A 72089-nucleotide genomic window follows, 5' to 3' on the forward strand; every position below is an offset into this window, starting at 1 on the left:
CAAGTTTGGGGGCAGGGATAAGGCTGAGATGATAGCAAGGGCAGGTTCTGAAGAGGTCTATGCAGAGGGGCCAATGATTTTATGGATGAAGGTGTTGGGGGAAGTAGCAGGCAGACAAGGGAAGTGGGGACAATGAAATTGTTAACAGAACTACTTGGTCTTTAATTTTCCGTTATAGTTTGATATATTGGTACCATCAACCTGGTTAAGTTGCACCCCTCAAATGCCAAAGCTAAGAAGAACTTGAGGTTTTTCTGACTAGTGATTCTTTTTATTGTGAAATTCTTCAATTTGAAAAAGGGAATTTCCAGTGGAAATAATAGACTGTAAATTGTTTACTTGGCAACATACCATTAGACTAAGCTAAGGACCTTCTTACACAAGGATATGATAACAGAAGTTTACCTTCCAAGTGCTTTCAGAATGAGATGGCAGGGAAATTTTTCCTGACTTGCAAAGCAAGGAGAAATATCTGAAAGATACTGTATTTTATAATTAAGGAAAACATAGCCATGAAAAGTATGAATGAAAATGTTGGCCAATTAATGAATAAACTGGGTGGCAATCAAACAAAAGACTAATTGGAATAGTTTTAAGTTTTAGCCAAAGATTTATCTGCAACACATAATTTTTTTTCAAAATATTGCCTTGTTTAGATTTATTGCCTTTATCTTCCTTGCAGGGTGTATTTGATGCTAAAAAGGGACAGAGGGAAAAGGAGCAGAGAGTGATAATTAAAGCACAACAATCTTAGATGACATTATCAAATACATAGGAAGTTTATACAAATTTGCTTCTGTTCCATTTTTAAGTTTTATTTTCTTCAATCAAGGTGTGCCTACTGAATATTGATCTTGCATCTAACACTGTGGCAAAGTGCTACGCATAATTCAGTGAAAGTGGAGGCATGATAATTGACTTTATGGAGCTTACACACTTTTAGGAAAACAAGACCAACCACATGCAATGCCACAAAGAGAGAAAAATCAAGAGACTTTGAAATAAATTAATTAAATGTGGTCTTGCATATTGATATAAATGGAAAATAACAATTTCATAGTTAAAACAATTGCTGGATTGTAATAAGATGACGAATGTATTTTGCAAGATGCTATTTCTCACCATTTACAAAAAAAAAATTGCCCTTGACCATATCTGCTAAGGCCACATTCTAACTCAAACAATCCATCAGAATTATTTTCTGGAGTTTGTTCCATGGAACTGTAGTATCCTGAGATGTCTTGAGAAAAAGGATTCGGTGGTCAAATTGGAGAAATGTGGCGTACCATGCATCCTTCTTGGGCATTTGCATGTTAAAGATTCTGAGAAATCCAGCAGCAAAAAACTCATGTTAAAACTGTACAATTCTGGCACAAAAACAGACACATATATCAAAATGGAACAGAATAGAAAACCCAGGACTGGACCCTCAATTTTATGATCAACTAATATTCAACAAAGCAGGAAAGAATATCCAATGGAAAACGGATAGTCTCTTCAACAAAGGGAGTTGAGAAAATTGGACAGCCACATGCAGAAGAATGAAACTGGACCATTTTCTTACACCATACACAAAAATAAACTCAAAATGGATGAAAGACCTAAATTTGAGACAGGAATCCACCCAAATCCTACGGGAGATCACAGGCAACAAACTTTTTGTCCTTGGCCACTGCAACTTATTACTAGACCCATCTTGAAAGGCAAGGGAAACAAAAGCAAAAATGACCTATTAAGATTTCATCAAGATAAAAAGCTTCTACACAGCAAAGGAAATAGTCAACAAACCTAAAAGACAACCTACAGAATGGGAGAAGATATTTGCAAATGACATATCAGGTAAAGGGCTAGTATCCAAAATCTATAAAGAACTCATCAAACTCAACACCCAAAACCCAAATAATCCAGTTAAGAAATGGGCAGAAAAAAAAAAGAAAAAACAAATGGGCAGAAGACAATGGCCAGCAGACACGTGAAAAAATGCTCCGTGTCACTCAGCTTCAGGGAAATACAAATCAAAACCACAATGATATATTACCTCACACTAACCAGAATGGCTAAAATGAGTAACTCAGGAAACAACAGATGTTGGCAAGGATGTGGAGAAAGGGAAACTCCCTTACACTGTTGGTGGGAAAGAAAACTGGTGCAGCCACTCTGGAAAACAGTATGGAGATTTTTCAAAAAGTTAAAAATAGAACTACCCTGCAACCCAGCAATTACATATTAGATATTTATCTAAAAAATACAAACAGGGGATCCCTGGGTGGCCCAGTGGTTTAGCACCTGCCTTTGGCCCAGGGCGTGATCCTGGAGTCCTAGGATTGAGTCCTGCTTCAGGGTCCCGGCATGGAGCCTGCTTCTCCCTCCTCCTGTGTCTGCCTCTCTCTCTCTCTCTCTCTCTCTCTCTCTCTCATAAATAAATAAATTTTTTAAAAAAGATACAAACATAGTGATTTAGAGGGGCACATGCACCTCAATATTTATAACAGCAATGTCCACAATAGCCAATGAATGGAAAAAGCCCAGATTTCTGTAAACAGATGAATCTATAAAGAAGAGGTGCATTATATAAATATATAAAATATATATATTGGAATATTACTCATCCATAAAAAAGAATGAAGTCTTGCTTTTTACAACAATGTAGATAGAACTAGAGGGTATTATGCTAAGCAAAATATGTCAGTCAGAGAATGACCGTATGATTTCACTCATATGTGAAATTAAAGAAATAAAACAGATGGACACAGGGGAAGGGAAAGAAAAATAAAATAAGGAAAACAGAGAGGGAGGCAAACCATCAGAGACTTAATTATAGGGAATGAGTAGAGTTTCTGGAGGGGAGGTGGAGAGATGAGGTACTTGGGTGATGGACATTCAGGGGGACACTTGAAGTAATAAGCACTGGGTGTTGTATGCAAATGATGAATCACCAAATTCTACCTCTGAAACTAATAATACAGTATGTGTTAATTAAATTGAATTTAAATAAAAAATTAAAAAAACTATATACTCCTACACATCCCAAACTTATGATTGCTAAACCCACTTTGGCAAATGCTGTGTTAAAGGATACACATGAGATACTCAGGATTTGATGACTTGGAAAAGCAAACAAACTAAAATAATTTGTACCTGGACAGGGGTTTATTTATCAACATTCTGAATAAAACCCAAGACCTTAGAGGCCCAGCCTCTGCATAGAATCTTAGGAAGTGAAGACACAAATATGACTCCAGGTGCTTTGAGAAGTGTAGACCTTTACTATTGGGGTTTTATATAGCATACCATGTAGAATGATTTTCTCTAAATATCAACATTTCCTAAATGTCTACATTCATCCAGTCATCAAAATATCTCCCCTGCTCTATTTTTATGTATGTTTCTTCCACTCTTTTGCTGCTCAACTCTGCTTCTTTCTTGGAAACTCTTTTTTTTAAAGATTTATTTATTTATTTATTCGAGAGAGAGAGAGAGAGAGAGAGGCAGAGACACAGGCAGAGGGAGAAGCAAGCTCCACGCTGGGAGTCCCAAGCCGGAGTCGATCCCGGGACTCCAGGATCGGGCCCTGGGCCAAAGGCAGGCGCTAATCCACTGAGGCACCTAGGGATTCCCGGAGACTCTTTTTTGAGTCACCTTCCAGATGGTAATGACTGCTAAGACTTGAGCCCACCTCCTAGCTATACTATTCTATTGTGGGGCGGTTGAGGAACCCAGAAGCTCCAGTCCCCTTGTTGCTCTTGCCTTCAGTGGGGGGAAATAAGGCGAGCCCCTTGACAGTCTTCACTTTTACTTTGAAAGCTTTGCTTATGAGGTTTTACAGTAGAGCATTTTTAGTGATGAGTTCCCTATTTTCTATCAAAGACCACACTTCTAATTACATTGAATGCCCTGAAGGTATTTTAATTTTTTAAAGTAGTGCTAACAGTTCTCTGTTGTATCTGATTACAAGCCAATAGATATTCCCAAGGAATATCAACAAAATTTTGCCAGATTCAGATCTATAAAATGCTTTCTATTCTGCATTTAAACTTAGAAAGAATTTCCCCTTTCTACTTCAAAAAGATGATAAATTTACCAGAATAATGACTCCTCACTCAAAGCCACAGAAGTAGAAATCAATGAAGCTGAAAAATTAAGATAAAAGTATAAAGGTAGTTGAGTCCTGGTGCAGGAGACAATGGCACCCCAGAATGGAAGAGGACCTGGTGCCACTGATGCAGAGAGACCAGGGAAAAGTTCCATAACCCATGCCCCTTTTTGTCCACTAACTTGGTCTTGGAAGTCAGTGCAGGTCCAAAGACAGTATGATATCTGGACGGTATTCAAGTGTGATTGGAATGAAGTGAAACAAAAGATGCCACAGACTTCAGTCTCTGAGCATTTCCTCACCCTGACCTTACTTCCTATATCCTGAGAACTATATGGGGTGAAAGATGCTTATCTGAGACTTAACCTATTAAATCTGATTTCACATAATGTATATAAAAAGTAAGTTACTAAAATAGAAAATTCCATAATAGAGATGAATTCCAAAGTGCATGCAGTTGAAAAACAAATAAATTAGCTAGAGGATCAAATCAATTAATTCTCCCATAAAACATCAGACAGAGATAGAGAGATAACTGGAAAATATGAAAGAAAAAATAAAAGATTATAGTAGTAATGTAAACATCTGTTTTATTGTACAACTAGGAAGATAGTAAAAATACACATACAAAGACGAAAAAATATTTGAAGATAGATAATAACCAAAAGATCCTCGATTGAAAGAAAATGAAAGACCTTAGAATGAAAGTGTAATCATAGAAGTCCCTAAATGCATTATATAGTAAAAATGTTAAAAACCAAAGATAAAAAGAAAATTCTCAAAATTTCAAGAATAAAGAGTACCTATAAGAACCAAGAATCAGAATTACAACATACTGGAAACAAGAAAATATTTTGAAGTGGTAAATGAAAAGAATGTTGAAATCACAATTTTATAACCAGCCAATCTATCATTTAAATTGAGGGTGAAATAAAAATATTCTCAGGTATGTCTTTCCAAAGTTTGTCCTCTTTATAAAATTTTTAGAGGTTTTACTATTACTTGTAGCAAGAAGTAATGTAAAGTAGTAAGGAATTAACCTGATAAAAATGCACAAGGCCTTTTAAGAGAACAATTTAAAATCATGCTACATAGTGTACAGAAATATTGGCATAAGTGAAGAGATATTCCATATTCTTAGATCAGGCAAGGCAGTATTATAAACATTTTAATTCTCTCTAAAGTAATTGATAAATCCACTGTAATTCCAATTAAAATTCTAGCAGGTGTATTTGAGAAACTTAACAAATTTATCCTAAATTTAGAAAAATAAAAATCCATGAAAGTTACTAAGCCAACTCTGGAAAATGTGACAGATAATAGGAATACTTAAAAGCTATACTTGAAACATAGTGAAAGATAGTCCAGTGGAACAAAATAGAAAAAATAGAATGAAATCCAGAAATGTTATATATATGAGTATTTGTTATATGATAGAAGTAACTTCACAATCAATGGGAAGATTATAGAATGTTTCCAAATGAATTTGGGGAAAGTAGCTCACTATATAGAGAAAAGGTTGGATTCCTGTCCTACAACATGTGAAGGTGAACCCCAGATATATTAAATATATAAATGTGAAAATTAGAGCTTAGAATTGAAAACATAGGAGAATATTTTTGTAATATTTGAGATAGGAAAGGTATTTCAAAATAAGAGCTTAAAAGCACAAACTATAGGGCAACATGTTGATGGAACTGACTTTATGAAATGTTCCATGAAGGACGCCATAAATTTCAGAGACAACAAATTGGGTTGACATAGTAGCAGTCACCTACCAAGGGTGTGAAACAGGGTAGTTAAGGTTGAAGATTAAATCTGAAGGCACAGGGACACGTGGGTGGCTCAGCGATTAAGCATCTACCTTTGGCTCAGGGCGTGATCCCAGAGTTCCGGGATGGAGTCCCGCATGGGGCTCTCTGCATGGAGCCTGCTTCTCCCTCTGCCTCTGTCTCTGCCTTCTCTCTGTGTCTCTTATGAATGAATAAATAAAATCTTTAAAAAATCTGAAGGCACAGAGAATATCCAGCATACTCTTTCTTTTTCTCATTTTCTCTTGTTCTCTTTTATATGTGTACATATATGTGTTGATTGTGTGATTACTATATAAATTTTAATAACTTGATTTGACAATTTTGCATATGTATATATATACACATTTTACATATATGTGTATATACATGCATTTTACAATTTCTGTTGCAGCTGAAGAGTGTGCTAATGATATCAGCAATTTAGTCAGCAGCTATAAGTAGATCTCTTACAATGCCATTCCTTTAGACTCACAAACCTTAGCTTTGTAGGTTCAAAAGTGATCTTACCAGTGTAACTCAAGAGCAATGGATCTCTTGAGAACAGGTTCTTTCCAACCAAGAATGCCTCTTTATTTTTTAATGATTATTAAGGGGACCACGTACTTTGTAGTATCACTGATAATTAACTCTTCCAAAACAATGAGTTAGTTTACAGTAATTGAAATATTCACGTCTACTCTCCTGAGCAGCATCTTTTAAATATCAAGACACCTGGGATGTCAAAATGGGTATTAAAAGAGGGAGGTTCTGTACAGGCCTAGTAAACTCTTCTCCAGTGATCTGTGGCCTTCTCTCCTGCAGATTCAGTTTCTTTCCTGTGGATAGTGTTGGAGAGATAAACTCTAGGAAATGCCTGACTCTCATTTATCCATTCCCAGGTCGATCCCTTTTCTTCTGTTAAATTGTCCATCATTTCAGAAACATGAATGTCCTAAGATGTGCAGTCAGGGCAGAAAATGGGGTCACCACAGTAACTGATGTTTCCTTGGCTTGACTATACACACTGTGGGATCTCCTGTCCTCTTCTGCAGAGTCTCTGACTTACTGCAAATCTCTTACTCTTTCTTCTGAGAGTTCCCAGAATACCACACACACTTGACTATGAATACATTTGTATAACTTCTGCTGACTTCTGAGGTTACTACTGCTCCCAAAACCAAGGGCTACCATCCACAGCACTGATGTCTACACTATGAGTGCCATCCCTTACTCAAAAGTTGCCTGTCACTGCTACTGAATTAATTGGCAACTCTAAGCCACAGGTACACTTGGGATCATGATGAGCCTATCATGTAAAGCACTTCTGCTGCCATCTGGGAGTTGGCTTGCTGGTGTCATTGCTGTGCCTTTGATATTAGCTGTCTACTATAATGCTTTGGCTCCAAGCTGTACTGGGTCTGTTCTGCTATCTACTGAATCCAGGTGAATCTTTGACTACCATATCTGTGTCATACTCTTACTATGTTCCCAAAGTAGCATGGCTTTATGCTTTTGACAATATACATATAAACTTATGTGCCAAATATCTCTCAAGTGTTGACATGACTCCAAGGAGTTTGGATCAGAGAACAAATTCAAGTACTCAGACATGACTTCCCTTTCATACCAAAGACCGATAATACTGTTATTGGATAAAACTTGTGTCTTTATTCTCTCCTTCCTTAATATGGGTTTTTTCCTAAGAAGCTTCTAGTCAACATATATCTGAACAAATCTGAATGTGGGTTTAGTCTCAGCTGGCACCACCCCATTCTCCATCTCCACCCTACCCTGTAAACAGACAAATTCTGATATGTTAACAGTTTTCTTGAAAAATGTTTTAAGGAGATTTCTGAATCACAATTTCATCCATTCTGTCAATTTTACTGGAAACCCCTGGTTTTTATTCCCATCTACCTAATCTTATCTGCTTTTTTAAAAAATTGATAATATGGGAGGGAGGGGCAAGATGGTGGAAGAGGAGGGTCCCCAGTCACCTGTCCCCACCAAATTACCTAGATAACCTTCAAATCATCCTGAAAATCCATGAATTCGGCCTGAGATTTAAAGAGAGACCAGCTGGAATGCTACAGTGAGAAGAGTTCGCGCTTCTATCAAGGTAGGAAGACGGGGAAAAAGAAATAAAGAAACAAAAGGCCTCCGAGGGGGAGGGGCCCCGCGAGGAGCCGGGCTGAGGCCGGGGCGAGTAGTCCCCAGGACAGGAGAGCCCCGTCCCGGAGGAGCAGGAGCTGCACCAACCTTCCCGGGTGGAAAGGGGCTCGCAGGGAGTTAGAGCAGGACCCAGGAGGGCGGGGATGCCCTCGGGCTCCCGGGGACACTAACAGACACCTGCGCCCCGGGAGAGTGCCCCGAGCTCCCTAAGGGCTGCAGTGCGCACGGCGGGCCCCGGAGCAGCTCGGAGGGGCTCGGGCGGCGGCTCCGCGGAGGGGGCTGCGGGGCGGGAGCGCGAATCCACCAGCGCAGGCCCCGGAGCACAGGGCGCCGGGACACAGCCCAGGATCCGGCCTCCCCCGGGACAGGCAGAGGCCGGGAGGGCCCAGGACAGTGAGGACGCTCCTGCCCCGAGCTGAGCAGATCAGCGGCCCCGCCCCGGAGCCTCGAGGCCCTGCAACGGAGAGCTCTGGAGCTACTGCGGGAGCTGACTCCAGGGCTCCAGAGCTGGCCGCTGCCACTGGGGTTGTTACTCCTGGGGCCTCACGGGGTAAACAACCCCCGCTGAGCCCTGCACCAGGCAGGGGGCAGAGCAGCTCCCCCAAGTGCTAACACCTGAAAATCAGCACAGCAGGCCCCTCCCCCAGAAGACCAGCTGGACGGACCAGTTCCAGGGGAAGTCAAGGGACTTACAGTATACAGAATCAGAAGATACATCTCCGTGTTTCTTTCTTTCTTTCTTTCTTTTCTTTCCTTTTTTTTTTTTTTGCTTTTTGATTTGTTTGCTTCCCCCACCCTTTTTTTCTTTCTCTTTTCTTCTCTTTTTTCTTTTTTTCATCCTTCTTTCTTTTACTCTTTTCTTTCCTTCTTTCTCTCCTCTCTTTTTCTCCTTTCCCCAATACAACTTGTTTTTGGCCACGCTGCACTGAGCAAAATGACTAGAAGGAAAACCTCACCTCAAAAGAAAGAATCAGAAACAGCCCTCTCTCCCACAGACTTACAATATCTGGATTACAATTCAATGTCAGAAAGCCAATTCAGAAGCACTATTATACAGCTACTGGTGGCTCTAGAAAAAAGCATAAAGGACTCAAGAGACTTCATGACTGCAGAATTTAGATCCAATCAGGCAGAAATTAAAAATCAACTGAATGAGATGCAATCCAAACTAGAAGTCCTAACGATGAGGGTTAACGAGGTGGAAGAATGAGTGAGTGATATAGAACACAAGTTGATGGCAAAGAGGAAAACTGAAGGAAAAAGAGACAATTAAAAGACCACGAGGATAGATTAAGGGAAATAAATGACAGCCAGAGGAAGAAAAACCTACATTTAATTGGGGTTCCCAAGGGCGCCGAAAGGGACAGAGGTCCAGAATATGTATTTGAACAAATCACAGCTGAAAACTTTCCTAATCTGGGACGCATTCAGATCCAGGAAATAGAAAGATCCCCCCCTAAAATCAATAAAAACTGTTCAACACCTCGACATTTAATAGTTAAGGTTGCAAATTCCAAAGATAAAGAGAAGATCCTTAAAGCAGCAAGAGAAAAGAAATCCCTGACTTTTATGGGGAGGGGTATTAGGGTAACAGCAGACCTCTCCACAGAGACCTGGCAGGCCAGGAAGGACTGGCAGGATATATTCAGGGTCCTAAATGAGAAAAACATGCAACCAAGAATACTTTATCTCATTCAGGTTAGAAGGAGAGATAAAGAGCTTCCAAGACAGGCAGGAACTGAAAGAATATGTGACCTCCAAACCAGCTCTGCAAGAAATTTTAAGGAGGACTCTTAAAATTCCCCTTTAAGAAGAAGTCCAGTGGAACAATCCACAAAAACAAAGACTGAATAGATATCATGATGACACTAAACTCATATCTTTCAATAGTAACTCTGAACGTGAACGGGCTTAATGACCCCATCAAAAGACGCAGGGTTTCAGACTGGATAAAAAAGCAGGACCCATCTATTTGCTGTCTACAAGAGACTCATTTTAGACAGAAGGACACCTACAGCCTGAAAATAAAAGGTTGGAGAACCATTTACCATTCAAATGGTCCTCAAAAGAAAGCAGGGGTAGCCATCCTTATATCAGATAAACTAAAATTTTCCCTGAAGACTGTAGTGAAAGATGAAGAGGGACACTATATCATACCTAAAGGATCTATCCAACAAGAGGACTTAACAATCCTCAATATATATGCCCCGAATGTGGGAGCTGCCAAATATATCAATCAATTAATAACCAAAGTTAAGACATATTTAGATAATAATACACTTATACTTGGTGACTTCAATCTAGCGCTATCCACACTCGATAGGTCTTCTAAACACAATATCTCCAAAGAAACGAGAGCTTTATTTTTTTTTTATAAATTAATTTTTATTGGTGTTCAATTTACCAACATACAGAATAACACCCAGTGCTCATCCGGTCAAGTGTCCCCCTCCGTGCCCGTCACCCATTCACCCCCACCCCCCACCCTCCTCCCCTTCCACCACCCCTAGTTCATTTCCCAGAGTTAGAAGTCTTTATGTTCTGTGTCCCTTTCTGATATCTCCCACACATTTCTTCTCCCTTCCCTTATATTCCCTTTCACTATTATTCATATTCCCCAAATGAGTGAGAACATACACTGTTTGTCCTTCTCCGATTGACTTACTTCACTCAGCATAATACCCTCCAGTTCCATCCACGTTGAAGCAAATGGTGGGTATTTGTCGTTTCTAATGGCTGAGTAATATTCCATTGTATACATAAACCACATCTTCTTTATCCATTCATCTTTCGATGGGCACCGAGGCTCCTTCCACAGTTTGGCTATTGTGGACATGGCTGCTAGAAACATCGGGGTGCAGGTGCCCCGGCGAGAAACGAGAGCTTTAAATGATACACTGGACCAGATGGATTTCACAGATATCTACAGAACTTTACATCCAAACTCAACTGAATACACATTCTTCTCAAGTGCACATGGAACTTTCTCCAGAATAGACCACATACTGGGTCACAAATCGGGTCTGAACTGATACCAAAAGATTGGGATCGTCCCCTGCATATTTTCAGACCAAAATGCCTTGAAATTAGAACTAAATCACAACAAGAAGTTTGGAAGGACCTCAAACACGTGGAGGTTAAGGACCATCCTGCTAAAAGATGAAAGGGTCAACCCGGAAATTAAGGAAGAATTAAAAAGATTCATGGAAACTAATGAGAATGAAGATACAACCCTTCAAAATCTTTGGGATGCAGCAAAAGCAGTCCTGAGGGGGAAATACATCGCAATACAAGCATCCATTCAAAAACTGGAAAGAACTCAAATACAAAAGCTAACCTTACACATAAAGGAGCTAGAGAAAAAACAGCAAATACATCCTACACCCAGCAGAAGAAGAGAGTTAATAAAGATTCGAGCAGAACTCAACAAAATTGAGACCAGAAGAACTGTGGAACAGATCAACAGAACCAGGAGTTGGTTCTTTGAAAGAATTAATAAGATAGATAAACCATTAGCCAGCCTTATTAAAAAGAAGAGAGAAAAGACTCAAATTAATAAAATAATGAATGAGAAAGGAGAGATCACTACCAACACCAAGGAAATACAAATGATTTTAAAAACATATTACGAACAGCTCTACACCAATAAATTAGACATTCTAGAAGAAATGGATGCTTTTCTGGAAAGACACAAACTACCAAAACTGGAACAGGAAGAAATAGAAAACCTGAACAGGCCAATAACCAGCAAGGATATTGAAGCCGTCATCAAAAACCTCCCAAGACACAAAAGTCCAGGGCCAGATGGCTTCCCAGGGGAATTCTATCAAACGTTTAAAGAAGAAACCATACCTATTCTACTAACGCTGTTTGGAAAGATAGAAAGAGATGGAGTACTTCCAAATTCATTCTATGAGGCCAGCATCACCTTAATTCCAAAACCAGACAAAGACCCCACCCAGAAGGAGAATTACAGACCAATATCCCTGATGAACATGGATGCAAAAATTCTCAACAAGATACTAGCCAATAGGATCCAACAGTAAGTACATTAAGAAAATTATTCACCATGACCAAGTAGGATTTATCCCCGGGACACAAGGCTGGTTCAACACTCGTAAAACAATCAATGTGATTCATCATATCAGCAAGAGAAAAACCAAGAACCATATGATCCTCTCATTAGATGCAGAGAAAGCATTTGACAAAATACAGCATCCATTCCTGATCAAAACTCTTCAGAGTGTAGGGATAGAGGGAACATTCCTCGACATCTTAAAAGCCATCTACGAAAAGCCCACAGCAAATATCATTCTCAATGGGGAAGCACTGGGAGCCTTTCCCCTAAGATCAGGAACATGACAGGGATGTCCACTCTCACCACTGCTAGTCAACATAGTACTGGAAGTCCTAGCCTCAGCAATCAGACAACAAAAAGACATTAAAGGCATTCAAATTGGCAAAGAAGAAGTCAAACTCTCCCTCTTCGCTGATGACATGATACTCTACATAGAAAACCCAAAAGCCTCCACCCCAAGATTGCTAGAACTCAAAGAGCAATTTGGTAGCATGGCAGGATACAAAATCAATGCCCAGAAATCAATGGCATTTCTATACACTAACAATGAGACTGAAGAAAGAGAAATTAAGGAGTTAATCCCATTTACAATTGCACCCAAAAGCATAAGATACCTAGGAATAAACCTAACCAAGGAGGTAAAGGATCTATACCCTCAAAACTATAGAACACTTCTGAGAGAAATTGAGGAAGACACAAAGAGATGGAAAAATATTCCATGCTCATGGATTGGCAGAATTAATATTGTGAAAATGTCAATGTTACCCAGGGCAATTTACACGTTTAATGCAATCCCTATCAAAATACCATGGACTTTCTTCAGAGAGTTAGAACAAATTATTTTAAGATTTGTGTGGAATCAGAAAAGACCCCGAATAGCCAGGGGAATTTTAAAAAAGAAAACCATACCTGGGGGCATCAAAATACCAGATTTCAGGTTGTACTACAAAGCTGTGGTCATCAAGACTGTGGAACTGGCACAAAAACAGACACATAGATCAATGGAACACAATAGAGAACCCAGAAGTGGACCCTGAACTTTATGGTCAACTAATATTCGATAAAGGAGGAAAGACTATCCCTTGGAAGAAAGACAGTCTCTTCAGTAAATGGTGCTGGGAAAACTGGACTTCCACATGCAGAAGAATGAAACTAGACCACTCTCTTGCACCAGACACAAAGATAAACTGAAAATGGATGAAAGATCTAAATATGAGACAAGAGTCCATCCAAATCCTAGAGGAGAACACAGGCAACACCCTTTCTGAACTCGGCCACAGTAGAAGGCAAAAGAAACAAAAGCAAAAATGAACTATTGGGACTTCATCAAGATAAGAAGCTTTTGCACAGCAAAGGATACAGTCAACAAAACTAAAAGACAACCTACAGAATGGGAGAAGATATTTGCAAATGACATATCAGATAAAGGGCTAGTTTCCAAGATCTATAAAGAACTTATTAAACTCAACAGCAAAGAAACAAACAATCCAATCATGAAATGGGCAAAAGACATGAACAGAAATCTCACAGAGGAAGACATAGACATGGCCAACACACACATGAGAAAATGCTCTGCATCACTTGCCATCAGGGAAATACAAATCTTTTTTTTTTAAAGGACTTTATTTATTTATTCATAGAGACACACACAGAGAGAGAGAGAGAGGCAGAGATACAGGCAGAGGGAGAAGCAGGCACCATGCAGAGAGCCTGACATGGGACTCGATCCAGGGTCTCTAGGATCACACCCTGGGCTGCAGGTGGCATTAAACCACTGTGCCACCGGGGCTGCCCCAGGGAAATACAAATCTAAACCACAATGAGATTCCACCTCACACCAGTGAGAATGGGGAAAATTAACAAGGCAGGAAACAATAAATGTTGGAGAGGATGCGGAGAAAGGGGAACCCTCTTGCACTGTTGGTGGGAATGTGAACTGGCACAGCACTCTGGAAAACTGAGTGGAGGTTCCTCAAAGAGTTAAAAATAGACCTGCCCTACGACCCAGCAATTGCACTGTTGGGGATTTACCCCAAAGATACAGATGCAATGAAACGCCGGGACACCTGCACCCCGATATTTATGGCAGCAATGTCCACAATAGCCAAACTGTGGAAGGAGCCTCGGTGCCCATCGAAAGATGAATGGATAAAGAAGATGTGGTTTATGTATACAATGGAATATTCCTCAGCCATTAGAAACGACAAATACCCACCATTTGCTTCAACGTGGATGGAACTGGAGGGTATTATGCTGAGTGAAGTAAGTCAATCGGAGAAGGACAGACAGTGTATGTTCTCATTCATTTGGGGAATATAAATAATAGTGAAAGGGAATATAAGGGAAGGGAGAAGAAATGTGTGGGAGATATCAGAAAGGGAGACAGAACATAAAGTCTCCTAACTCTGGGAAACGAACTAGGGGTGGTGGAAGGGGAGGAGGGCGGGGGGTGGGGATGATTGGGTGGCGGGCACTGAGGTGGGCACTTGATGGGATGAGCACTGGATGTTAATCTGTATGTTGGCAAATTGAACACCAATAAAAAATAAATTTATTTTAAAAAATAAAAAAATAAAAAATTGATAATATGTCATAATAATTCTTATGTTGTTATATAGTTTTTTACTTTCTCTCCAATGGCTATAATACTCATCAAATTGTTGTAGCATCATATACTTATTATTCCCTATTATTGGGCATTTGTATTGCTCTTCTGGTTTGTATGTTTGGATAAATTAGGTTATGCTATGGAAACAAACAGCTGGAAAATATAAGTTGTTTAAGGGACCAATGTTTATTTCTTGCTATTGCAAAATCGTCTGTAGATCTAGATGGCTCTTCAGGGTACCTGTCCTTGATGCAATGGCTCAGCTATATAGGCTGCTTTGATCTGTGGTTTTCTTCTCTTAGTAAGAAGCTTACTCTGCAATTACAGAGGTAGGGGAAGTGGGGTGGAGAGTTTATGTGGGCTTTCATTGCCATAGCCCAGAAATAACACATATTACTGCACAGCCCACTGGTCAGAACTACTTACTTGTCCCTTCCTGACTACAAGGGTACTGGGCACACATGGCCAATGGAACAAGGAGCCAAGCATAGAATGAGCCAAGGCACAAAGGGGCTAAGTATGGAATCTACCAATAGACTATTTGGTAAGCATTACTGTCTCTGCCTCGGGTTGTTTATAAGACTTTTTTTTTTTGAAAGTAATTTCTATGCCCAACATGGAGCTCAAACTCATGACCGAGAGATGAAGAGTCACATGCTTTACCAACTGAGCCAACCAAGCAAGACCCTTTTTTAGACTTTTATATTTGTACTTATTTTTTCCCAACTTTATTGAGGTATAACTGACATAACATTGTGTAAGTTTAAGGTGTACAATATGTTGATTTGACCCTTTTATATATTCCAAAATGATTATGACCATAATTTTAGCTAACATCTCTATCCTGTCACATAATTACCATTTCTTTTTCGTTTTCTTTCTTTTTTTTTTTTTGTGGTGAGAACATTTAAGATCTACTCTCTTAGCAACTTTCAAGAATATAGTATGGTCTTATTAGCTATAATCTCCATGCTATACATTAGATCACCAGAACTTGTTAATCATATAGCTGGAAGTTTGTACATATTGACTTCCATTTCCCCATACACCCCACCCTCCAGCCATCACTCCACTCTGTTTCTATGGGTTCAGATTTTTTACATTTCATATATCAGTGATACGATACAGTATTTGTCTTTCTGTCTGACTTGTCATAGCATAATGTCCTCCAGATTCATCCATGTTGTTGCAAATAGAAGGATTTCCTTCTCTTTTTGTGGCTAAATAATATTCATATTTATGTGTGTGTATGTGTATAATATAACATATCACATTTTATTTATTAGTCTGTTGACAGACACTTGGATTGTTTCCATACTTTGGCTATTGTGAATAATGCTGCAATGAACATGAAAGTGCAGATGTACCTTTAAGAGCCTTTTAATTTCCTTCAGATATATATCCAGAAGTGAGAATGCTGGCTCATATGGTAATTCTATTTTTAATTTTTTTTGAAGAACCTCCATACTGTTTTTCATAGTGGCTGCACCAATTTACATTTCCACCAACAGTGCACCAGATCCTTTTTCTCCACATTCTTTGTCTTTTTGATGCTAGCCATTCTAACAGATGTGAAGTGATAGCTCATTGTGGTTTTGATGTGCATTTCCCTGAATGACTAGTGATTTTGAGTACCTTTTCGTGTATCTGTTGGCCATTTTTAAAATTTAAATCCAATTTGCCAACATATAGTACACCATTAATTTCAGATGTAGTTTTCAATAATTCATCAGTTGTGTATAACATCCAGTGCTCATCATATCACATGCCCTCCTTAATGTCTGCCACCCAATTATCCTATCCACCTACCCACATCCCCTTCAGCAACTCTCAGTTTGTTTTCCAGAGTTAGAGTTTATCATGGTTTGTCTTCCTCTCTGATTTGGCCATTTGTATGTCTTCTTTGGAAAAATTATCACACTCAATTATTATTATTATTATTTTTTGCTATTGAGTTATATGAACTCTTTTTTTTAAAAAAAGATTTTATTTATTTATTCATGAGAGACACGGAGAGAGATTGGCAGAGACACAGGCAGAGGGAGAAGCAGGCTCCCTGCAGGGAGCCCGTTGCAGGACTCCATCCTGGGACTCTGGATGGGACTCTGGATCACGCCCTGGGCTGAAGGCAAGCGCTCAGCCTCTGAGCCACCCAGGGATCCCTTAAATGAACTCTTTATATATTTTGGATATTATTAGATATATGATTTGCAAATATTTTATCCCATTTTTACAGATTGCCTTTTCATTCCATTTATTGTTTCTTTTGCTTGCAGAAGCTTTTTAATTTGATGTACTCCCACTTGTTGATTTTATCTTTTCTTGCTTGAGCTTTTGGTATATATGATCATTTTTAAAAAAGATTTATTTGTTAGAGGCAGAGAGTACAAACAGGAGGCACCAAAGAAGAGGGAGAATCCCTAGCAGACTCTGCACTGAGTGTGGAGCCCAATACACTCAATCTCATGATCTTGAGGATCATGACCTGAGCTGAAATCAAGAGTCAGAGGCTCAACTGACTTGTGCCACCCAGGCATCCCATTTTTACAGCAGTTTTAAGCAGCAGTTGAAATTTGAAAATAGTTTGGTCTTATGGACCAAGGAGAAAATTTTAAAAAACAACAATAACAAAACAAAGCCTAGTGAAATATGTAGTATATATATGTTATGAGTCCTATAGAATAGTTAATTTGGATTTTAATTTAAGATTTTGTGAAACCTATTTTTGGGAAAATTGAGGTTAGGAATGATATCAAATGCCTTTTTCCCATTAACAAGGCAGGAAACAACAAATGTTGGAGAGGATGCAGAGAAAAGGGAACGCTCTTACACTGTTGGTGGGAATGTGAACTGGTGCAGCCACTCTGGAAAACTGTGTGGAGGTTCCTCAAAGAATTAAAAATAGACCTGCCCTACGACCCAGCAATTGCACTGCTGGGGATTTACCCCAAAGATACAGATGCAATGAAACGCCGGGACACCTGCACCCTGATATTTATGGCAGCAATGTCCACAATAGCCAAACTGTGGAAGGAGCCTCGGTGCCCATCGAAAGATGAATGGATAAAGAAGATGTGGTTTATGTATACAATGGAATATTCCTCAGCCATTAGAAACGACAAATACCCACCATTTGCTTCAACGTGGATGGAACTGGAGAGTATTATGCTGAGTGAAGTAAGTCAATCGGAGAAGGACAAACAGTGTATGTTCTCATTCATTTGGGGAATATGAATAATAGTGAAAGGGAATATAAGGGAAGGGAGAATAAATGTGTGGGAGATATCAGAAAGGGACACAGAACATAAAGACTTCTAACTCTGGGAAATGAACTAGGGGTGGTGGAAGGGGAGGAGGGCGGGGGGTGGGGGTGAATGGGTGACGGGCACTGAGGGGGACACTTGACGGGATGAGCACTGGGTGTTATTCTGTATGTTGGTAAATTGAACACCAATAAAAATTAATTTATTAAAAAATGCCTTTTTCCCTTAGATTCAGTTCTTTCTGGGGGTTATTTCTTTGTGTGTATTAAATAAATAGCCTCTTTCCACACAGGGCTGTTTGCTGTCACACTTTTTCTAAAGCTTCTTTTAACAGGCTGAGGAAGGATACAAGTGATGCTAATGTAAGGAAAATGACCTTTTCTTCTAATTAGCATTACATAGTGGAAAATACTTATTGAAATATTTAAAAGATTAATTGAAAATTAAAGAAAAACAAATGTGAAGGATTTTGTCCAAGAAGAAAAGCTTATGAGTTTTTTTTTTTAGGATTCCCCATATGAACGAAATCATACAATGTTTGTCCTTCTCTGATTGACTTATTTACTCAGCATAATACCCTCCAGTTCCATCCACGTCGAAGCAAATGGTGGGTATTCGTCCTTTTTGATGGCTGAGTAATATTCCATTGTATATATATAGACCACATCTTCCTTATCCATTCATTTGTTGAAGGGCACTGAGGCTCCTTCCACAGTTTGGCTATTGTGGACATTGCTGCTATGAACATTGGGGTGCAGGTTCCTCAAAGAGTTAAAAATAGAGCTATCCTATCACCCAGCAATTGCACTGCTGGAGATTAACCCCAAAGTTACAGATGCAGTGAATGACCGAGACACCTGCACTCCAATGAGTTGTTTTGTTTAAAGTTGAATAGTTACACATTTTTTCTAAAGTGTCAGGATGCTGTACATCATTCAGGAAGTATTAAATACTTCATGTATTAATTCTGCTCTTCCTCTCAATAGAACTCTTTTAGTTGATCACTTAACCTCCTTTTTTAAGATTTATTTTTTTAAAGATTTTATTTATTCATGAGACACACAGAGAGAGAGAGAGAGAGAGAGTCAGGGACACAGGCAGAGGGAGAAGCAGGCCCCATGCAGGGAGCCCAACGTGGGTCTAGATCCTGGGTCTCCAGGATCAGGCCCTGGGCTGAAGGTGGCGCTAAACCACTGAGCTATCCTGGCTGCCTTAACCTCCTTGATAAAATACTCATTTGTAGTTAAATGTGATGAAATGAATAAAATCTGATCTATGATATATAAATGGTAAGTCACCTGAAAGGTGCTCAAATGCTCTTTTTCCTTCATCTATCCTATTGTTGGGAACATGTGCATACAGGCTGGATTTCTATCCCCACATTAGATTATGAAAATGAGGGCAACAGTTTAAGGATGGCGAAGAAGCTGGAAGGAGCCTGAGTCTCTGATGGCTATTAGGTACTGTAAAAACTTGAGACTGTCTGTTCTTTTATGTGAAAGAGTAAGAACTATCTAACCTCTTGAGTCACTATTTTTTTCTAATCTCTATGACACACAGGCAAAGCTAATCATAACTGATATAAATATTCTGATTCTTTTTTATGTTTAATTCAAAAAATATAGAATTTCCTTGCGGGAGTTTTTGTGTGTTTGCTTGTTTAAGGAAAGTGCATGGCAGAAAAATATCTTCAGCTTCTAAAATATCTTCAGCTTTAAATCCAAATTTAAAAAATGAATCTTGACTTCTACTGACATCTGAAGCAAAATTCAATTTGAAGTGAATTAAAGGCTTAAACATGAAAGCTCACTATCAGGTTTTAGGAGAAAACACAGGAGAATATCTTTGTGATTTGAGAACAGGCAGATATTGTTTTTAGGACAAAGAAAACAGGAACTATAAAAAAAAGTTGAGGGGATCCCTGGGTGGCTCAGCGGTTTGGCGCCTGCCTTTGGCCCAGGGCACGGTCCTGGAGTCCCGGGATCGAGTCCCACGTCAGGCTCCTGGCATGGAGCCTGCTTCTTCCTCCTCCTGTGTCTCTGCCTCTCTCTCTCTCTCTCTCTTCTCTGTCTGTCTATGATAAATAAATAAATAAATCTTAAAAAAAAAAAAAGTTGAGGGCAGCCCCGGTGGCTCAGCGGCTTAGCCCCACCTTCAGCCTGGGGTGTGATCCTGGAGACCCGGGATCGAGTCCCACGTCGGGTTCCCTGCATGGAGCCTGCTTCTCCCTCTGCCTCTCTCTCTCTCTCTCTCTCTGTCTGCCATGAATAAATAAATAAAATCTTTAAAAAATAAAAAAGTTGATTCAAATTATGCATTATCAAAATTTAAAACTTAGACTCAACAACATACATCACTAGAAAATAATGAATAGGCAAGTCACAGAGTTAGAAAAAATATTTGCAAAACATAAATCCTACAAAGGAATGGTATCCAGGATATATAAGGCACTCAAATCAATAATAAAAAGAAATTAAAAACATGAGCAAAGATTTGAATAGACATTTCACAAAGGAAAATAATGAATAGCCATTAAGCATATAAAAGCTGTTCAGTATTATTAGTCATCATAGAAATGAAAATGAAAATTCTAGGGCAGCCTGGGTGGCTCAGCAGTTTAGCGCCACTTCAGCTCAGGGTGTGATCCTGGAGACCTAGGATCGAGTTTCATGTCAGGCTCCCTGCATGGAGCCTGCTTCTCCCTCTTCCTGTGTCTCTGCCTCTCTCTCTCTCTCTCTGTGTGTGTGTGTGTGTCTCTCATGAATAAATAAATCTTTAAAAAAAAGAAAATGAAACTATAGTATTATAATACCACCTAAGTACTAGAATCTCTAAAATTAACAACACTGACAATACCAAGATTTGGCAAGAATGTGGAACAATCAGAACTCTTGTACATTTTTTTTTTTTTGGTATGAGTATGAAAACATACAAGAATTTTGGTATTTAACTAAGAAAAACAAAACCGGGTGTTCACAATTAGAGTTGTACAAGAATATTCTAGCAGCCTTACTAATAATAGCCCCAAACTGGTTATTTGGAAACAAACCATTAGCTAGTGAATGGCTGAACTAATTGTGGTATTTGCATAAAATGAAATGCTACTTAGTAATATAAAGGAACAAATATAGATACAGGCAATAAAGTAGATGAATACCAAAAATATTACACCAGGTGAAAGAAGCTTTCTTTGTGAAGTATCTATTAAAGTTGTTTGCCCATTTTTAAACTCGGTTATGTGTTTTCATGCTATTGAGTTGTAAGAGTTCTTTATATATTTTAGATATAAGTCCTTTGTATTGTGAATATTTTGCATACCCATATTTGGTATATCTTGGTGAGAATGCTGTTACCCTTGAAAGGAATGTGTGTTGTGTAGTTATTGGGCTATAGTATTCTGTAAATGTCAACTGAATCAAGTTGGTAGTGTTTTCCAGATCTTCTATATTCTTACTGAATTTTATCTACTCCTTGATAAAATTCAGTAAAAGTATAAATAAAATGTTTATTCAGTAAGAATAAAATAAAACTGCTCTGAGAAAGGGGCATTCAAATAGCCAACCATGACTACAAATTTTTCTTTCTCCCATTAGTTTTCTGTTTTGTTTTACATTTTCTGAAGCTGTCTTATTAGGTGTATAAACATTCAGTGCTGTTATGTCTTAATAAATTGTTCCTTTTATCATGATGAGGTATTTCTTTTTATCACTAGTATTAGCTTTATTCTTAAGTTGTATTCTATCTGATATTGATATAGTCCCATTAGCTTCTTTTGGCTTCCTGTTTGCATGTAATATTTTTTCTTCCTTTTATTTATTTCTATTTTTAAAAGGTTTTATTTATTTGAGAAAGAGAGAGCAGAAGCCGGGGGAAGAAGGGCAGAGGCAGAGGCCAAGCAGACCCTTGCTGAATAGGGAGCCCAGAATGGGAGCTTGATCCCAGGACCCCTGGATCATGACCTGAGCTGAAGGCAGATGCTTAACCAACACAGACACCCAGGTGCCCCTATTTTCCCATCATTTTAATTTTAATCTATTTGTATTGTATTTTGGGGGGGGGAGAACTTTATTGCCCCGCACAAACGGAGAGCGAGCAGAGTACAGGGGACAGTGACACCTACGCCACCTGCCCCCATGGAAACAGAACGGATTCTGCATGGCGTGGAGTGCAGCATGGGCTTCAGAAGCAGTAGGACGTGTGGGTGACCCAGTGGGCCGACTCCTCCTTGGAGCGCTTGGCGGAGCTGTGAGTCGTGAAAAGGTTTTTTTTTTTTTTTCCCCCAGGCTGTTATTTATTTTCATGAGAGGGGAAAAAAGAACCTTTTGTGATAGTGAAAATATACTTTATTTTTTTAATACAATAGCTGCCAGCAATATACTGGTTCTAGAGAGAGAAAAGAAAATACAAGCATTCTATAATAAGCTTTCATTTGCCTTTTCAAGTAATTCTAAAGAAAATATTCCAATTCTGTTCAACATTAGGACTTAGGGAGTTGAATTTTTTCCCATGATAAAAATATAATTTGATAGCCCCAATCTTGATCATTTATAAAGGATGGAATTTAAAAAGCCTGTATATTTTGTATATCAATAATGAATGCTTCCCTCTCTGAATCAAATACTGATTATAACCAGTGTAAGAAATGGTTAATCAATAAACTTGATGAAATGTTTATAAAAATGTTCATGAAAAAATACATTGCTATTTCTTCTCATTTTTTACCTTGTAGATATTTTCTAAATGGATATTTTAAATGTACAGAAACAAAAGCTATCTACATAATTCTGGAGAGATTCAAAACTCAACAGATGTTAAAAATGTCTAAATTTTAGAGTTGTTCAAGTTAGTGTAAGAAGGCTATTTGTATATTTTATAGGTAGTGCTATGGAATGATTTGTGTCCTCCAAAAATCAAAATCATATGCTGACTATATTTGGAAATAGAGCTTCTTTTTTTTGAGAGAGAGGGAAGAAGGGGAGTAGTAGAAGGAGAGGGAGAGAGAATCCTAAGCAGGCTCCATGCCAACTCAATCTCACAACCATGTGATCATGACCTGAGCTGAAAGCAGGAGTCAGACTCTTAATTGACTGAATCCCCCAGGTGCCCCTGGAAATAGAGATTTTATTTTTTTTAAAGTTTTTTTAAATTTTTATTTATAGTCACACACACACAGAGAGAGAGAGAAAGAGAGAGAGAGAGAGAGGCAGAGACATAGGCAGAGGGAGAAGCAGGCTCCATGCACCAGGAGCCCGACGTGGGATTCGATCCCGGGTCTCCAGGATCGCGCCCTGGGCCAAAGGCAGGCGCTAAACCACTGCGCCACCCAGGGATCACAGAAATAGAGATTTTAAAAGCAGTACTTACTATTAAATGAGGTCATAAGTGTGGGGTCCTAATCCAATAGGACAAATATCCTTACAAGGAGAGGAAGAGATAGGAGGGATACTTGAATACAGAGAAAGGTCATGTGAAGTCACAGCCAGAAGGTGGCCATCTGCAGCCAAGGAGAGAGGCCTCACATCTAAGAACTATGGGAAAATAAATTTCTATTGTTTATGCGTATTCAATCTGTGGTGTTTTGTTTATGCAGTCCTAGGTGATCAATATAGATAGCATATAGCTTGGTCTTGTTTTTAATCGAATCTTTCAATTGTTGCCTTTTAATTGGAGTGTTCAGACTGTTTACATTTAATGTAATTAATGGTTTGATTTGTTATGTCTACATCTTATTTATTTTTCACTTGTTTCTTCTGATTTTTAAAGTTATTTATAGTTCCTTTGTTGCTAAGTAGTATTCTACTATACTTAGCATACAATAAATAATTACTATATATGAAAATAAACAGGAAAATGTGATCCATAGTAGAAAAAAAATAACTGTCATGATCAAAAATAAAAGTCATATGTTACTTTTGAATTATAATTTTTTTCATGGAAATAAAAGAAAACCTTAGAGATCTCCTATAAGCATTCAAGATTTTCTAACAAGGACCACATAGCAAATCAGAGCAAGATCTCAGATGCAACTCAGAAATCTGTTCCGTTTTCCTGATTGTATTACAGCTTATGATCATGGAATAATATAACATCAGATTCAACTATACATGTGAGTCCAGTTTCAAATTGAATAAAAATTCAACAAGAACTATTTCTTGAAGAATCATTCTTTAAATTACTATAAATCCCATTTTTTAAAGTGTCTGTTTCTGGAGGGGCAGGGCAAGATGGTGGAGGAGTAGGGTACCCAAGTGACCTGTCTCCACCAACTTACCTAGATAACTTTCAAATCATCCTGAAAACCTATGAATTTGACCTGAGATTTAAAGAGAGAACAGCTGGAACGCTGTTCCGAGGGCACTGAGAGGGACAGAGGTCCAGAAAGCATATTTGAATAAATCATAGCTGAGAACTTCCCTAATTTGAGGAGGGAAACAGGCATTAAGATCCAGGAGATAGAGAGGTCCCCCACTAAAATAACTAAAAACCATTCAACACCTCAACATTTAATACTGAAACTTGCAAATTTCAAAGATAAAGAGAAAATTCTTAAAGCGGTGTGAAACAAGAGATTCTTAACTTATATGGGGAGGAATATTAGATTAACAGCAGACCTTTCCACTGAGACCTGGCAGGCCAGAAAGGGCTGGCAGGATATATTCAGGATCCTAAATGGGAAGAACATGCAGCCAAGAATACTTTGTCCAGCAAAGCTCTCATTCAGAATAAAAGGAGAGATAAAGAGCTTCCAAGATAGGGAAAAACTGAAAGAATATGTGACCACCAAACTAGCTCTGCAAGAAATATTAAAGAATATTTTATTTATTTTATTATTTTATATATTTATTTCTGTAAAATAAAGAGGGCCCAAATAAATAATCCACAAAACAGGGACTGAATAGGTATTGTGATGACACTTAATTCATATCTTTCAATAGTAACTCTGAATGTGAAAGGGCTTAATGATCCCATCAAAAGATGCAGGGTTTCAGACTGGATAAAAAAGCAAGACCCATCTCTTTGCTGTCTATAAGAGACCCATTGTAGACCTTAGGACACCTACAGCCTGAAAATGAATGGTTAGAGAACCATTTACCATTCAAAAGGTCCTCAAAAGAAAGCAGGGGTAGCCATCCTCATATCAGATAAATTAAAGTTTATCCCAAAGACTGTAGTAAGAGATGAAGAGGGACACTATATCATACTTAAAAGATCTATCCAACAAGAAGATCTAACAATAATGAACAATAATGAATATTTATGCCCCTAATGTGGGAGCTGCCAAGTATATCAATGAATTAAAAATGAAAGTAAAGACATACTTATAATAAACTAACTGGGAGACTTCAACATGGCACATTCTGCAATTGACAGATATTCTTTTTATTTCTATACACTAACAATGAGACTGAAGAAAGAGAAATTAAGGAGTCAATCCCATTTACAATTGCACCCAAAAGCATAAGATACCTAGGCATAAACCTAACCAAAGAGTTAAAGGATCTATACCCTAAAAACTACAGAACACTTCTGAAAGAAATTGAGGAAGACACAAGGAGATGGAAAAATATTCCATGCTCATGGGTTGGAAGAATTAATATTGTGAAAAATGTCAATGCTACCCAGGGCAATTTACACATTCAGTGCAATCCTTATCAAAATACCATGGACTCTCTTCAGTGAGTTGGAATAAATAAGCTTAAGATTTGTGTGGAACCAGAAAAGACCCTGAATAGCCAGGGGAATATTGAAAAGAAAACCATATCTGGGGGCATCACAATGCCAGATTTCAGGTTGTACTACAAAGCTGTGATCATCAAGACAGTGTGATACTGGCACAGAAACAGACACATAGATCCATAGAACAGAATAGAGAAATCAGAAATGGGCCCTCAGTGCTATGGTCAACTAATATTTGCCAAAGCAGGAAAGACTATCCACTGGAAAAAGGACAGTCTCTTCAATAAATGGTGCTGGGAAAATTGGACAGCCACGTGCAGAAGAATGAAACTGGACCATTCTCTTACACCATACACAAAGATAAACTCAAAATGGATGAAAGATCTAAATGTGAGACAAGAATCCATCCAAATCCTAGAGGAGAACAGAGGCAACACCCTTTTAGAACTTGGCCACAGCAACTTCTTGCAAGATACATCTATGAAGGCAAAAATGAATTATTGGGACTTACTCGAGATAAAAAGCTTCTGCACAGCAAAAGAAACAGTCAACAAAACTAAAAGACAACCTACAGAATAGGAGAAGATGTCTGCAAATGACACATCAGATAAAGGGCTAGTGCCCAAGATCTATAAAGAACTTATTATACTCAACAGCAAAGAAACAATCCAATCATGAAATGGGCAAAGGACATGAACAAGAAATTTCAACAAAGAAGACGCAGACATGGCCAACAAGCACATGCAAAAATGCTCCGCATCACTTGCCACCAGGGAAATGCAAATCAAAGCCACAATGAGATACCACCTCACACCAGTGAGAATGGTGAAAATTAACAAGACAGGAACTAACCAATGTTGGAGAGGATGTGGAGAAAGGGGGACTCTCTTGCACTGTTGGTGGGACTGTGAACTGGTGCAGCCACTCTGGAAAACTGTGTGGAGGTTCCTCAAAGAGTTAAAAATAGACCTGCCCTACGACCCAGCAATTGCACTGCTGGGAATTACCCCAAAGATACAGATGCAATGAAACGCCGGGACACCTGCACCCCGATGTTTCTAGCAGCAATGTCCACAATAGCTAAACTGTGGAAGGAGCCTCGGTGTCCATCGAAAGATGAATGGATAAAGAAGATGTGGTCTATGTATACAATGGAATATTCCTCAGTCATTAGAAATGACAAATACCCCCCATTTGCTTCAACGTGGATGGAACTGGAGGATATTATGCTGAGTGAAGTAAGTCAATTGGAGAAGGACAAACAGTGTATGTTCTCATTCATTTGGGGAATATAAATAATAGTGAAAGGGGGGATCCCTGGGTGGCGCAGCGGTTTGGCGCCTACCTTTGGCCCAGGGCGCGATCCTGGAGACCCTGGATCGAATCCCACGTCAGGCTCCCAGTGCATGGAGCCTGCTTCTCTCTCTGCCTGTGTCTCTGCCCCTCTCTCTCTCTCTGTATGACTATCGTAAATAAAAAAAGTAAAAAAAATAGTGAAAGGGAATATAAGGGAAGGGAGAAGAAATGTGTGGGAAATATCAGAAAGGGAGACAGAACGTAAAGACTCCTAACTCTGGGAAACGAACTAGGGGTGGTGGAAGGGGAGGAGGGCGGGGGGTGGGGGTGAATGGGTGACGGGCACTGAGGGGGACACTTGACGGGATGAGCACTGGGTGTTATTCTGTATTTTGGTAAATTGAACACCAATAAAAAATTAATTTATTAAAATAATAATAAAATAAAATAAATATAATCTAAAAAAAAGGAAATCAGTGCTATAAAAATCCATTTTATCTAAAAGAAATATCACAAAGGGGATCCCTGGGTGGCGCAGTGGTTTGGCGCCTGCCTTTGGCCCAGGGCGCAATCCTGGAGACCCGGGATCGAATCCCACATCGGGCTCCCAGTGCATGGACCCTGCTTCTCCCTCTGCCTATGTCTCTGCCTCTCTCTCTCTCTCTCTCTCTCTGTGTGTGACTATCATAAATAAAAAAAAAAGAAATATCACAAAGAATATTGTATGTGGACAGTTCTAGAGTAGTTGCTATGTTCCTTAAATTTTATAACAGTTCTTTTATATAAATGGGAATTTCAAAAGACATAGGAGAGAAGAGACTCTAGGTTCCTTATTGTTTGTCTGACACTATTGTGTTCTAGAAATGTGCTTTGTTTATTTTTCAAAGATTTTATTTATTTATTCATGAGAGGCACAGAGAATGAGGCAGAAACACAGGCAGAGGGAGAAGCAGGCTCCATGCAGGGAGCCCAATGTGGGACTCGATCCCAGGACCCCAGGATCACGCCCTGAGCCAAAGGCAGATGCTCAACCACTGAGCCACCCAGGCATCCCTAGAAATTACATTTCCTTCAGAGTTTCTAATTCCACACATAGCAACACACTGTGACTTTAAAGGGTTTAATTCATTGACTGTATCCTTTGCTGTGCAAAAGCTTCTTATCTTGATGAAGTCCCAATAGTTCATTTTTGCTTTTGTTTCTTTTGCACAGCAAAGGATACAGTCAACAAAACTCAAAGACAACCTACAGAATGGGAGAAGATATTTGCAAATAACATATCAGATAAAGGGCTAGTTTCCAAAATCTATAAAGAACTTCTTAAACTCAACACCAAAGAAACAAACAATCCAATCATGAAATGGGCAAAAGACATGAAGAGAAATCTCACAGAGGAAGACATAGACATGGCCAACATGCACGTGAGAAAATGCTCTGCATCACTTGCCATCGGGAAATACAAATCAAAACCACAATGAGATACCACCTCACACCAGTGAGAATGGGGAAAATTAACAAGGCAGGAAACAACAAATGTTGGAGAGGATGTGGAGAAAGGGGAACCCTCTTACACTGTTGGTGGGAATGTGAACTGGTGCAGCCACTCTGGAAAACTGTGTGGAGGTTCCTCAAAGAGTTCAAAATAGACCTGCCCTACGACCCAGCAATTGCACTGTTAGGGATTTACCCCAAAGATTCAGATGCAATGAAACGCCGGGACACCTGCACCCCGATGTTCCTAGCAGCCGTGTCCACAATAGCCAAACTGTGGAAGGAGCCTCGGTGTCCATCGAAAGATGAATGGATAAAGAAGATGTGGTGTATGTATACAATGGAATATTCCTCAGCCATTAGAAACGACAAATACCCACCATTTGCTTCAACGTGGATGGAACTGGAGGGTATTATGCTGAGTGAAGTAAGTCAATCGGAGAAGGACAAACAGTGTATGTTCTCATTCATTTGGGGAATATGAATAATAGTGAAGGGGAATATAAGGGAAGGGAGAAGAAATGTGTGGGAGATATCAGAAAGGGACACAGAACATAAAGACTTCTAACTCTGGGAAATGAACTAGGGGTGGTGGAAGGGGAGGAGGGCGGGGGGTGGGGGTGAATGGGTGACGGGCACGGAGGGGGACACTTGACGGGATGAGCACTGGGTGTTATTCTGTATGTTGGTAAATTGAACACCAATAAAAATTAATTTATAAAAAAAAAGGGTTTAATTCAAATGTGTCAAGCATGCTCAGAATGGCTGTGTGGCCTCTAATCTCAAAAAAAAATTAAATACCATAGTCAGTGAAGCAGTGTGATATGAATATTGAATTAAAGGTAATGAAGTACAGACATTAATTGTCATATTTTTAAGAGTGATTAATGATATGGGAAAATTTTTACAATATGATAAAAGCAGCATACAGTCTAGTATCTTAGGTAAGTCGCTCAAATCTTTCCAATTCTATTTTTTTCCAATGAAAAGAATGTTCAGGAAAACTTAAAATTAATATAGAGATATTTATCATCCTGTGTCTTTTACAACCAGAAGGAAGAAAACTTGCTCTGAAGTTTTTTATTTAATGGACACTCCACAATGTCTAGATCCAAATACAAATCTATTCTTCCCTAAAGTCTCATTTTTTTAACAAGATGGTATAGATTGTGGTAGTTAAGGGGCTGTAGAGCCATACTGCCCAGGTTTCAATAATGGCTTGGGGTACTTAGGAGGTGCAGTCAGTTAAATGGCCGGCTCTTGCTTTCAGCTCAGGTCATGATCTCAGAGTCCTCAGAATGAGCCCCACATTGGGCTCTGTACTCAGAGGAATCAGAATCTTGAGGATTCTCTTTCTCCCTCTCCCTTTGTCCTTCCTCCTGTTATCTCCCTTTCTCTCTCTCTCAAATAAATACATCTTTGAAAAAAGATGCTTACTTATTGAAAATCCTTGGTAAATTGCTTAAACTCAAATTTAAATTACTTTAAGCTTAAATTAGGAGATTATTTAAATGTAAAATGGGGTGATAATACTACTTTCCTCATAAGACTGTTATGAAAATCAAGTAAGTGTCTGCAAAACACTTAGAATAGTAGAGTGGCACCTAAAAGCTTTGAACAAATATTAACTTTACACTTGATCTTAGCCAAAAGGCCAAGAAGTGATTAAATATTAACTTTAAAAATAAGAACTGCCCAATAGTACATCTTTATGAAGTTCTAGTTCAGCAGCTTCTAAAATGGATCCCAGTGATCCCTGTCATTTTTTACTCATTCTCATGTGTAATCCCCTTCTCTTTAGTGTGGGCTGGAGAGGCTTGCTAATAATTTAATAGAATATGGAAAAAGTGATGGGATGTCACTTCTGAGATGGGGCTATAAAAGATGGTGATTTCTGTCTTGCTTGTACTCTCTCTCTGACTGTTTCTAGTTGCTTACTCTTAAGAAAGAAAACTGCCATATTAAGAGCTGCCAATAGCTGGTACGGAACTGAGGCCCTCAGTCCTAGGAACCAAATCCTGCCAACAATCATGGAAGTGAGCTGGGAAGAGGGCTCTTCCCTATTCAAGTCTTGAGATGATTGTAGCCCCTCTGACAGCAAAATTGGAACCTTATGACTGACACTGAGCCAGAAGACTCATCTAAGCTGCACCTAGATTCCTGGCCCACAGAAACTGTGACAAAATGTTTGCTATTCTAATCCACCAAGTTTGGGATAATTTGTTATGCAGTAATATATGATTAATATTAATACATATTTTACTACTAGAGGTGAGGTGCCTTAGTACTTAAAAAGTACTTAAATACTTAAAAAGTTTCAGAGCTGTTTTGGGACCAGGCATTGGGAGGAGGCTGGAAAGATTTTGAGGAGCACAATAAAGGAAACCTAAGTTGCCTTGAACAAACTGACAGTAGAAATCTGGACCTTGGGGATACTGCCTGGGAGGGATCAAAGGGAAGTGAGAAACATGCTATTGAAAACTGGAAGAATTCTTGTTATGTATTGGCAGAAAAACTCATCTGCACTTACATGGGAAGCAGAAAAAGTACCTATGAACTTGGTAATGTAGCTGAAGACATTTCCAGGAAGAGTGTTGAAGGTGATAGTTTCTTTTTGCTACTTATTCAAGAAGGGAAATGCAGGAGGACAGAATGGTTAATCAGAAAAGAGACAGAAATGGACGGTTTTGGAAAGTCTCCTCCTCTCCAGAGAACAAAAAATTAAGAAATGGTTTCTGTGTACTGTCAGGCAAATGATCTAGAGATATAACCAGGGAAGTAACTGTAACATGTTCAGACTTCAGAAAGATTGAAGGACTAGGTTATTATTCAGTTCACAAAAGGCCACATAAAGAGAATAAGCATGCACTCACAGGCCTTTTCCAACAGCAGGCCCAGGAGAAGCTTACACTGTGGTCTCAGCCTTCTTGCAGAAGCCCAATGTAGAGAAGGGCTTATTTAGAAGAGATTTATGGGTGTGGAATTTATTTAATGGTGTGAACACCAATGCATTTCACAGAAGTCCTATCAAGTTTTTGAGAAAATTGTATCGACAAAAACACTTCTGGCTTGGACTGAAAGGGACAGGGACAGAACACAATGAGAGGCCATAAGTCCTCCAAAATTCTGCTGGTGGGGAAACACGCTGAGAAAATTATTTAGTTATAAGCAAGTGCTGCTTTCCATGATAAAGGTAGGATGACTTAAAGGGGGTTCAGTAGCCCAGAAAGTAGAGACCAGAGTCATAGAGAATTATTGTCAGGCCTTGAATACTAATAGAGGAAACGCCAGTATTTTCATTTTTGGATTTCAGAATTGCTATGGCAGTGACTCCTTTCTGTATCTTGTTTTCCCTTTTTCTAGAGCTGTAGTATCTATAGTGATTACCCTATGCCTGCACCATTATTGTATTTTTGGTGTATATGAGACAGATAACTCTAGCTTTACTTTTATAGATCTACAGATTGAGAGAAACTGTACTCAAAAGAACTGTATTTAGGGGACACATCCAAGAACCTCATCCATACCTGGATCTCATTTAGATGAGAAGATTGGATTTTGGTACCAGTACACACTGCCCACTCAGCTATTCTCTTTTGTATCCTCATTTACTTAAGCACTTATTGAATATTTATTGCTTACAAGTCTCTGAGTTATATTCAGGGTATTAAAGGTTAAATAAAACATGATTCCTTACTTTAAGTCTGGTGGGAAAGACAGAGAGGTAAATCCAAGATACTGTCATAGTGAAATAAGTTCCACATAGTGATATGCCCAGCAGGCAATGGAGCAGAACAATAGCATCTAAACAAGGGAAGCCAGAGAAGGAGTCCTGATGAGGGAATAGCTGAGCCAGTTCTGAAGGGCAAGTAGAGTTATTTGGTTTGATATTTCCATTCTCATAGTTCAGAAATGGTTGGTTATTGGTGATTTAATACAGTCCAACCCTTTAGGTAGGTGAGAAGTAGACTAAACAGAGGACTCCCAGTTGAATACGATAAATTGAGCATAAATAGGTTTATCAACACTTGGGCTTTTTTCCTAGGATGAGTTAGTTGTTCCTGCTTTTTGTCTGTTATTGTATAAATTACTAGCTCAGGAGCTCAAAATGTTTCCTGTGCAGACCTTGGAGCAAATATTGACTGAAATAGCCAGAGCCCTATATGGGTGCAAGTCAAGGTGAGTTTTGTCCATCTCTATTAACACCACTTTGATGTTGAAAGGAGACAGCTGGGTGCACTCTATACACAGGTGACACGTATGTCCTGGAAAGAAGAGTTCCAAGGAAAAGCAATCACCATGGGCAAAGTGATGAATATGCCATTTAAAAAAATCTGCCATATTATCACATCCTATGATCATCAGCCAGCTTCTCTAATATGATTGTGAGGAAGCCAAAGGTGGATGAAATGTTGATCATTGGGTTTCACATTTTCTTTCTTAAGAATATGAATTATAAATTATAAAATGTCTTTATATAATTTTCATTGACTAGTTTGACTCTTTACCCTGTTAATAGCTTGGTTTAACTTAAGAAAACTGTAATGAACACTCTGGATTTTTTTGTTTGTTCATTTGTTTTTGTGTGTTGCTAGGGAGTAATTAAAGGAAAATGGTGGTTTCATTAAAAAAAGAGGGGGGCAGTGCAGAAAAAAATGAAGGGAGCAAGAGAACATATACACAACAAAAGGAAGCCATTATAACTAAAAGGTTTGGAACTACTGACCAAGGGGAAGAAAAACTGTAACTACCTTTGTTTTCTGGGGAGGAAGGATTCTCAGTGCCCTGAGGGATGAACTTACAGTTTTCAAGGCTGAAGAAGTCCCTCTTTTCTCCTTTTTTTTTTTTTTTAATTTCAACTTTATTTGGCCAGTGTGTTCAATTCCAATATTCTGGTAGAAATGCCTGAAGAACTGTCAACATTTGATTTAGATCAAGCATCCTAGATGGTTTCCAGCCTGAACATGGAGGATCCTGGGTGGCATAGGCCTCAGGTCACATGGGAAGTCACAGAAAAAAGCAGCCTGGTTCAAGGAGGGGAGGATAGCTGCCCAGTATTATAGAGTACTGTGCTATTCTGGATTCAAACCTGCCCAGTAATATAGAGTACTGTGGTGATACCCACCCTCTAACAGAGACTGGAAGTCTTTAAAACCCACTGAAATGACATTAAAGAAATTTTTAAAAGGCAAAAATCCAAGAAGAAAGAGACTGAGAGAAAAAGGAAGCTATATAACAAACGAACAAAGGGTAATTAACTTAGTGGACCAGAGTAAGTGGAATCTTCTTTGAAAGTAAAGGAAACTCTGAAGTGGAATAATTCATTACAATAAACTTCACATAATAGATGTGATAAAGGACTCACATCAGGGATGATATTTCTGAACCTTAAGCCAAATAGGAGGTTATTTAAATCTCAGAGATTAAAAAGAAAAGGAGCAGAGGTTATATATAAGTTGATCAGTAGTTAGAATCATATCAAATTTGTTCATACCAATGCTGGAGGTTGGAAGTTGGAAAGAGCAATGTCTAAACTTCTGAGGAAAATAATTCCGACCTATAATTTGATATAATCAGGCACAAAGAAAGTTATAATTAAGCCATTTTCAGATATTGTTGTCTCAAAAAGTTTCCCTTCCTTTTAAGAAAGCTATTGTAGGATATGCTCCAACCAAAGGAGGGGGCATCCAGTGGATCCAACATGGAAAGGGGCAAAGGAAGATCCTAGGATGGCAACTGTGCACCAATCAGCCTAGATTGGAACAGGAATTAAAAGATCAGGACATATGTGTGGAAGAAAAAGGTGAAACCGACTGATTATCAGACATGATTGAAGTTATTATAGGAGAGCAATCTTTTTTTAGGGAGTTTGAAGGTTAATAAATTATAAGTACTTAGAAAACAAAGAATAGGGATCCCTGGGTGGCGCAGCGGTTTGGCGCCTGCCTTTGGCCCAGGGCGCAATCCTGGAGACCCGGGATTGAATCCCACATCGGGCTCCCGGTGCATGGAGCCTGCTTCTCCCTCTGCCTGTGTCTCTGCCTCTCTCTCTCTCTCTGTGACTATCATAAAAAAAAAAAAAAATTAGAAAACAAAGAATATAAATTGAAAAAAGACAATTATAAAAATCACAGGAAAACAAAACAGAACAGAAACTGTAATCAAAATATCTACATAGTTTGGTCTTGTTTTACCCTTTCCTCTCTTCCCCCATGGTCCTCTGTTTTTGTTTCTTAAATTCCACATATGAGTGAGATCATATAGCAATTGCTTTTCTCTGATTGACTTATTTTGCTTAGCATAATACCCTCTAGAGGGAGACAAACCATAAGAGACTCTTATTCATAGGAAAGGAACTGAAGATTGCTGGAGGGGAGGAGAGTGTGGAGGATGGGGTAACTGATGGACATTGAAGAGAGCACATGATATAATGAGCACTGGGTATTATATAACACTGATGAATCACTGACCTCTACCACTGAAAATTAATAGTAATTATATATTAATTAATTGAATTTAAATTTAAAAATGACAAATTTACAAAATTAAAAAGAAACAAACAACAAAGTATCTACATGGACCTTCTGTAATATTAATACTAAATATTGAGCTAACCATACATCATAACTAGAAGAATCAAGATACTGGAAATTGTGTGTGTGTGTGTTAGACAGCTAAATCCTTTAACATAGATAGTTGGAAGTCAATAAATAATTGATAATATAAAAACCTAAAAAAATTAAGAATAATTTAAGAATGTTATTTAGAAATATGGAGTCAAATAAAGAAGACATAATAAAAAGTAAATTTTGGTTGTTTCTGGGTAGTAAGAGTCAGGGGTAAGAAACTTATATAAGTCTTGTAGAACTATTTCACTTTTCTAAACCAAATATATATATATATATATATTTTAATTTTGAAAATAAAACAGGGATAACTCTAATCTGAAGGAACAGGTTTGCATAAAATATTCTAACTCCTCCAGGAAGCTGTATCATTGCTGTAATGGAGGTTGATGAGGGAAAGTTATAGGAGATGACAAAGTCAGGAGACTGAGCTTGTAGGGCCATATGCTGAGCCAAGCACTTTGGCTTTAATTTTGTAAGATATAAAGCGGATACCAAAAGATCTTAAATTTGGGAATGCCATGGTCATTGCTATTTTAGAAAGGTTAATCATGAAAGGCCAATGAAATAAAAGTGATTCTACTGCCCCCATGCTTCTGATAGACAATGTACAGTAAGTACTTGGGAGAGGTGATTCCTTAGGATGTGGATATCAGTGTCCTCAGAAAGTGATTGTTCAGAGGCTGGCTGGGTGGTCTAGTGCTATGACTAGCACCAACACTAAGTTCTCTCTGTGGGAAGTTTACGAAAACTTCTAAAAACTTGTAAAATCAAGCAAGGAGATTCTGTTACCTGGCTGCAAAGCCCTGAAACAGGTAGGATGTCACAATGGGGGCCAGAGGGAAGGGATTCATCAGGAATGATGGTACTCTCAAACAACAGCTCCAAATATTAAAATGGTAAAATGGTGAGAGTGATATACAACTGATATTTTCATAAATGACAGTTAAAATATTTGTCTTCTACTATAATTCTGAACATGGAAAAATGAAAGGCAATGTGAGTGGCAGATGGCTACTATGGGGACAGCACACAGTTTGTATTTCCACAAGAACATGCTTAAATTATGTTAGGAATCCATAAACCTATAAAGAAATTAGAAAGTATAAGCTAATAAATAAATATGTACTTAGCAATTGTAATAGGTGCCATGAAGAAAATGAACAGGGACAAGGCCCATTTTGTGGCTCTATAATGAACTTTTAAATTTAATTAAATTTAATATTTTATCTTATTTTAATTTTATCTTTTAAGTAATCTCTACACCTAACATGAGGCTTGAACTCATAAGCCCAAGATCAAGAGTCGCATGCTGCACCAACTGAGCCAGCCAGGCATCCCTACAATGTACTTGTTGCTTAGGAGACTTGCCCTTCTATTCTCAGCATTTCTACTCTCTGGGCACCATCTCTACGCAATACACTTTCCTATGTCCCCATTCCTTTGTACAAGCTCTTTCCTTTACCTGAAAATACATTCACAAGTATAAACACTGCTTACTCTTCAAAATCCAAAAGATTTTCCCTTGTTCAGCCAGTAAGAGTCAAACCCTCCTCTCTCAATCCTGCTGTCACAGCTCTCATTGCATTTTGCCTGGCATTATAGTTATCTCCCAGTGAGATGATGAGCAACTTGAGTAGGGACTGTGTTTTACTCATTTCTGTTTCCCCTTACAGTTCAGTAAGTAGGAGCTTAGTAATGCTTGGCTGAGATCTCCAAGGCCATATGAACTTGATTAATATGATTTGCTCTATTTCTCAATTCCTGATGGAAGTTGCCCTTGGCTGCCTCCAAGAGGCAAGTCTGATTTGCTCCTGATGCTTCAATGGGGAAAGATGGCAGAAAAGGGAGGCAAGTGCCTTCAAACTCCTGAGCATAATGCATTCAGAATCTTGGAAGAAATAGAGGTGCTGAAGTATGGAAGAAGTAGGGAAGGAATAGCTAAGGCCGCTGAGGCTGGCCTATGCAAAACCAGTCATTTTACTGTTTTTAAAAACCACACATTCCCATTATATCAAATTGCTGATTTTCAGTCATGGCTCCCATGGTTCCAGGGAACACCTAGAAAAGCCACGGATCATCATCATTGTACTCCTGCAGTATTATAAATATTCTATTTCCCAACAATATCATCATCTGAAACTTAAGAAAAGATTCTGAAGCTAAATCATTGTACTGAGGAAAGTACGAATGAAAGAAAATTCTGGGCCAGTCTTAATTACATTAAGGTAGAATTCACTTACTCAGCAGTGTGACTTTTAGAGGTCCCGGCCCAGAATCTCCCTATAGTCTTGACCCACAATTAAAATTTTAGAGTTTTATGTGATGATAATAAGAATGTTAATAATATTCCATATCTGGAAGATACAGCTTTTTTTTTTTTAATTTTTTATTTATTTTTTTTTAAATTTTTATTTATTTATGATAGTCACAGAGAGAGAGAGAGAGGCAGAGACACAGGCAGAGGGAAAAGCAGGCTCCATGCACTGGGAGCCTGATGTGGGATTCGATCCCGGGTCTCCAGGATCGCGCCCTGGGCCAAAGGCAGGCGCCAAACCGCTGCGCCACCCAGGGATCCCTGGAAGATACAGCTTTATACTCTATATTGTTCTATTAATTTGAACATGCTTTGAAGTGAAGTGGAACATGTTTTATTAGAATATTTCATTGAGAGTACTTTATTTGGTTTGGAAGATATTTCTTGATAAGCCACTTGGGATAGAAACAGAGTTGGAAAATGCTCAAGTGTAGACAGAGCTTCCCAGTGCAGAGCAAAAAGGAGAATTTTTTCTAATTGTAGTGACTTAAAGGGAACAATGAGTCAGAAGCAGAGAGAAGATGTAACTAGGTTCAGATACGTTGCCTGAGGTTTGGCCTTTATGCAAGTGTACTTGTTTATTGAATCTTTGGAAATTTACACTTAGAATTTTTGGCACAGACAAAATTAAACATGTATCTCCTGCTCTGAACTTTAAGTGAGTCAAGGCTCAGAAACAATGCAATTTTTTTTTTTATTATTCATGATAGTCATACAGAGAGAGAGAGAGAGAGGCAGAGACATAGGCAGAGGGAGAAGCAGGCTCCATGAACCGGGAGCCTGACGTGGGATTCGATCCCGGGTCTCCAGGATCACGCCCTAGGCCAAAGGCAGGCGCCAAACCACTGCGCCACCCAGGGATCCCCAATGCAATTTTTATAACTAAATTTCATGTGCTATAATCAAATGATTGGATGTGTTTTGAGGATTTATCTTAAAGGTTTATGTGTGAAGGTAACTGAACCAGGTGTGAAAATGCTGACTCTTTTTTTTCTAGGCCAATGAAACTTTAAAGGCAACATCAATAGATTTTATCACCAAAATGGAACTCCATATCACTTAGGACACAGAGAAAATACTGAAAAATGTAAAACAGTTTGTAAAGAGAGTTGTAAAACAGCCTGTATGGCTCACCAAGTTGAAGTCTAGGATGATAATGTTAATGTAGTGTATGTAGCAGAATATTAGAAATATGTATTACCTTAGGGAGCTAGGATTAATTTTGATCCTGCATATTTGCCTTAAGACATACATTAACTACAAGCTGCCTGTGATGTAAGTCAGATGCAGTGTTCCCAATGCCTATCCACAGTGCGGGAATAGCAGACACATGTTATTTCCACAGCACCTTTCTTTCTGGGGAGCCACCTTGATCACACATTTCTTATCTCCTCTTGACCTCAGCTGTCTCTGGTTCTAGTTCTGCGTGGGCTCCAACTGACTTCACATGGGAGCAATCTGACAGTGCCTCTGCTTTTCTGCTTATACCATTCACCTCTTGCCTTCCATCCTTGAGTTCCATGGCACAAAAAAAATTCCCTTTCATACATAAGCTAAAAAAGTTTTATCACTTATAACTGAGAGTACAAGGGAGAAGATGTAGAGTGTCAGCTCCATTAAAGATGTTATCTTAATCCTCATCCAAATATGAGAAGTCGATATTATTCTTTCCATCTTCTAGATGGAAAGACTGAGAATCAGTAAAAGTAAGTAGCTGGGCCAAAGTCACCTTGCTCTTAAATAATAGAACTAGAATTTGAATCAGATCCATCTAACTCTTAACTTATTATTTCCACATAGCTTGTTGTCTCTCAAATATTGATAAGATAAACGACTAAAATTGAATGCATAAGATGATGGAAGGGGAGGAGGGCGGGGGGTGGGGGTGAATGGGTGACGGGCACTGAGGGGGGCACTTGACGGGATGAGCACTGGGTGTTATTCTGTATGTTGGCAAATTGAACACCAATAAAAAATAAATTTATTATTAAAAAAAAAAGAACAGAGACCACTAAAAAAAATTAGAAACGCCGGGACACCTGCACCCCGATGTTTCTAGCAGCCATGTCCACACTAGCCAAACTGTGGAAGGAGCCTCAGTGCCCATCGAAAGATGAATGGATAAAGAAGATGTGGTCCATGTATACAATGGAATATTCCTCAGCCATCAGAAACGACAAATACCCACCATTTGCTTCGACGGGGATGGAACTGGAGGGTATTATGCTGAGTGAAGTAAGTCAATCGAGAAGGACAAACAGTGTATGTTCTCATTCATTTGGGGAATATGAATAATAGTGAAAGGGAAGAAGGGAAGGGAGAAGAAATGTGTGGGAAATGTCAGAAAGGGAGACAGAACAAAAGGCTTCTAACTCTGGGAAATGAACTAGGGGTGGTGGAAGGGGAGGAGGGCGGGGGGTGGGGGTGAATGGGTGACGGGCACTGAGGGGGGCACTTGACGGGATGAGCACTGGGTGTTATTCTGTATGTTGGCAAACTGAACACCAATAAAAAATAAATTTATTATAAAAAATTAAGATAAAGCCACTATCCAATTTAATAAAATTGAACTTTAAAAAGAGTAATGAGCAAAAAATGTAAGAACACAAGCACAAGAAAATAATTGTGCAATGGGAGCAAGAATAGAGAAGTGAAAGTGCAGTGAGAGTAAGGAAATGTGAATTTCAACCCTGGTCCTGCCAGGATTGGCTGTGTAGTCTCAGGTACGTCCCTTAAAGTCATAGAATTCAGAACATAAAGAGACCTCCTTACACTTTATTCTGTATATTAGCTTGCCCCTTAGGAAACTGTACCCCAAATGTTTCCATTGCAATTTGGTCTGCATTGTGGTAAAGGATGGTGGATTCTGTTGGGAATATTCATGCCCAAGGTGATTAATCTTAGAACACAGTTTGTGCACTCATACCTCTCTGCAACCACACTGCAATCTTTCCCCCTCTTAACCTCCTTATACTCTCAGGTTATTCAATTGTGCAGTTCTGTACCTATGGGAAAATTTTTCTTGAGGGCATCTGACAAGTACTAATTCAGTTTTTCTTTTCATGCTTCTATTCCCCCAAAGCAGTTTTGTTTAATAAGACCCTTTAAAGGGCACCTGGGTGGCTCAGTGGTTGAGCATCTGCCTTTGGCTCAGGTTATGATCCTGGGGTCCTGAGATCGAGTCCTGTATCAAGCTGCCTGGAGGGAGCCTGCTTCTCTCTCTGCCTATGTCTCTACTTCTCTTTATGTATCTCTCATGAATAAATAAATAAAATATTTTTAAATAAAAGACCCTTTTGGATACATTAACAAGAAGTAGAATAACAAATACCTATACAATTTCACTGTGTACCACACACTGCGATTATATATAGTATAACATATAGTAATAATAATATATTGATAATTATATTATTATAATTATTATAAAAATATATATTATGCTTTGGGTCCTCATAACAACCTTATGAGGATAGTGCTATTATTGCACCCATTTTATGGATTAGGTAACTGAGATATGGAGAGTTTACTTGCTTAAGATGGTAAGCTGGCAAGTAGTCAGAGGGCTGGGGTCTTCCTTTTGGCTGTGCCAAGAATATTCTGTGGGCTAAGCTTTTTTAGGCCTCAGTTCTTATCTAAGAAATGAGATGCAAACAAAATGTTGTGATTTCTCTGCCTTGAAGTAATGGTGCAATCACTGTGGTGCCTGAAATATGTAATTCATTTTGTATTGTCTCCAATATTTATTTTTTGAATTAAACTTTCTTGGAACTTCTCTCTCACTATTTTGTAATCTGTAGACAACCAGTGAGCAAAGTGGGAATGATGGAGACACTTCAAGGACTAGATCCTCAAATTTAATTAATTAATTAAGAGTTGTGTGTCTTCCTCTTTGTTTTCTATTCCAACATTAGGATCAGATGACAGAAAGAACATTGAATGAGGAAGACACCATAAACTATTTTTGGCCCTATCTTTACTCTTACATCTACTAGGACATGACCTTGGCAAAGCTATTGCCCAGCTTGGATTTTACTCTTTTTTTTTTAATTTTTAAAATTTTTTTCATCTACTATAGTCTCAGAGAGAGAGAGAGAGAGAGAGAGAGAGAGAGAGGCAGAAGCAGGCTCCATGCACCAGGAGCCCAACTTGGGACTCGATCCCGGGTCTCCAGGATCACGCCCTGGGCCAAAGGCAGGCGCCAAACCACTGCGCCACCCAGGGTTCCCTTACTCTTTCTTCATCTAGAAAGTGGGATAATTTAGTTAGAGGACTTCTGCTATTTGTTCTGACTCTGAAAGTCTGTGATTCCATCATCTTTTCTTTACCACACTTAAGATTAGACACTTCAGTTTCTAATGAGAAAGGTTAATAAGGGGAAGAAAACATTTCTCAGAATAGGGTGCTCAGTACAAAAAACAATACCTTGTTTGAAGTCACACATCCCTGAGCACGCTGCAGTGTGTTGACTTTCATGTTGACTTTCATGTTTCTCCCTCATACAAGGAAGGGCTCTAGTGAAAAAAAATCCTATCTTGAACAAACAGTGCTAGCTGTTCATATAGCTTATGTTGAAACTTAAAGGAAAAAGGTCTGATTAGAGAGCTATTTGGCCATTGTTTCAATAATCCAGAACAATAGTATGTTGTCATGCAAATTCCTTCATGGCAAAGAGAGGACTTCTGGGGTTTCTTTTGTTCTTCATAGGGAAACTAGGATCAATTCAATACTCACTGGCAAACAGGAGTGAAATGTTAATGATTACTGCTGAACATGAACCAAATATATGATGGTCAAATCTTAAGATTCAGACAGTAGCTTATTTTGTTTCTCAAACAATAAGCATACAAATTAGAAATATGTTTCTCCAGACAAGTCTCATCTAAGACTATTTTGGTCTTGTTTTTAATAGCTACTTCTCAGGGAAGAGACACCACTTTTCACCAATGGCATAAACACCAAGGCTGTGGAGTATAAGTGCACTGAATGTTAATCTAAAATATCTAAGTCCTTCAAGTAATAATATTAGCTATCCAATGAAAAACTGGTTATGCCACCTTTGAAGTGAGAAAGGATGCAATGAGGAGGGGATAGGGAACTCATGATGGGGTCACTTGAGGTGGGGATGATGCCAGCCAAACTGCCTTCTGAGGATAAATACTTGGGGCACTCCTAATCTGAGAATTCTGCTAAAAGTCTTTGGAAGCCATTCCAATGGTTTGGAGCAATTTGAGGGTAGGTCTTATGATACACAACTTGAAAAGACCTTATAAATCATCTATTTGAATCCTTTCATTTTACAGAAGAACTTGAGACGGAAGAGACTCAGGAGACTTGACTATAACATAAAGTCCTATAGGAAGCAACCTGCTAAGCTAGAGCTTATTATCAGGTCTCATTTTGCCTCTTGCACCAAAGATTGTTTCAAATCTCTATTTTCCCCAAGCTTCTGATCATACCAATGTCCCTTTCACTCTCAACAAATGAATGGGTTTCCAGCTCACAGAAAAAATAGAAACTGTAAGACAAAAAATTTCTCCACTTCTTGCTACCAGCTCTGAATTGACAGCCACTTTTTGCCCCCTTTCTCCTGTGAAAGGCAAGAGGAGGTCCCCTACTGTTGGAGCCTACTATCTCTGCCTATGTTATATTACCGCATTCTCAGAATTGCCTTGAACTGTCAATTGCCATCTTAGGGATCTTGGTCAATTGATTATACCTTCACTCTGCTGTATCTTCAATCTCTCTCTCTCTCTCTCTCTCTCTCTCTCTCTCTCATTCTCTCTATTGACTTTTCCACAAAGAGACTTCAATTTTATCAGTTATGCTTTATTTCTTTTAGTAAAAAGAAAAAAGATCTGAAGTAAATATATTCAGATTTCTTGATTCTGGTGGTGGGTACATGGGAATTTATTAGTCTTTACCCTTTATATTAACATTTATTTTCCTGCAAGAAGCAAAGAGACTATGGGCAATAATTATGAGCTCAGTAAAGATCAGAGACTATAACTGCAAAGTAATATCCGTCCACAGGGATTTACACAGCTACTGCTTCCTCTAATTTTCACACTGAAGGAACTTTTGAGCCCTGCTGACTGAGGTTTAAAATAAAAAAGGAAAAAGAAACAGAAAAGTGAATTGGAGAGAGTGTTCTGTTTACATTTGAGTAGGGAACTTCCAAAACTCCACTGTGGCAGCTGTGGGATGATTTAATATAAATGGTCCAAAAAGCTAGCTGGAAGTGATCATTTGGAATTTTTAAAACCTTTTCAGCAATGTTACTAAAAACATTACCAACCAGTAAAGACATAAAGAATGTCAAAGTTTACCCATTTATTGGATTCTTGAATATCAATTGGCAATTAATATGCAAGATAAAATCAATGAGAAGATGGATCAATTTTTTATTTTCTATTATATTATTTCCAATTTCTTAAGGAAAATTGCAACTATTCTAGAAACAATATCTTACTTTCCTGTTCCCAGATCCTGTTTTTACCTATTCTTTCCTCCTTTCTTTCTGTTGAATGGAATAACTGTCCTCCATCCACATTCAAGTCTAATACCTCCCCATGTACCTAGGTCTTCCCCTCCCCACTCCTTTCTGGACCTGTATTCCATGTTTTGTCTCTTTTCTTTGTCATCAACCCTTGACTCTCCATTAGGTCTAGTATTTAAACACATTTCCATTTTTTCTCTCTTTAAAAAAGGAAACTTCTCCATTGATCTTACATTCATCTCTAGCACGCCTCCAAACTCTTCTATTACCTTCACAGTCAAACTTCTTTTTTTTTATTTTTTATTTATTTATGATAGGCACACAGTGAGAGAGAGAGAGGCAGAGACACAGGCAGAGGGAGAAGCAGGCTCCATGCACCGGGAGCCTGACGTGGGATTCGATCCCGGGTCTCCAGGATCGCGCCCTGGGCCAAAGGCAGGCGCTAAACTGCTGTGCCACCCAGGGATCCCCACAGTCAAACTTCTTAAAAGGGAATTTCTTAACTAAAAAGACCAAGTGTCTACTCTTCCTGTCTCTATTTCTTCAACCTCTCTCATTCCTCAATCCAGTCCATCTGGCCCTGCCATCAGACCATGCCCTCCTCATGTTACCATTGACCTCAGTGTTAGGACATTTTGGGGTGAGAAGAAAGCAACTTTCTTCTTTGTTATCATTTGTCTCTTTAGGACATCGACAAAATCTTGGGCAAATACCACAGTTTTTGTGGTTATTCTCAAGGATTAATAAAGAATGTATTTTTTTGGAGATTAAAATGTTTACATTAGATGGGACTGGATAATCCAAATTAAAGTTTCTTCTTAGCTCAGGCTTGTCTTAAGTGAAAAATGTATAGTCAGGAAGGGACATAGGCAGCTTTTGTAGTATCTTTCTTCTGAAACTTGTCCTCTACTTATAATGTCTTCTCTGCCTCCTCCAGGGTTGGTGTACAAAAATTTTTACCTGACTGGTGTAGTTGTAATCTGGCATTGATTGTTATAGAAGGTACCTGCATCTTATGCATTTTCGAGGACAGAGTCTAATCCTCAGGTTTTTATACACACACACAACATACATATGCACAATGCACACAACATACATACACACAACACACACATATACACACCTATTTGAGTCCCTAAAGATTACATATATAAAGAGGTTATATGTTTAAAGACATTTCATATATAATATAATCTTGACAGGCAGAGAGAGAAAGCTTTATTTCAACAAAAGTAATTTTACAATGTTATTAAAACGTGGGCAGGGGGCCTGAATAGGCATTTTTCCAAAGAAGACCATGCAGATGGTCAACAGACATATAAAAAGATGCTGAACATCACTTGCTATCAGGGAAATGCAAATCAAAACCACAATGAGATATTACCTCACTCCTGTCAGAATGGTTAAAACAACAACAACAACATCATCAAGAAACAAATGTTGTGAGGATGTGGAGAACAAGGAACCCTCTTGCAGTATTGCAAATTGGCACAACCACTGTGGAAAACAGTATGGAGATTCTACAAAAAATTAAAAAATAGAAATACCATCTAATCCAATAATTTCACTATTGGATATTACCTGGAGAAAACAAAAACAGTAACTTGAAAAGATATATGCACTCCTATGTTTACTGCAGCATTACTTACAATAGACAAGACATGGAAGCAACCTAAGTGTCCATCAATAGATGAATGGATAAAGAAAATGCATGTGTGTACACACACACACACACACACACACACACACACACAGATGAAATATTACACTGCCATGAAAAAGGATGACATCATGCCATTTGAGATAACATGGATGGACCTAGAGGGTATTTATGCTAAGCAAAATAAGTCAGACTGAGAAAGACAAATACTATATGATTACACTCATAAATTGAATGTAAAAATGAATAAACAAAAAGCAGAATCAGAAATATAAATACAGAGTACAAACTGATGGTTGCCAAAGGAGATGGTGGTGATGGGGTTGGGCAAAATAGGTGAAGAGGAGGCCTCCAGTTATAGAATGAATAAGTCCAGGGAATAAAAAGCAGAGCATAAGTAATATAGTCAATAATATTCTAATAGCAATGTAATGGAACAGATGGCAGCTATATGTGTGGTGAACATAGCATAACGTATAAACTTGTCAAATCACTAAGTTGTACACCTGAAACTAATATAACATTGTGTGTTAATTACACTCAATTTTTTTTAAAAAGTGATTTTATAGATCTCATCCCATCTCTGTTACTGATGGGCCATCTGTATATGAAGCTTACAACATCTGTTTACCCACTTCACAGGAAAGCTTTAAAAGTTCCTTGAGTTAATTCATTTAAATATGTCAATAGGCTAAAAAGGCTATATGAGTCTTTGCTTAGTTGAATGGTATTATTATTATTATTATTATTATTATTATCATCATCATCATAAAAATATACTTTCCAAGTAAAAGGGATCCATAACCATATTCCTTTGGATCTCTGGGTGTAAAGAGGGATCAAAGTTTAAGTGAGGATGATAGTGAAACTAATATAATGACTTTGTCTTCTCTATTGAAACTGAGGTATCACTGCCTTGGAAGAAAATAGGATGGTGATCACTTTTGCTTTGTGTAGTTTTCTTCAGCCCCTAAGGTCATAATCCCTGAATAAGGCCAGCCTCACTTACTACCATTATTTTAAGACAGCTGTAAGAGTAAGCTAGCTCTACCCATCTCTGGTCTCCACTTTCTCTTCAGGCTCATCAAGTTGAAGGTTGAACTTGCGACAGGTAAGCTATGGATAGGTAAGATATTCTATTTCATTTCTAGATCCTGTGTTGGGAACGATAATGAAGGTCCCTTAGGCCTTCATATGCCACATAGTATGAGCTTTTTTGTTATTTTTTTACTTTATTTTTTTTATTGGAGTTTGATTTGCCAACATATAGTACAACTTCCAGTGCTCATCCTGTCAAGTGCCAATATGAGTTTTCAAGTCATTCTTGATGGATGACCAAGTAGCCATGTAACAGATAATTCACTTCTTTCCATTCCAGATCCATTCTCCATCTTTCTTTGCCCTGCTTACCTCCACCAAATACAGCAACTGGGCTACCTTTCCTCTGCTATCTGATTGGGTTAGCCAATGGGAGAAATTGGCAGGAGATCTGAGGGCAGGGAGTTGGGCCCCATGCCTTGGCTGCAGGGCCATGATTTTGGCAGTGCACCTCTCCACAACTCCAGCTTTTGCTTGTTCCCTTTGTTGTTCCTTTTAGTTCCATTCAAGTTATATAAAGGAGGCCAAAGGGATTCTTCATTAAACACTTTATTTAAATGCTTGAAGGAAGTCATTTGCTTTTTCCTGCCAGAACTCTGATTTATATAAACCCTTATAAGCCTCACTTATCTCATCTGTTGTAATATGGGTATAATAAAAGAATCCAATTCACTGGGCAGGAATGAGGATTAATTGAGATAATACTTACAAAGTACTTAATATATGGTAGACACTTAACTGTACTTAATATTCAGTAGTATACACTTAATAGAAAGTACTTTACTGAGTACTAATACAAACATATTAATATTACAATGTATTAATACTGAGTATCAATGCAAATTACTTTAATGGATGTTAATTCAGTAAATATTAGCTATTATTATTATCATTATTATTGGTTGCCAGCAGCAAATAAATTAAGATAGCTTTGGGCCACTGCTGACTGAAAATTAATTTGAAATAGTGATTAGCAGATTACAAAGCCCAATGCCCACCCCCCTATATTTCTCAACATAAATAATCTCTATTTGCCTTGTCCTCTGCTTTCTCAGCAGCCTTCTAGGAATGGACTCTTTCTGTTTCTTTTTGTATGTGTGTGACTTTCTCAAGATTTCCTTCAGCTGAGACATTTTTTTCAATCCATAAAGCATAAAGTCATTCTACAATTTCTCTAAAAAATCTGATGATGACATATTCAGGGATTTGGGGTAATAATCAACAACTGCAAGGATTTGAAAATGAATGAAAATCCCGAAAACAGATCCTGAAACTCTCCCCCAGTAGTCTTGAGTAAGTTATTTTATTCTTTCCAACATTGCATTTCAAGGACTGAGTAAAATGAATGGGGAATGATTGGAAAGATGGATAATACTCAGAAGAAGAGGAATTAGTGGGATTAAGTACTGTTTTTTATTTACTTTCCTACTCAGGATATAATGCATTTTAAAAAATTATTTAAAAAAACAGTTCTGATAGTGAAAAGGATTATAGGGAAAGGAGAGAAAATCAGTGGGAAATATCAGAGAGGGTGACAGAACATGAGAGACTCCTAACTCTGGGAAATGGACAAGGGGTAGTGGAAGAGGAGGTGGGAGGAGGGATGGGGTGACTGGGTGACAGGCACTGAGGGGGGCACTTGACAGGATGAGCACTGGGTGTTATACTCTATGTTGGCAAATTGAACTCTAATAAAAAATATACAAAAAAAACAGCTCTGGAGAAATGAAGCATACTCTTAAATACTAAACTGTCATAAAAAGATCAAGTAGAGTAGAGTGGCCTTGGTTCAAAAGGCATTTTAAAGACACTATTAATAAGCAGCCTCCAAGTGATCCAAGTGATTCCAGTCAACCACCACTGTGACTGTCACTTGTTTCCATTTAAACATATTGTAGTTTGAAGCTAAATTTAAATATTATTCATATTGGAGCCTTTTAGAAGCTTTCTCTGATGATTTCACTGAAATGAGAACTCAACCCAGTTTGTCTTCTAACACTGTAATCCTTCACAACAGGTGACAAAAGCAACCTTTTATGACAATATGACAATTAATGCCTTCATGATAACTTTTCGATTTATGTTCCTGGATTTTTCAGATAGGTTTAGATTCGTTTATTCACCCTGAAGATACTTTTTGAGGAGAGGGTGATGGACATTCATTGCAATCCCTTCCTGCTGAGAGTTGTGCCAGGTGTTTTGTGTCCCTTGACTGCTCTCGACAACCCCACAAGATGCATAGTACTATTCTCTTCATTTTCTAAGTAATGGAATGGTGATGTAGAGAGTTTCAGTAATATCGTTAAGGTCCTCAAGCTGTTGAGTGGCAGAACTGATACCTGAGGCCCAGTTTTTCTGTCATATTAGTCATGGTGCCTGGCATGGAAAGGCAAGGTGGCCCCCAAACCCACAACATTCTGCAACATCAAATATGAGCAAGACAATTCTTTTCCTGAAGAGCTTTGTCTCTCCTTCAACTCAGAAACCAGTGCAATACTTGTAGGTTTTTAAAATATGATCAGGACGGACCTCTCCCCCACAGCAACCCTATTGCACCTACCCCTGCTCTTCCAGGGCTGTCTCAGACACTCCATGCCAAAAATAGATGATAATAAAGAATCATTAGATGTTTACCCTCCTCATAGCCTAAAACTATGTTGCTTTATTCCAACAATATTCTTGAGTTCATTTCTGTTATCATTTGCAAACATAATTTAGCCTTTTCCCATCAATAGAAATGACCTATGTGACTCCACATGACCTCTGTTGCTAGTGATCCCCATGTTTCTCTTATAACCTCTACCCTGGGGGCAGGTCCCTTCTAGGCAAATGATTCCCTGAGATGCTTTACTTGATTAATTACTAAGAAGGGAAGAGAAGTAAGGAAGATTGAACCAAGGGAGAAGTTGAACAGCAATGTTCAAAAATCATCAACTGACCCCACAGGGAGATCTGAAGTTGGGATGGCTCTTCACAGTTATCTGAACTGGGATGAGGGGCCAGGCCATAATATCCTTGAATTGACAAGTTATTATCAAATGTAACCTGTCCCTGATAAAGAGGAATGATTTTATGAGATAGATCTGACACTGAAGGCAATATCTGGAGAGGGTTAAGGGAGAGGCTGGTGGGAGGTTGCAGTGCTCAGTAGCACTCCTAGCAGTTCCTTCAGCCATGGAGGGGGATCTAAGCAGTTCATCACAGCATTCACTCACTTACCCTGGGGATGAAGTCCCTTTGGGGCTAATGGCTTGCTCCAACCCTTGCTCCACTCAGATTCACTTCATATAAGTTATAGAGCAGTGTTTCTAGGATTCTGATGGACCTCTTTTCCTGTGGCAAACTTATAAGAAGAAATTTGGAGGGATGAACGACAGCCTCTAGAGTGCTAACATCAAGGCTGTGAATGATATCCACTGTCTTCTTCCTTTATTCTCCATTGTGGTTTATCTCATTTGTGAGGGCTCTTAACCTGGTTGCCATTCCCTTCTCAAGCTGTAGCTATTGAAGTTGTTCATTTATAGGCAGAATTGGGCAAGTAAGACCAAGAGATGCCTAAGTGAATTGCTGGGGTGTCAAACATACGCCTTTTTGCATGTGTAAATGAAGCCTAACTTCTCTGACTCCCTTCACCCTTACCTCCTTAAGACAGTGACTCTTTTTGATTGTTTGTCCTTTGAAATAAATAGTCTAAAGTTGCCAGAGGTTGCTGTAGCTTAAATCTAATGCCATTTCTGCTTTATGCCCAAGCAGAAACATTTTTCTTTTGGGGAACTAGTATACCTAAATGTATAAGGCAAAGAGATGCGAGGATATAAAGCTAAAAATCCCAAAGAGGGTCACTGAGAATAATGATAAATAGTACCCTACTATTCCTACCTGTTAGTTTCTAGAACTATATATTCTTCATGTTGTAGACACAACACCATATAGTGATCATTAACTTAGACTGTATTGAGCTCTTGACTGTGCCTCATTCTTGGTCTGTTATCTCCAAGCAGCACATCAGTTGTGCCCTCAAAGGGCTTCTATCACTGTATTAGACTAGAAGCATCTAGGTGGCATGATATAGAATTGTACCAGCAAATCTATAGATCCTGCTTTCGACACCATATCTTTTTCTTTAAAGGAGTTTCCTTGTTCTGATGCAGTGTTAAGTGGATCAAATACTGTAAGTCCTTGTTAATGGGGCTGACTAAGGCCCCATGGGCAGGAAAGGAGAAGCCTCATCAAAAATACATATTGACGGGGATCCCGGGGTGGCTCAGCGGTTTGGAGCCTGCCTTTGGCCCAGGGCATGATCCTGGAGTCCCGGGATTGAGTCCCACATCGGGCTCCCTGCATGGAGCCTGCTTCTCTCTCTGCCTGTGTCTCTGCCTCTTTCTGTGTGTCTCTTGTGAATAAATAAATAAAATCTTAAAAAAATACATATTGACTCCAGTCAAAATGAATTTCCATCCCTTCTTGGATAGAAAGGGTCAAATGCAATTATTTTGGCACCATGTGGCTTCTGAAGGGATGGTGTTGAATCGGGAGTTCAGGATTTGTTTTTGGTGATATTGGGATGGTCATTTGGTAGCAGCAATATCTAGATCAGCATTGTTGAATGGGAGACCCTGCCATTGATCCCATGGAGATTATGCTAGTTTCTTCATATACTCACTATGTCAGCACTCAAGTGGCCAGTAACGAAGATGGATGATGTCATCTGACTAAATCATTCTATGTTCTTGGTTGTTTAGTGCCTCTTCTGTAGTGGATATGCTTTAATGGATGTTAACATGCAGTACAGAGGTCTTCACTGTGTGACCACTCCCACAGATCTTCATACTTTGAACCTAAACCTTTTTGTTTCCTTTCTTCTACTTTTCTCCTTCCAAGCCGCTGGCCCACTGTTAAACCTGTTATCAAGAATGCATGTCATAGTTCAGGCTGCTATAACAAAATACTTTAGATATTTTGGCTTAAACAACAAACATTTATTTCTCACAGTTCTGGAGGCTAGGAAGTTCAAGATTAAGGTGCTAGCAGATTTGGTATACAGTGAAGGCCCTCTGCCTGGTTCAAAGATGTCTGTTTTCTTGACACAAGATCTTTCTTTAATGCATGCATGTCGAGGGAGAGAGATCTTGTGTCTCTTTCCTCTTTTTGTAAGGGCATTCATCCCATCAAGAGGGCCCCACCCTCATTACCTTGTGTGCCAGTCTCAGCCTACTGATAACCAAAGTTGTGGTTCTTCCAGCCCTTGTGCTTCTTTTTATTTTAATATATGTATATTTTTTAATTGGAGTTAATTTTCCAATATATAGTATAATACCCAGTGCTCATCCCCTCAAGTGCTCCCCCCCGCAGTGCCCATCACCCAGTCACCCCATCCCCCCGCACTTACCTCCCCTTCCACTACTCCTTGTTAGTTTCCCAGAGTTAGGAGTCTCTCATGGTTTGTCTCTAATTTATCCCCACTCAGTTTCCCTCCTTTCCCTTATAGTCCCTTTCACTATTTCTTATATTCCTCATATGAATGGAGCATATGATGATTGTCTTTCTCCAATTGACTTACTTCACCCAGCATAATACCCTCTAGCTCCATCCCACATTGAAGCATATGGTAGGTATTTATCCTTTCTGATGGTTGAGTAATATTCCCTTGTATACATAGACCACAGCTTCTTTATCCATCTGTCAATGGACACTGAGGCTCCTTCCACAGTTTGGCTATTGTGGACATTGCTGCTGTGAACATTGAGGTGCAGGTGTCCTGGTGTTTCACTGCATCAGTATCTTTGGGGTAAATTCCCAGTAGTGCAACTGCTGGGTCATAGGGTAGCTCTACTTTTAACTTCTTGAGGAACCTCGACACAGCTTTCCAGAGTGGCTGCACCAGTTCACAGTCCCACCAACAGTGCAAGAGGGTTCCCCTTTCTCCACATCCTCTCCAACATTTGTTGGTTCCTGTCTTGTTAATTTTCCCCATTCTCACTGGTGTGAGGTGGTATCTCATTGTGGTTTCGATCTGTATTTCCCTGATGGCAAGTGAGGAGGAGCATTTTGTCCTTCTTGGCCATGTGTAGGTCTCCTTTGGAGAAATTTCTGTTCATGTCTTCTGCCCATTTCATGATTGGATTGCTTTTTTCCTTGCTGTTGAGTTTAATAAGTTCTTCATAGACTTTGGATACTAGCCCTTTATCTGATGTGTCATTTGCAAATATCTTCTCCCATTCTGTAGGTTGTCTTTTAGTTTTGTTGACTGTTTCTTTTGCTGTGCAGAAGCTTTAATCCTGATCAAGTCCCAATAGTTCATTTTTACTTTTGTTTCCCTTGCCTTCATAGATATGTCTTGCAAGAAATTGCTGTGGCCAAGTTCAAAAGGTTGTTGCCTGTGCTCTCCTCTAGGATTTGGATGGATTCTTGTCTCACATTTAGATCTTTCATCCATTTTGCGTTTATCTTTATGTATGGTGTAAGAGAATGGTCCAGTTTCATTCTTCTGCATGTGGCTGTCCAATTTTCCCAACACCATTTATTCAAGAGACTGTCCTTTTTCCAGTGGATAGTCTTTCCTGCTTTGTCGAATATCAGTTGGCATAGAGTTGAGGGCTCATTTCTAGGTTCTCTATTCTGTTCCATTGATCTATGTGTCTGCTTTTGTGCCAGTACCATACTGTCTTGATGATCACAATTTTGTAGTACGACTTGAAATTCGGCATTGTGATGTCCCTGGCTCTGGTTTTCTTTTTCAATATTCCCCTGGCTCTTCTGGGTCTTTTCTGGTTCCACACAAATCTTAAGATGACTTGTTCCAACTCTCTGAAGAAAGTCCATGGTATTTTGATAGGGATTGCATTGAATGTGTAGATTGCCCTGGGTAGCATTGACATTTTCACAATATTAATTCTTCCAATCCGTGAGCATGGAGTATTTTTCCATCTCTTTGTGTCTTCCTCAATTTCTTTCAGAAGTGTTCTGTAGTTTTTAGAGTACAGATCCTTTACCTCCTTGGTTAGGTTTTATCCTAGGTATCTTCTGTTTTGGGTGCAGTTATAAATGGGACTGACTCCTTAATTTCTCTTTCTTCAGTTTCATTGTTAGTGTATAGAAATGCCACTGATTTCTGGGCATTGATTTTTGTATTCTGCCACACTGCCAAATTGCTGTATGAGTTCTAGCAATCTTAGGGTGGAGTCTTTTGGGTTTTCTATGTACAGTATCATGTCATCTGTGAAGTGGGAGAGTTTGACTTCTTCTTTGCTAATTTAAATGCCTTTTATATCTTTTTATTATCTGATTGCTGAGGCCAGGACTTCTAGTACTATGGTGAATAGCAGTGGTGAGAGTGGACATCCCTGTTGTGTTTCTGATCTTAGAAGAAAGGCTCTCAATGTTTCCCCATTGAGATGAAGACTCCTAACTCTGGGAAACAAGCTAGAGGTGGTGAAAGGGGAGGAGGGCGGGGGTTGGGGGTGAATGGGTGATGGGCACTGAGGGGGGCACTTGACAGGATGAGCACTGGGTGTTATTCTGTATGTTGGCAAATTGAACACCAATAAAAAATAAATTTATTATTAAAAAAAGAATGATATTTGCTGTGGGTTTTCATAATGGCTTTTAAGATGTTGAGGAATGTTCCCTCTATCCCTACACTCTGAAGAGTTTTGATCAGGAATGGATGCTGTATTTTGTCAAATGCTATCTCTGCATCTATTGAGAGGATCATATGGTTCTTGTTTTTTCTCTTGTTGATATGATCTATCACGTTGATTGTTTTATGAGTGTTGAACTAACCTTGCATCCTGGGGATAAATCCCACTTAGTCATGGTGAATAAGCTTTTTTTTTTTAAGATTTTATTTATTCATTCATGAGAGACACACAAAGAGAGAGAGAGTGCAAGAGGCAGAGAGAGAAGCAGGCTCTATGCAGGGAGCCCGACATGGGACTCAATCCCAGGTCTCCAGGATCAGGGCCTAGGCTGAAGGCAGCACTAAACTGCTGAGCCACTCAGACTGCCCATGAATAATCTTCTTAATGTATGTTGAATCCTATTGGCTAGTATCTTGGTGAGAATTCTTGCATCTGTGTTCATCAGGGATATTGGTCTATAATTCTCCTTTTTGGTGGGGTCTTTGTTTTGGAATCAAGGTGATGCTGGCCTCATAAAACGAGTTTGGAAGTATTCCCCCCCCTTTCTATCTTTTGGAACAGCTTTAATAGAATAGGTATTACTTCTTCTTTAAATGTTTGATTGAATTCCCCTGGGAATCCATCTGGCCCTGGACTTTTGTGTCTTGGGAGGTTTTTGGTGACTGCTTCAATTTTCACTGGTTATTGGCCTGTCCAGGTTTTCTATTTCTTCCTGTTCCAGTTTTGGTAATTTGTGGTTTTCCAGAAATGTATCCATTTTTTCTAGATTGTCTAATTTATTGGCGTAGAGCTGCTCATAATATGTTTTCAAAATCGTTTGTATTTCCTTGATATTGGATATCATGTCTCCTCTTTCATTCATGATTTTAATTTGAGTCTTTTCTCTTTTCTTTTTAATAAGGCTGGCTAATGGTTTATCTGTCTTATCAATTCTGTCAAGGAATCAGCTCCTGGTTTTATTGATATGTTCTACAGTTTTCTGGCCTCTATTTTATTGAGTTCTGCTCGAAACTTTATTAACTCTCCTCTTCTGCTTTGTGTAGGCTTTATTTGCTGTTCTTTCTCCAGTTACTTTAGGTGTGGGGTTATCTTGTGTATTCGACTTTTTTTTCCAATTTTTTGAGGGAGGCTTGTATCATGATGTATTTCCATCTTAGGACTGATTTTGCTGTATCCTAAAAATTTTGAATGGTTGTATCTTCATTCTCATTAGTTTCCATGAATCTTTTTAGTTCTACTCTAATTTCCTGGCTGACCCATTCATCTTTTAGTAGGATGGTCTTTAACCTCCATGTGTTGAGTTTCTTCCAAATTTCTTCTTGTGATTGTGTTCTAGTTTCAAGGTATTGTGGTATGAAAATATGCAGGGGACAATCCCAATCTTTTGGTATCGGTTAAGATCTGATTTGTGACCCAGTATGTGGTCTATTTTGGACAAAGTTCCATGTGCACTTGAGAAGAATGTGTATTCAGTTGTGTTGGGATGGAAAGTTCTGTATGTATCTGTGAAACCCATCTGATCCAGTGTATCATTTAAGGCCCTTGTTTCTTTGATGATGTTGTGCTTAGAGGATCTGTTATTTGCAGTAAGTGCCATGTTGAAGTCTCCTACTATTATTATATTATTATCTAGGTATGTCTTTACTTTGGTTATTAATTGATTGATATACTTGGCAGCTCCCACATTCAGGGCATAACTATTCATGATTGTTAGATCTTCTTGTTGGATAGACCCTTTAAGTATGATATAGTGTCCCTCTTCATCTCTTACTACAGTCTTTGGAATACACTTTAACTTATCTGATATGAGGATTGGTAGCCCAGCTTTCTTTGGAGGATGATTTGAATGGTAAATGGTTCTCCAACCTTTCATTTTCAGGGTGTAGGTATCCGTAAGTCTAAAATGGGTCTCTGTATACAGCAAATAGAGGGGTCTTGCTTTTTTATCCAGTCTGAAACCTTGCATCTTTTGATGGGATCATTTAGCTCATTCATGTTCAGAGTTACTATTGAAAGATAGGAATTTAGTGTTATCATAATACCTATTCAGTCCCTGTTTTTGTGGATTATTTCTTTGGGCTTCCTCTTTCTTTTACAGGGTCTCCCTTAATACTTCTTGCAGAGCTTGTTTAGTGGTCACATATTCTTTCAGTTTCTGCCTATCTTGGAAGCTCTTTATCCCTCCTTCTATTCTGAATGAGAGCCTTGCTGGATAGAGTATTCGTGGCTGCATGTTCTTCTCATTTAGTACCTGAATATATCCTGCCAGCCCTCTCTGGCTTGCCAGGTCTCTGTCTAGAGGTCTGCTTTAATCTGATATTTTTCCCCATATAAATTAAGAATCTCTTGTCTCTTGCTGCTTTAAGGATTTTCTCTTTATCTTTGGGATTTGCAAGTTTCACTATTAAATGTCGAGGTGTTGAAAGGTTTTTAATTGATTTCGGGGGGAACCTCTCTATCTCCTGGATCTGAATGCCTGTTTCCCTCCCCAAATTAGGGAAGTTCTCAGCTATGATTTGTTCAAATATGCGTTCTGGCCCTCTGGCCCTCTTTGTGCTCTCTGAAACCCCAATTAAACATAGATTTTTCCTTCTGAGGCTATAATTTATTTTCCTTAACTTTTCCTCATGGTCTCTTAATTGTTTTTCTCTTTTTTCCTCAGCTTCCTTCCTTGCCATCAACTTGTCTCTATTCATTCACTCTTTCTTCCACCTCATTAACCCTCATTGTTAGGACCTCTAGTTTGGATTGCATCTCATTTAATTGATTTCTAATTTCGGCCTGATTAGATCTAAATTCAGCAGTAACAAAGTCTCTAGACTCCTTTATGCTTTTTTCCAGAGCCACCAGCAGCTTTATAATTGTGCTTCTGAATTGGCTTTCTGACATCAAAATGTAATCCATACTCTGTAACTCCCTGGCACAGAGTACTGTTTCTGATTCTTTTTTTTTTTTTTTTTGGCAGTGAATTCTTCCTTCTAGTCATTTTGCTCAGTGCAGAGTGGCTGTATGAGTGGGCTGAGTCAAGAATATCAACCATGACCTAAGTTAATTTCACCCTAGATTATTCTTGCAAGAACCTTCTCTCTGTAGCATTCCATGTGTTCTCTCTTTATATCTCAGGCCAAATTCATAGGTGTTCAGGATGTTTTGAAAGCTATCTGTGTAAGTTGGTCCCTGGTAGTTCTTATAAGGATTGCAAGTCACCCTTCAGCAATATCTTTTAGGAGACTGAAAGAAATAAAGGTTTATTATAGGACCTGGAAACTACACAGCACACCTGGGGCTATAGTGTGAGGTTGCAGGTAGAGGATAAAGTGAGCATATGTGAGTGCTGCAGGGGACTGGTGTTCTGCTTTTACTGGAGTGGAAGGTGGCAGACCTAGGGTTACTTGGGCTTATTCCTTACTGGTGAATTTTAAGCTTAAGAGCAGGAATTTAAAGCCTGGGAAGAGAGAAAACAAATGCCCCATATAGTCAGTTATCAGAATCAACCAGGATTTCTAAAACAAAGGAAGCTGAGTTGGAGGAGGTAGCCTGGTCTTTATTTAGTCATGTGGCAGTATGTTTACTGGAGATAACCATGGTTATGGCAGATACCTCTTTGAAATGGATGCCTGGCAATTAAAACTCAAATCACGCACTAGCATTATAAGACCACTGGATCCCTAAACATTTCTTTGTTAAGATTGACTCCTACCTCTCCTTTTGTCTTACCCTCCCTGGAGCACATGTGCCTTAGTTTTTGACATGCTTACCATTTGTTACTTATCTAGTTGGATCAGCATGCTGTCATTAATATAGTGGGCCAGAGTGAAATTCTAGGGGAATGTTAGATTATATTATAACAGATTATGGGAAAGTAAACTTAGTCCTGAGGCTAAACTATAAATATAGTATTTATAGTATATTGTAGTCTGTTCCAAGAATGAAAACTGTTTCTGAATCTCTTTTCTGATGGGAATGGAAAAGAAACTATTCATCAGATTAATGACTGTATACCAAATGGTTGAGGACTTGTTAATCTGCTGTCAGAGATACCACACCTGGCCCAGTGTACAATTAGTGTAAATATTTGAGTATGTTTGAAGAAAGATATTTTCAGGATCCAACCCAACTGGCTTTTTTGTATAGGCCAGACTGGTGAATGAAATGGAGATGTGATAGGACTATCACTCCTGCATCCTTGAGGTCTTTAAGAGTGGTACTAATCTTTACCATTTTCCCCCATTATTCTGTACTTTTTGATTTACTGTGTTGCTGGATTCAGGTGGGGGTGGTGAAGGGAGTTTCCACTTGATCTTTCATGCTGTAATAGCTCCTGTACAACCGGCCAGGGAACAAATGTGGGGATTTTGCCAATATCCAAGTATGTGTGTTTCAATTACACATTTAGTGATTGGGGAAATAACTACTTGGTAGGTCTATAAACTCAGTGAACTCACTGTGAACTGGATCTGGGCTATAATGGTGTTTCACATGCCTGCTTACTCCTGGTGTCTAAGAGTTCCCCAAATATGTGGGTATTGTTCTTCCCACATACAGTTTTCTTAGTAAATGGTCTGTTTGGACTCATCTTGGGAGAATCATTTCCATATGCACAACTTATGATTTTGCTGAGTCTTTTCCCTGGGGAACTGGACGTCTTCAGTCAACAATTTATGGGATCAAAAATGGGCTCAGGTCCAAAAACCAGGCAAGAGACCTTAACTCTTTATTGTGACATCTGATCTTAGCTTCCTGTCTGTGTCTATCAATTTCTACTTTTTGTAATATAGATTTAATGATACCCTTATTGGCAGCCCATCTATCTTGCCCATATGAGTGACATATTCAACTAACCATCTGGTTAGCTCCTATAATTTAGTCCCAATGATACAATACTAATGGTCCTTGTTGCATATTATAACTGTATACTCCTTGTTTCTGATGGTTAAGTGCTGCCACTTCACTTCTATTATTTCCAGAAGCTGTCGTCCCTATTACTTTTTTTTAAATCAGGAAGCCCAGTTCTGTCATGGCTTCTGCTACAGAGTAGAGTATCTCAGGGATGCTAGAAGCCTTCTCAGTAGCATTTCTTACTGTTTTATTAAACTTCCATCCCTCTCACCAGACATAATTGTATGCTGGGGTTTCCTATATCATAGTGCTTCCACTCTAGCATGCCTACTTTTCTGAAATATTTGATCCCTTCTTGCACTGTCTGCCACAGCAAATTTAGAAGTTCTATTTCATTTAGGAGCTTGAAAAAGTGACAGCCCAGACTAAGAACTACCCAGGAATGTGTCTGCCTTGGAATTAAACCCTTCACCCCAAGAAAGCATTCCCATATTGGGAATATGGATAACTCTGCCTTATCCCACTTTATGTCCTATCAGCCCCCTGACTTGGCACTCTTAGAATTTACTTTCACATGTGCTCTCTCAGATCTTAACTGGCACATGTTAACTAGGTTCTGCAGATCTCTGAGGTATAGTCCCTTTTCTCCCTTAGTAGGCCTCATGTTTGTGTGTGATCTACTCTACTTACTGGTCTGGTGGAAGGAAAAGTGTTAGGGCAGAAACTGAAAGAGGCTCACATTATCTTTCAAGGCTGGTGGGAGGGACACCTGGGTGGATCAGTGGTTGGGCAGCTGCCTTCAGCTCAGGTTGTTATCCTGGGATCCAGGATCGAGTCCCTCATCAGGTTCCCTGCATGGAGCCTGCTTCTCTCTCTGCCTATGTCTCTGCCTCTCTCTCTCAGTCTGTGTCTCTCATAAATAAATAAATAAATAAATAAATAAATAAATAAATAAATCTTAAAAAAAAAATCAAGGCCGGGGAGAATGTACTGATTCCAACAGTGCTGTCCATTTCTGCAGGTTCAAGACCCCAGTGGATTCTGAAGATTTAATGTTTCACATGCATCAACCTCAAAGTTACTAACTCAGTTTTAGGGTCCCATTATTGCTGGTCCCATATTGCCAGACTGAGAGTTGAACTTTCTTTGAGTTCTACTATTATGATTAAGTCATAGACTGGGTCCTCAGATTTCCTTATCTTTGCCAGCAGGGGAAGAAAATCTCTTAATGTGCTCCAAAGAGGCTTTCTGGCTTTCTTATCTAGTCTTTATTTCTGGCAATTGTTTAGTCCTTCAGTTACTTTTCCCAAATCATCTAATGCTTTCAGCAATAGCCATCTGATTCCATTTGTCTTAGAACTACTAATCCCCCATATTTCTTAAACACCTGATGCATTACATCTCCTAGTACATTTGCTTTAATCAATTTGCCATCTATTTTTGTTCATGACCAGTAGAAGTATTCAGTTTCACTGCTACCTTATGTAGGGGCTAGTAGACTCCCCGTGTGACCAGTAAAGTGGTCTTTGTTGTCAGCTGGCTGGCACATGGTTCAGCTCTAGAATTCCCTTTTAGCCTCTGCTTCTAACAACTTCTGGTACCTACCCTTTGCAGGTGAGGATCCCTGGTCAAGTATACTGATAAAGAGATTAGCAAGCAGAATATTTATTTGGTACTGTTTGGAGATTAACACCTGCAGGGAAAGAGAAGTGAGCAGAATGAGCAGAGGGAAAATTTGAACAGGAGGCAGTTGTAGCAAAGGAGTCCATGACCCAACAGGAAGCTCTGAAGCTGGGATGACCATTCAGATTTGCTGGGAATTAGAGAAGTGGAGATGGCACACATAGACTTCCTTGCATCAACCAGTTCCTGGATACAGGCTGCTCCTAGGAAGGGAACATGACTGTGAATAAAATCAATTTCCAGAGACTCCCAGCTCTGGGAGTTGGGATCTGAAAGTGGACACACTGGTCCAGTGCAGCCTCCACATAGATTCACTTCCCCAGTCATCACCACATTGTCTGGGTCACTGCTAGAATTTTTCACCCAAATGTTTGGATCAGGCTGTTTCTGGTGAACACTTGAACTAAAATGGCCTCTTATGAGGTTAAGCAATTTTAAGACAGATATGGTAGTAGCAAATATAAAAATCACTAATCATCATAGCAATAACTCACATTGGAGTATATTTTACAGTTAATGATTTACAACCCCATTTTCTTCATCTCTAAAGTGAGGGTGTTTGATTGGGTGATTATTAAGATACCTTCCAACTCAAATGTTCTACTATCTCCTCTTCTGCTCAAACTGATATCACAACATAACTCCTGCTTCTCATCACTCCTGGGCTTCTGGGCCTAATGGCAGAAAGATGGGATAGAAAATGTCTGAAGGAACACCTGGGTGGCTCAGCCAGTTAAGCATCTGCCATCAGTTCAGGTCATGATCCCAGGGTCCTGGGATGGAGCTCCGTGTCAAAGTCCCTGTTCTTTTCTCTGTGCCACTCACCCTGCTTGTGCACATGTGCACGCTCTCTCTGTGTGCCAATAAATAAATAAAATCTTTTTTTTAAAATGTCGGTGAAGACATTCACATACATTGGCTTCATAGTTTCATTTGTTTATGAGGTCATTCATTCTGTTAAACAGAGACATGGCAAAAAGCTGGACACCCCCCCCACACACACACACAGTGTTCAAGGGGCTGAAAACAATAGTGGAAGTCTTCTCTGTTCTACTGAGGTCTAGTAGTTCTTGGGGGAGTAGGGAGGGGTGCCTTACAGGTGCGATGTTGGTGAAAAATATGATCCTACAAATTTCCAATGATTAGTGGTATTTGTGACTTGGGGCTAGAGATGAGAAGTTTCTACTAATGTGCAGGAGTGAAAATGCTAACAGTGCTCCTGTTGAAAAGCCATGGGAAGATAATCTGTGAGTCTTCATTTTCTACCTCCTCTAGTGGAAAAGCATTGCAAATACATACAATCAGCTATTAGGGAGGTTGTGGGGGTGGGGAGATGGAAGTAGCAATGATCCACCATATGGATTTCTGTATATGTAGACTCATGCTTGGTTTATTCACATTCAGTTCAGCATATAGAGGACACTGTGAATACTTGGCTCTAGAAATCTCCCCACAAACTTTCCCTTCTCCATAAGGTTGTGCACAGCTTTGAGTCATAATGAAGCAAGCTGGATTCTTTCCAAAATGTCTTCAGGCAAAGGAAGAGATGATCTGTAAAGTAGAAAAGCCCTTCATTCAGTTCTTACTGATTATTTGAGTTTAAAATAATAAAGTACATTAGCTGGAAGGAAAGTAAACTTTGATGGTGTGGATGGAGATATTAGCAAAGTGAGTACAGAGAAACCTCTTTATGATGTCAGAGACTTGGGGGAACTTCTTTCTTATACGGTAATATAGTTTTGTATTTTCAGATTTTATCAACCCATAAAAACTATCTTTAAAAGAATTATCATCCAACTGATAACAAATCCAAGCCAGAGAAAGAAGGGGCTGAGATGCTGGTCTAGTTATGTAGAAGAAATGACAAATTTCTAGTCAAGACTGGGTCATACAAATTGAACTCCAATAAAAAAATTTTTTTTTAAATGGCAACATAGCAGGGAAAAAAAAGACTGGGCCATAGTTTGGAGAAAATCAAGTTGCTAAGACATTTTCTCTGTTTTTGAAAAACATTTGGGATGCAGTGTTTCAGTAGGACCCTAAAAGATACCATGTGCCTTTTCTCTAACTAATCACAAAAAGTTACACTAAAATCAAAGTATTTAAATTGCTGTATGCTCTCGAACGTCGTTTGACTTTGCATTCAAGTATTTAATTGAGAAACAAGACACAGGTTAAGGTGTTCCAGACTAAATCCCTATATCATGTTAGCAGTACCATGATACAAAGGAAATAGTTTTTACCATAGTCAGCAAAGCTAATGTTTGGAGGGGAATTTTGAGCCCAGAAAGGACTATTAGTAGTTGCTTCCATTTAAAATTAATGTTGTTTTCAAATTTATATTTTTATCAAGTTTGCCTATAAATATTATTCTAATATTTATATAAATATTAATAATCACTTTAAGTAATGCTTGATTCCAGTCCAGCAAACAAAACTTACCTTATTTACAAACTTGGTTGAATTCAATCCTTTAAAAATTTTATAATAAACATCATAATGTAATATATTTAATTTTTTCCCAGGTATTTAAAATGCTTGGCAAAAAATAAAAATACTTGGCAAGGCAAAATCACAACCTTAACAAGTCTTCTTGACTATTTAAGAAAATCTTGTTAATAAAATATATAAAATTATAGTTTTTTGCATTTTGAATTTTCTTACATACTCTAATATGCTTAAAATTGATATTAAATAAATGCAGCATAAAATCACAGACTTAAATTAGTTATATATTTCAAATTTAAGTCATATTTCCCTGAGAAGCCAGATTCTTTTACTTTATAAGTACATGTGTTTGATTTGTTCTGTCGTCTCCAAAAATGTAATTCTCAACCTTCCTGGCTTATAAAATCACTTCCCCAAATAAGGGGAGCTCATTCACATAGCCAAATGCAGTGGTAGAAATAAAACAGATTAATCCCAGAGATGTTATAGAGGTGGGGACAATTGGCTCTTGAATGGTTTAAAAAGAGGAAAGTTAGGAGAGAGAAGGGTCAAAGGTGACAAGTTTAATTTTAGTGGATAGTAGTACCAAAATTTACTGAGATTAGAAGTATCAGGAGGAAAAGAAGTGGGAGGGGTAGCAGTATGAATTTTCAGACAGACCCATGCCTTAGTAGTTATCCAAATCACTCTTCTAATTTACAGGTAAGGAAGCAGACTCAGAAATGAAGAGATTTCTTTTTTTAAAAAAATTTAATTCCAGTATAATTAATATATAGTGTTATATTAGTTTCAGGTGTACAATATAGCAATTCAACAATTTTATACATCATCCAGTGCTCATTGTGTAAGTATACTCTTAAGCCCCTCCACCTATTTCACCGATTCCACCGCCTCTCCATGGTAACCATCAGCTTGTTCTCTATAGTTAAGAGTCTGTTTTTTGGTTTGTCTCTCTCTCTCTCTTTTTCATTTTTTCCCTTAAATTCCACATATGAGTGAATTACAGTATTTGTCTTTCTCTGGCTTATTCACTTAGCATTATACTCTCTAGTTTATTCTTGTTATTGCAAATGGCAAGATTTCATTTTTAAATTTAAATTCATTTAGGCAAAATATAGTACATCATCAGTTTCAGATGTAGTGTTCAATAATTCATCAGTTGTGCATAACACCCAATGCTCATCATTCTTTTTTATGGCTGAGTAATATTCCATTGTGTGTGTGTGTGTGTGTGTGTGTGTGTGTACTGCATCTTTATCCATTCATCTATTTGAGAATACTTAGGTTACTTCCATAATTTGGCTATTATGAATAATGCTCCTATAAATAGAGGTGCATATATCCCTTTGAATTAGTGTTTTTGTATTCTTTGGGTAAATAGTCATGTAGTTATTGAATTATGTAGTATTTTCATTTAATTTTTTGAGGACTCTCCATATTATTTTCCATAGTGGTTGCACCAGTTAGCATCCCTAGCAACAGTCTGTGAGGATTCCTTTTTCTTCACATCCTCACCAACACTTGTTTCTTGTGTTTTCAATTTTAGCCATTCTATCAAGTGTGAGGTGATATCTCATTGTGGTTTGATTTACATTTCTCTGATGATTAGTGATGTTGAGCATCTTCTTCATGTGCCTGTTGGCCATCTGTATGTCTTCTTTGGAAAAATGTCTATTTGGGTCCTCTGTCCATTTTTATTTACATTATTTTGTCTCTGTGTTGAGTTGTATAGTTCTTTATATATTTTGGATACTAAACCTTTATCAGACATGTCCTTTGCAAATACTTCTCCCATTCCATAAGTTGTTTTTTAGTTTTGTTGATGGTTTCCTTTGCCTGCAGAGGGTTTTTATCTTTATATAGTTCCAGTAGTTTATTTTTGCTTTTGCTTCCCTTGCCTCAGAAGACATATCTAGAAAGATGTTTCTAAGTAGAGGGAAGATGGCAGAAGAGTAGGGGACTCATGTTTTCATTTGGTCCCTTGAATTTAGCTAGCACCCAGTGCTCATCCTATCCTCTTTGGATAAGTGTCCTCCTTGGTGTCTGTTACCCAGTTACCCCATCCCCCCACCTGCCTCCCCTTCTGCAACCTTTATTTGTTTCTCAGGCTTAGGAGACTCTTATTATTGCAGACAAATTAGATTTTAAACCAAATTCTGTAGTAAGGGACAAAGAGGGACACTATATCATCCTTAAAGGATCGATCCAACAAGATCTAAAAATTATAAATATTTATGCCCCCAGCTGGGGGGTAGCTAATTATATAAACCAATTAATAACAACTTAAAGAAACACACTGGTAATAATACAAAAATAGTAGGGGATTTTAACACCTCATCTACTGCAATGGACAGATCATCTAAGCAGAAGATCAAGGAAACCAGGGATTTGAATGACACACTGGACCAGATGGACTTCACAAATATATACAGAGAATTCCATCCTCCAGCAACATAATACACATTCTTCTGGAGTGCATGTGGAACATTCTCCAGAATAGACCACATACTGGATCACAAATCAGGTCTCAAATGGTACCACAAGTTTGGGATAATTCCCTGCATATTTTCAGACCACAATGCCTTGAAACTTGAATTCAATCACAAGAGGAAATTTGGAAGGAACTCAAATATTTGTTGCTTAAAGAGCATCCTACTAAAGAATGGATGGATCAACCAGGAAATTAAAGAATTAAAAAAGTCATGGAAATAAATAAAAATGAAAACACAACTGTTCAAAACCATTAGGATACAGCAAAGATGGTCCTAAGAGGGAAGTAAATAGCAATACAAGCCTTTCTCAAGAAACAAGTAAAGTCTCAAATACACAAGTTAACCTTACATCTAAAGGAACTGGAGAAAGAACAGCAAATAAAGCCTAAACCTAGCAGGAGAAGAGAAATAATAAAGATTAGAGCAAAAATCAATGCAATAGAAACCAAAAGAACAGTAGAACAGATCAACAAAACTAGAAGCTAGTTCTTTAAGATAATTAATAAGATTGATAAATTCCTGGCCAGACTTATCAAACAGAAAAGAGAAAGGACCCAAATTAATAAAATCATGAATGAAAGAGGAGAGATCACAACCAACAACAAGGAAATACAAACGATTTTAAGAACTGTTATGAGCAACTATATGCCAACAAATTAGGGAATCTGAAAGAAATGGATGCATTCCTAGAAACTTATAAACTATCAAAACTGAAACAGGAAGAAATAGAAAACATGAACGGACCCATAACCAGCAAGGAATTGAAGCAGTAATCAAAAATCTCCAAACAATCAGGAGTCCAGGGTCAGATGGCTTCCCTGGGATATTCTATCAAACATTTAAAAGAACTAAGACCTATTTTTCTGAAGCTGTTTCAAACAGTAGAAATGGAAGGAAAACTTTCAAATTCATTCTATGAGTCCAGCATTACCTCAATCCTAGAACCAAAGACCCCACCAAAAAGGAGAATTATGGACCAACATCCCTGATCAACATGGATGCCAAAATTCTCACAAAGATACTAGCCAATAGGAAACAATAGTACATTAAAAAGATTATTCACCATGACCAAGTAGGATTTATTCCTTGGCTGCAAGATTAGTTCAACATTCACAGATCAGTCAATGTAATACACTACATTAATAAAAGAAAGGACAAAGGACCTCTCAATAGATGCAGAAAAAACATTTGACAAGATACAGCATCCTTCCCTGATTAAAACTCTCCATAGTGCAGGGATAGAGGGAACAAACCTCAGTATCATGAAAGTCATACATGAAAAAGCTAAGAGCAAATATTATCAATGGGGAAAAGCTGAGAGCTTTTCCCCTAAGGTCAGGAACACGACAGGGATGTCCACTCTCACTGTTGTTGTTCAACATAGTACTAGAATCCTAGCCTCAGCAATCCGACAACAAAAAGAAATGAAAGACATTCAAATTAGCAAAGAAGAAGTCAAACTCTATCTTCACAGATGACATGATACTCTATATGTGGAAAACCCAAAAGACTCCACCCCAAAATTGCCAGAACTTATACAGGAATTCAGCAACATGGCAGGATATAAAATCAATGTGCATAAATCAGTTGCATTTCTTTACACTAACAATGATACAGAAGAAAGAGAAATTAAGGAATCAATCAAATTTACGATTGCACTAAAACCCATAAAGATATCTAGTAATAAACCTAACCAAAAAGGTAAAGGACATGTACTCTAAAAACTTCGAACATTTATGAAGGAAATTGAAGAAGACACACACAAAAATGGGAAAACACTACATGCTCATGGATTTGAAGAACAAATACTGTGAAAATGTCTATGTTACATAGACATTTTCTGGAAAATGTCCAGAGCAATCTACACATTCAATGTAATCTCTATCAAAATACCATCAACATTTTTTTTCACAGAGCTAGAGAAAATAATCCTAAAATTTGTATGAAACTAGCAAAGACCCCAAAGAGCCAGAGGAATGTTGAAAAAGAAAACTAAAGCTGGTGGCATCACAATGCCAGACTTCAGGCTCTACTACAAAGCTATAATCATCAAGACAGTGTGGTACTGGCACAAAAACAGACATATAGATCAATGGAACAGAATAGAGAACCCAGAAATGGACCCACAATCATATGTGGGTCCATATGATATGGTCCACTAATCTTCAACAAAGCAAGAAGGAATATGCAATGGAAAAAAGACAGTCTTTTCAACAAAGGAGGTTGCAAAAATTGGACATCCATGTGCAGAAGAATGAAACTGGACCATTTTCTTATACCAGGCACAAAGATTAACTCAAAATGGATGAAAGATTTAAATGTGAGACAGGAGTCCATCCAAATCCTAGAGAAGAACACAGGCAGCAATTTCTTTGACCTTGGCTGTAGCAGCTTCTTCCTACACATGTCTCCAAAGGCAAGGGAAACAAAAACAAGGATGAACTATTAGGACTTCATCAAGATAAAAAGCTTCTGAACAGCAAAGGAAACAATCAACAAAGCTAAAAGACAACCTACAGAATGGGAGAAGATATTTGCAAATGACATATCAGATAGAGGGCTAGTATCCAAAATTCATAAAGAAATTATCAAACTCAACACCCAAAACCCAAATAATCCAGTCAAGAAATGGGCAGAAGACATGAACAGACATTTCTCCAAAGACCTACAAATGGCGAGCAGACACATGAAAAAATGCTCCATATCATCAGCATTAGAGAAATACAAATCAAAACCACAATGAGATACCACCTCACACTTACTGGAATGGTTAAAATGAACAATTTAGGAAATAACAGATGTTGGTAAGGATGTGGAGAAATGGGAACTCTCTTGTACTCTTGGTGGGAAAGCGAACTGGTGTCACCACTCTGGAAAATAGTATGGACATTCCTCAAGAAGTTAAAAATAGAGCTATCCTACAACCCAGCAATTGCACTAGTAGGTATTTCCCCCAAAGATACAAATGTATTGATCAGAAGGGGCATCTACACCTGAATGTTTATAGCAGCAATGTCAACAATAGCCAAAGTTCGGAAAGAGCCAAGATGTGTATGTCTTTTGACAGATGAATGGATAAAGATGTGGTATATGTATGTATATATACAAATACATATATACATATATATATGAAGCTGTATGAAGTGGAATGTGGAATGGAATGGAATATTACTCAGCCATTAGAAAGATAAATACTTATTATTTACATCAACATGGATGGAAGTGGAGTATTATGCTGAATGAAATAAGTCAATCAGAGAAAGACAATTGTCATATAGTTTCACTCATATGTGGAATATAAGAAACAGTGCAGAGGATCATAGGAGAAGGGAGGGAAAACTGAATGTGAAGTCATCAGAAAGGGAGAAAACCAGGAAGACACTTAACTATAAGAAACAAACAGGATTGCTGGAGAGGAGGTGGGTCGGTGGAATTGGGGTAACTGGGTAACAGGCATTAAGGAGGGCATGTGATATGATGAGCACTGGGTGTTATACACAACTCATGAATTCTTGAACTCTATGTGTGAAACTAATGATGTACTATATGTTGGCTAATTGAATTCAAATTAAAAAGAATAGAAAGGTGTTGCTATGTCCAATATCAGAGAAATTACTTTCTGTGCTCTCTTCTAGGATTGCTTTTAGGTCTCACATTTAGGCACTTTTTTAAATAGTAAATTTATTTTTATTGGTGTTCAATTTACCAACATACAGAATAACACCCAGTGCTCATCCCGTCAAGTGCCCCCCTCAGTGCCCGTCACCCATTCACCCCCACCCCCCGCCTCCTCCCCTTCCACCACCCCTAGTTCGTTTCCCAGAGTTAGGAGTCTTTATGTTCTGTCTCCCTTTCTGATATTTCCCACACATTTCTTCTCCCTTCCCTTATATTCCCTTTCACTATTATTCATATTCCCCAAATGAATGAGAACATACACTGTTTGTCCTTCTCCGATTGACTTACTTCACTCAGCATAATACCTTCCAGTTCCATCCACGTTGAAGCAAATGGTGGGTATTTGTCATTTCTGATGGCTGAGGAATATTCCATTGTATACATAAACCACATCTTCTTTATCCATTCATCTTTCGATGGGCACCGAGGCTCCTTCCACAGTTTGGCTATGTGGACATGGCTGCTAGAAACATCAGGGTGCAGGTGTCCTGGCGTTTCATTGCATCTGAATCTTTGGGGTAAATCCCTAACAGTGCAATTGCTGGGTCGTAGGGCAGGTCTATTTTTAACTCTTTGAGGAACCTCCACTCAGTTTTCCAGAGTGGCTGCACCAGTTCACATTCCCACCAACAGTGTAAGAGGGTTCCCTTTTCTCCACATCCTCTCCAACATTTGTTGTTTCCTGCCTTGTTAATTTTCCCCATTCTCACTGGTGTGAGGTGGTATCTCATTGTGGTTTTGATTTGTATTTCCCTGATGGCAAGTGATGCAGAGCATTTTCTCATGTGCGTGTTGGCCATGTCTATGTCTTCCTCTGTGAGATTTCTCTTCATGTCTTTTGCCCATTTCATGATTGGATTGTTTGTTTCTTTGGTGTTGAGTTTCATAAGTTCTTTATAGATCTTGGAAACTAGCCCTTTATCTGATATGTCATTTGCAAATATCTTCTCCCATTCTGTAGGTTGTCTTTTAGTTCTGTTGACTGTATCCTTTGCTGTGCAGAAGCTTCTTATCTTGATGAAGTCCCAATAGTTCATTTTTGCTTTTGTTTCTTTTGCCTTCGTGGATGTATCTTGCAAGAAGTTACTGTGGCCAAGTTCAAAAAGGGTGTTGCCTGTGTTCTCCTCTAGGATTTTGATGGGATCTTGTCTCACATTTAGATCTTTCATCCATTTTGAGTTTATCTTTGTGTATGGTGCAAGAGAGTGGTCTAGTTTCATTCTTCTGCATGTGGATGTCCAATTTTCCCAGCACCATTTATTGAAGAGACTGTCTTTCTTCCAGTGGATCGTCTTTCCTCCTTTATCGAATATTAGTTGACCATAAAGTTCAGGGTCCACTTCTGGGTTCTCTGTTCTGTTCCATTGATCTATGTGTCTGTTTTTGTGTCAGTTCCACACTGTCTTGATGACCACAGCTTTGTAGTACAACCTGAAATCTGGCATTGTGATGCCCCCAGCTATGGTTTTCTTTTTTAAAACTCCCCTGGCTATTCGGGGTCTTTTCTGATTCCACACAAATCTTAAAATAATTTGTTCTAAGTCTCTGAAGAAAGTCCATGGTATTTTGATAGGGATTGCATTAAACATGTAAATTGCCCTGGGTAACATTGACATTTTCACAATATTAATTCTGCCAATCCATGAGCATGGAATATTTTTCCATCTCTTTGTGTCTTCCTCAATTTCTTTCAGAAGTGTTCTATAGTTTTTAGGGTATAGATCCTTTAACTCTTTGGTTAGGTTTATTCCTAGGTATCTTATGCTTTTGGGTGCAATTGTAAATGGGATTGACTCCTTAATTTCTCTTTCTTCAGTCTCATTGTTAGTGTATAGAAATACCACTGACTTCTGGGCATTGATTTTGTATCCTGCCACACTGCCAAGTTGCTGTATGAGTTCTAGCAATCTTGGGGTGGAGGCTTTTGGGTTTTCTTTTAATAATTTTTTTTTTAATTTTTATTTATTTAGGATAGTCACACACAGAGAGAGAGAGAGATAGAGGCAGAGACACAGGCAGAGGGAGAAGCAGGCTCCATGCACCGGGAGCCCGATGTGGGATTCGATCCCGGGTCTCCAGGATCGCGCCCTGGGCCAAAGGCAGGCGCCAAACCGCTGCGCCACCCAGGGATCCCCGCTTTTGGGTTTTCTATGTAGAATATCATGTCATCAGCGAAGAGGGAGAGTTTGACTTCCTCTTTCCCAATTTGAATGCCTTTAATGTCTTTTTGTTGTCTGATTGCTGAGGCTAGGACTTCTAGCACTATGTTGAATAACAGTGGTGAGAGTGGACATCCCTGTCATGTTCCTGATCTTAGGGGAAAGGCTCCCAGTGCTTCCCCATTGAGAATGATATTTGCTGTGGGCTTTTCGTACATGGCTTTTAAGATGTTGAGGAATGTTCCCTCTATCCCTACACTCTGAAGAGTTTTGATCAGGAATGGATGCTGTATTTTGTCAAATGCTTTCTCTGCATCTAATGAGAGGATCATATGGTTTCTGGTTTTTCTCTTGCTGATATGACGAATCACATTGATTGTTTTACGAGTGTTGAACTAGCCTTGTGTCCCGGGGATAAATCCTACTTGGTCATGGTGAATAATTTTCTTAATGTGTTGTTGGATCCTATTGGCTAGTAT

Source organism: Nyctereutes procyonoides, unplaced genomic scaffold (genome assembly GCF_905146905.1).
Source record: "Nyctereutes procyonoides isolate TBG_1078 unplaced genomic scaffold, NYPRO_anot_genome, whole genome shotgun sequence".
NCBI classification, from domain to species: Eukaryota; Metazoa; Chordata; class Mammalia; order Carnivora; family Canidae; genus Nyctereutes; species Nyctereutes procyonoides.